General features: G+C 45.6%; 1 protein-coding gene across 3 annotated transcripts; it reads right to left on the reverse strand.

Annotated features, from left to right (window-relative positions):
• Window positions 1-10,482: 10,482 nt before the first annotated feature.
• On the reverse strand, window positions 10,483-40,682 carry Pmp22 (peripheral myelin protein 22). 3 transcript variants are annotated; one of them, XM_021177139.2, is made up of 5 exons: window positions 40,527-40,682; window positions 36,412-36,531; window positions 35,135-35,234; window positions 18,535-18,675; window positions 10,483-11,872 (listed from the first exon to the last, which is right to left on the reverse strand). In XM_021177139.2, the coding sequence occupies exons 2-5, from the start codon at window positions 36,487-36,489 to the stop codon at window positions 11,709-11,711; spliced, it is 483 nt and encodes a 160-aa protein (XP_021032798.1). In that variant the 5' UTR covers window positions 36,490-36,531; window positions 40,527-40,682; the 3' UTR covers window positions 10,483-11,708. The 3 variants fall into 3 exon arrangements, with proteins under 3 accessions (XP_021032798.1, XP_021032799.1, XP_021032797.1); XM_021177140.2 differs by having other exon boundaries at window positions 36,412-36,528; window positions 40,527-40,681; XM_021177138.2 differs by lacking the exon at window positions 40,527-40,682 and adding an exon at window positions 38,007-38,161 and having other exon boundaries at window positions 10,485-11,872.
• Between the last annotated feature and the right edge of the window lie 31,407 nt (window positions 40,683-72,089).

Below are 72,089 nucleotides of genomic sequence, written 5' to 3' on the forward strand. Positions count from 1 at the left end.
AAGGCACAAGTGCACACGATTAGGAAGAAGAAAGAAAATTGAGACAGGAAATTAGGATGACTGTTACTGCTGTCTCCAACACTCCACGAAAACAAACTTGGAGATACAGATGAGAGATGGTACTTCCTCTGAAACACATATGTTTTAAGACACGTCAAGAATTCAGATGCTTAAACAGGACACAGATGAGGAGACAAGGATTTGAGAAAGCGCTGGGGGTACCAGCGTCTGCTTGATAACTACTCAGCGCCAGATCCTATCAAACCTTCAAGCAAACCAGTCGTACTCACCGCCCCAGCTGCCCCTGCGGTTATATCTCTATCTGTCTTCAAGATGGAAAGTCCTGTGCGAAGCCCCATTTACCTAAAAACTATGCTGAAAATATGGATGAGAAACAGAAAACAAAGCAAGAACAAACCAAAGCAAGACCTCGCTTTAAATCATGAGGGCAGAAAGAGGGGAAGATGAAGGCCTCCAGGACATGAGGTCCAGCCAATCAGAAAACAAAGAAACAAAAACACCCCAAACCCCACTAACTCTAGTTAGCCCCAATAGTTTCTTCTGATATCTCCTACAGGAAGTTTTTGGTCTGTGAACAGCAGATAATGCAGTGAATAAGCTATGCTGAAATGCAGAAAAGCTAAGCAAAGAATTAAGACACACACACACACTCACACACTCACACACACACACCCTTGGAAGAAAAGGAGAAAAGAGGTAAACGGATTTCAACGCTTCTAGATAGGAAGTGTTCTCTCAACAGCTGGGTGTGCTTGCCATTCTGTGGACTGTTGCTCCCAGAATTCCCAAGCACAGTGGAATGCAGCCGCTAAAAGGGCAGTTTCTAATCAAAGCTGCCCTGCTGTAAATTCCTAAGGTCAAAGGAATTCTCCGAAATGCTCAGGACGGAAAGAAAATGTCATAAAACAATCCCCTGAGAGGACCCAAGATTCTGTTGCTAAAGAAATGTTAACTGTTCATCTCCATTGTTCTGCTTTTTCAGGAGAAAGAAGAATGTCTTCCCTTGAAAAACAAAATAAACAGAGAGCTGGAGAGACAGCTCAGTGGTCAAGAGTCCTTGATGCACTTGCAGAAGATCCAAGTTTGGTTTCCAGCACCAGAGTCAGGTGGCTCACAACGACGCCTGTCATTCCAGCTCCAAGGGATCCAACACCCTCTCCTGGCCTCTGTGGGCACTGCACAGGTGTGCAGGACTCCACACTCAGACACATACATAATCTTTACAAATAAAGGAAAATCTTTTAAAAACAGCTTTAAAAAAACAATGATCAAACCCACAGAAAAAGCAGACATTCATTTTTTTTAATGAGATGGTGAGGAACAGTTGAACACACAGCTGCATCTCCCTGTGACATTAGTGCGAGCTTACACCCCACAGGTGTCACTGCACACACACAATTCGTTGGTTTTTAGTATGTCTCACAAAGGAAGTGCGGAACCACCACTACCCCCAGGCTTAGAGCATCTTCTGCGTGATAGGAAGCATTTTGCCATTCTCCCTTTATCCTTATTTGCCCCACCCCCAGCCCTACACAACGACTAGCCCACTCTTGTGTATACAGTTCTCCTGTTCTTGACCTCACTATAGACAGATTCTAGCATATGCTAGGCAGGTTTCTGGGGCTAACTCTTTTCATCTAACATCATGTGTTGAAGCTTCACCCACTTGGTAGCATGTACTGATATATTACAGCCTTTTACAGAAAAAATGTGTTCTGTGGCATGAGGAGACCACATTTTACCATCTCTTTCTCAATGGTCATTTGGGTTGTTTCCATTCTGGATCTGTTACAACATCCTTGTGTAAGTTTCCATACAGACTTTGAGTTTGTTTCTCTTGGGATTATAGGAGGACAGGATCTGCTAGGACAAACAGTAACCTTAATCCTTTGAGGAACTGCAAATACATTCTCAGAGTAGACATACTATTTATATACCCAGTCATAGCCTGTGAGGGCTCCAGGTCTCCTGCATCCTCACCCAGGTGTGTGGTTAGAGTTTAGAGTCTAACTAGCCTGGTAAAGGAACATCCTACTATCCCAGCTTTTCCTGGTGACTAAGGCTATTCACGTGCTTCCGGGCCAATTCTGTATCTTCCTTGGACAAATATTTAACCAAGGTTTATTGGTTCTTTTTTTTTTCCTGCTAGAGGGAGGAGAGATTGAGACAGGATCTAGCTATGTAGCCCAGGCTGGCCTCAAACTGGAAGCAGTACTCCTGCCTCAGCCTCCTAAGTCCAGTGATTATAGGTGTGAACACCTTTTAACATTTTTTTAAAATTTAGTTGTATATTTTTAATCGAATTGTAGGAGTTTGTTATATAATCTAGGCACAGGACCCTTGCCTGATTCATGAATTGAAAACATTATTTATTAATCGGTGGAATGCATTATTTTCACTAGGTGTCTTTTGAACCACAGAATGGTTTTTAAAGATTTGATAAAATTCTATTTGTTTTCACCTTTCCCCACTATTTGTGTAAAATAGCTAAGAATCTCTGACAAATTCAAGGTGCCATATTTTCTTCTGAAAGTCTTGCACATTTAGCCCTTATGTTTAGGTTGTTGGCCCACTTCAAATTAACTTTTTGTGTATGATTTTACACAGAGGCCCAGATATCTATTATTATAATGGTTAGTGTTGTGATTTTTGAGATAGGAGTCTCATTATGTAGCTTAGGCTGGCCTCAGACAATGCTTCTGGGCCCCTAGGACTCTGAGTGTGGATCACCAGACCCGAGCCAACATGCAGGCATCTTCTTAAGGTGTTGCTCTATTTCTGGCCTGTCAGCACCTCATTCTCTTGCTTACCACTGTTTTAGAGTAAGTTTTGAGATCAGGACGTTTGAATCTAGTGCTCTGTTTTACACTATCCTGCAGACCTTGTTATTCATTGAGATTTATAATCAACTTGCTGGTGATCCCATTTCCTTTCTATTGCTGTAATAAAACCTTGTGAGCAAAAGCAACTTAGAGGATGAAAGAATTGCTTTCCATTCACAGGATACAGGCTGTGTCACTGAAGGAAGTCAGAACCTGAAGGCTAGCCAGCTTGCTATTCCACAGAGCATCACATCCCTACAAGGCACGGTTGCCAAGGAATTACAGCAGAAACCACGATGGTCCACATCAGTCATGTGGAGCTACATGCATCTCAGAACCACCAACCCAGGGAATGGTATCGCCCATAGTGGGCTAGGCCCATCTATATAAAAAAGCAATCCAAAGCTGGGCGGTGGTGGCACACGCCTTTAATCCCAGCACATGGGAGGCAGAGGCAGGCGAATTTCTGAGTTTGAGGCCAGCCTGTTCTACAGAGTGAGTTCCAGGACAGCCAGGGCTACATAGAGAAACCCTCAAAACGCACCCCCCCACCCCCCCAAAAAGCAATCCAAACAATCCACCTGATCTGGGCAGTTCTCAGTAGAGACACCCTTCTCAGGTTATTCTAGGCTGTGTTAGCAGATAAAACTAAATACCATCTGATAATGGAGGAATTCTTTTTATCTTGCAGAGTCCAGCACTTCCTCCCTATCCTTGTAGCACTGCATTACAGAACACTATGTTTGGGGATCTTTTCTGTTGGACATAGTTTGTTCATCTTCCTGAAGGTTTGGAATTTATTGTTTAAACAGCTAGGAAAATGTTTTATTAGAACTATATTTGCAACAACACAGTGTCTATTTGGTTCTTTTTCATAATTTCAGTCTCTGGATTTATAGTCTTTACTAAATGCAGTATTATCATAATGCCTTCTTTTCTCAATTCTGTTTAACTTTTATTCTGTGACATCTTCATGATAGCCCTCTTAGAAGTCATATGTGTGTATATGCATGTGTATGTGCGCATATGTGTGTGTCTGTGTGTATGCATGTGTGTGTATGCATATGCACATGTGTGTATGTATGCACATGTGTGTGCACCTGTGTGTGTATGCATGAACATGTGTGTGTGTGTGTGTGTGTGTGTGTGTGTGTGTGTGTGTGTGTGTGTGCATGTATTCTCTTAGAATGGACAGCACTTGTCTAAAGTTTCACATAATGTAATTTCAGCTACTTGTTGTCAACAGCAGTCTGGAAATATTAAATGAAAAATTCTGGAGATGAAAACATCATGCATTTTTAATTAGTTCCCACTCTGAGTCATGTAATGAAATCTAACAGTGTATGGCTCTGTCTCTTCTGGGATACAAACTTGTCTTTTGTCCAGCATATCCACTCTGTATATTCTACCCACCTGCAAGTCACTTGGAGTCATCCTCATTGTCACTACATTCATCCCAGGGTCACAGTACTTATTTTCAAATATCCTTACACGGCGGCCTGACTGTACTTCACATCCATTTACTGTGTCCTACCATGTAGGCATCACCATCACACATGGATAAGAAAAGCTGAATATGGTACAAAATGATACAGAGCCTAAAATTCATGCAACTTTTGTTATACTACATTACCATTGTTTAATCACATTATAATTAATGTCGTACTATACATAATTTACAATGTAAACTTTGTCATGGGTATATATTTACAGGAGAGAACAGCACAGGATACAGTAGTATGGTAATGCCTTCGAGTGTCCACTAGGGGTCTCGGGCCACTATTCCCCACGAAAAGACTACTATGCACATATCAGCCTTATTTCCAAAGAGCGTGAGCTGTACTTCTCGTTTTCCTTTTCACATCTCATAGTTTTTGTATGTGAGAAACTAGATCTTTCTTTGTATACTATAGAATCTGTGAGTAGAGAGCCCACTCTTTCACCACTTAGAGCTTCTGGCCATTGTTTCCTTGTTTGTTTGTTTATTTAGTGACTGGCTGAATTGTTTTGATGAGTCTGTATCTTGCCTACTGTACTTTGGATATAAAATGTCATCATTCCCCAGTCCCCAAACCTCATGTGTTGAAGCCTCAGTTCCCAGTTAGTGGCACTACTGGAGGGTGACTGAACAATATGGGCCCTAACTTCGTCAATAGATCAGCCCACAGACGTATCCACAGCTATCTGGACCATGAGAAAGGGAGGCCTGGTTACAACAAAGAGGTCATGAGTACTGTGGCTTTAAAGGATGTATCTTGTCCCCTGTCTCCTATTTCTCCTTCTTTGCTTCCTGTGGCAAGAGGGTGTGGGGAGAAAGTTATTATCAAGATTAACATAAAGAGAAGCCAATTGGTAGAGAAAGGTCAGAAGCCCTTTCTCACCTGTTTCATACAACACATGGAGCATACTCAAGAAAATCTGCAGCATACAGACATGGCTAAAGAGGCAGGTGCTGTGGAGGGATCCTACACAGCATCATGTGGCTTGTAGCCTAGAACTTTCAGGCTTTTCCCTCAGTTCTCTGGGCCAGCCCCCATTCTCAGGCATGTTCTCCCATTCTTGATCCACTACCTCTAGTGCTACTTCTACCATATGTCCCTGGTCCAATTCTTTGCTGCCGGTCACATGAGCCTGGATACTTCAGCAGGTTTCCAAGACTCCAACCCACACCTGAAACCCTCTTGCACAACTCTCCTGCCCTGATAATTCTTCCTCAGCAAAGGCCTGGACTAGTCACAATCGATCCAGCCAGCTATGAACAGAAACCTCAGAAACTGGGCCCAAATAAGCCAGTTTTTCAGTGACAGAAAGTTACCACCACAATGTTCCACCCCCAGTGTTCTTCAGAGAGGCACAGCTTGGGTGTGTCCATAGGCGCCCATGTTGTCAGTGGTTTGAGAGGACTCTCCTCTGTCCCTTACCACACCCACTTGTCAAATTCTACTCATTACCAAATGAACCCGCTACTGTTTCCAACGATGTCCTGGGCTATAAGTTGTTCTACAAAGAGCTCACCCAGATTCTGACTCCTTTGAAAGAACACTCTGCATGGTCAGGGTTTGGCTGGGTTCAGACCCACAGCCCCCTCTCTGTACGTGAGTTTGGTTTTTCCTCACAGGACCAGGGCGCCCGCACTTCCGTTGCGTCTTGGATTATTCCCAGATGTCTTTGCCATAACCTTCCTTTCCCTTCATAGCCCCTTTGGACTTCAATTTCTCCACGATGAGGCAAATAGCCATTTCCTTGGGGACAGTTTAAGAGCTGTTTGCTCCTTGGCCCATTTTCCCGTCGCCGTGGCATTCTGGGAGCCAAGGCTCTGGCGTTTGGAGTAAGAGCAGCAGCAAGCTTCCCTCAAATGTCTCCTCATCAATGCTGAGTCAGGAGCCTTGAAGGGCAAACTCCTATATTAATGCCTTCAATGAGACTTCCTATTTACTTTCGGTTAAATCCCCACGACATGACATGAGGCTATCCAGAGGCATTAGGTCCACCACTGTAGTTTAATCTTAAACAGTGTTCTGTAATCTTGAGCTAATTATGACAAACTGAAACAAAACCACTCTCCATCTTCTTAAATTAACACCTTTAAGCTGAGACGGGTGAGCTAGGATGTAACCAACTTAGCATGCTCAGAAGTGTGCCCACCAATGCTTGGTTTCAATTGTTTAGACTCTCAGCATAAAATCTCAATGCTTCATTTCTTGAGGGAAGGCACTGCTTTGGAAACATCTCCTAAGAGCTCCTTATTTGCTTCAGGGAATCCATCATTCCCTACCTCATGCCTTGGTCATGCTCAGTTCAGCTTTTCTCTCATCAAAGGATCAGCCCACTGCTCTCAGTTAGAGGCTCTGTCTTCCTGGTTGAAACAGGACAAGAATGAGCAGGACCCAGTAATCATAGAGCAGAGTTCCTGTGCCTTTGCCTAAAAGGTGAGCCTGCCTAAGAAAAAGAAGCCCTATCTCACACTGCACTAAGCTGGGGCTGGATCTCACGAGTGGGTAGGAGGGTGGGATGAGAGATGCCAAGGACCAGCTCCCCAGGGAAGAAAGCTCACTGGCTAGATGCTGGGAGGTGGAGCCCTGTGTTTGGCTCTTACAGTTTAGTGTTTTCTTAGTCTCAGTGAACTGGGATAAGGGGGTATGAGAGAGCAATCTTGATTTGAACAGCAGACTCTTCAACTTTCACCAAAATTTCTTGGCTGTTTTATGTAAATTTTCTTGCTATCTGCTTGGTACCATCTGCAGGGTGCTATTTTCTGGTGTGACCGAGGAGTGATCTGGTGGAGATCCTTGCCCTGTGGACTAGAAGCCAATCTCTGCTCCTTCCAAGCTTAGCGCTGAAGGTTAAGGAAGGAAAAATTCTGCGAAATTACAGCCAAGTTGTGCTCAGGGTGATCTCTGAGCAGGTGGTTAAAGATTTCTATGTGTTTAGGTGTGTCTCCCAAAGGGTCAGAGCCCCAGAACAGCAATTTTCAGAGTGTCAGAACCTTAGATGGTAGAGTCTGGGGGAAGGTGATTATGTCTCTGGAGGCATTACCATGTCAACCAACAAAATGCTGGTCATGATCTGTGATCAGCCCTCAAGACAGCTGGTTGCCATAAAGTAAGGCCATGCTACATACTCACCTCCCCCCAGTTTTACAGTTCAAACTAAATAAATCTCTTTTCTTTATGAAGTACCCAGGCTCAAGTATTTGTCACAACGTCAGACTAAGACAAAATTGCGTAATGCAGAATGGCATGTAGTGCTTAGGGTTGGACACCATATCCCCCAGTGCCCAATCTGCTGTGCATAAGATCCTAGATCAGGCTTAACATACCGCAGCAGACAGGTCAGCAATGAGACTATCCCAGGATGGAAGGGCCATCCAAGCCTTCCAAGGTAACTGGTGACAGAGAAGCCATTTCTAGCATCTTTATTGTAGCCTCCCTCTTCTTGTTGAATGAAACCTAAGAGTCAAGAACAGAAAGTAATGCCTGACCCTCAAGCAGTGTTGGTGTAAGTTGTCTGGAGATGAAACTTGTTATGGCAACTAGGTTTTTAAAAAATACAGCTGTACTTTGTCCTGGTACTCTCCTTACCGGGAATTTAATATAAGGGCAAATTCATCAATATCTGTGCATGAGGATGTGGGTAGAAACATTTTGGGTAATAATAAAAAGGAAGGCTCAGTTCCTATCAATTGGGACAGTAAATAAAGGTTGATGCAGCTATGTAGTAAAAGACTAAATCAGAGCTCATTAAAAGAAATGGAGTGTATTCCGACATTAAGTGAACTCCAGTTTTTATCAGAAAATTAAGTACAGAATACTGTGTCTAGTCTGGCCACTTGGTGTCTACTTTATAGATATCAATATCCAACCTATTTTGAACATTTTTTCTTGAATAAATTATAAGCACATATCAGTTTAGAATCCTCATTATTGGTTTCATGGCTACTTATGTCAAGAGAGTATGAGGTGGGAAAGGTTTTAAACTTTTGTTATTCTGTCTAGATGCTCTATACAGATGCTCCAATCCTAGATTTATATGTGCTGTATAACATACATGTATATTATAATATATATTAATCAGTGGAATTACTCACATGGAGAGAGCTGGAGGCCATTGTTAGCTTCCATCTTTGTGCACTTTCTACACCAATTTAAATAAAGCATTTTAATGTTTAAAATTGTTTTTTAAGGCAACTTTTATGGAATGAGAGTGTTTTCAGAGTACAAGCTGCAGAGCCAAAGTCCTGGTTTTCTCAATCACTCTCACATGCATCCCATGGCTAGCTGTGGAAATGTGGCCAAAGTCTGTGTTAGAAGCAATAGGAACAGGTCACTTCATGTTGTGTCCGGCCAGTGGTTCACATGTCTGGGTTCTGTTCTGGGAAGGCATTTTGGAATCTGGAAGAGAAGAGGGAGATAGGCGGTGCGAGAGAAATATGAAACCAAGACAGTCATTCTGATCAAGGTTCAATTTTAATGTCAGCAAACACGCTTTATAAAGAAGAGGGGAGGCCCATCTCTAGGCATGTAAAGTTCTTTTGAAGTAGACAGATCAACCTTTTAGTGGGAACTCTTGAAGATAACAAACAGTTCGGTGCCTCAGGCAGGTAGTGGCACATCAAAGGAGCAGCACAGCAGGTGGCTCCGCTTAAGCGGCCTGGATGGTCACAGCCAGCCTTGCTAGGAGGTAACAACTGCAGAACTTCAGATGGGACTTACAACTCTGCCCTGGCGTTCAGGCAAAGTGTCAGTGTCAGGTGGCTGCAGGTGCCACAGGTGTTCAGGAAAAAGTGTTAGTTGGCTACAGGTGCCACAGGTGTTCAGGAAAAAGTGTTAGGAGGCTACAGGTGCCACAGGTGTTCAGGCAGAGATGTCATATGGCTGCAGGTACCACAGGTGTTCAGGAAAAATCATTAGATGGCTATAGGTGCCACAGGTGTTCAGCAGAGATGTCAGGGGGCAGCAGGTGGCTGCCCTGTAAGCTCCTGCTACTCAAAACCTTCTCTATACACCAGCCTCACCTAGGCACTAGATGGAAATGCAGGATATCAAGCCCCACTCATATGTGGATCTGAGTCTGCAACATCCAAGGCTGCCGAGAGGCTCAGGAGCACACTGAGGTCTGATGAACCTGATGTTACCCTCCTGAGGGATTGATGCTAGTCTTAATCAGTGAATCAGCCCTCAAGACAGCAGGTTGTCATAAAATGGCAGGAGGATACCTCCTATGTTTCGTCCCTTCTATATGTAACCATTCTCTTTTCTGCCTTTTTATTGTGAGGTATGCCACCATCCAAGAAGTCCAGGGGTGTCTGGGTGGGGGAGGGGGTGGGCAGGGTGGGCAACAGGGTCTGATGTCCTGGCAGGGACAAGACCCAGATAAGCAACAGAGATCTCTTCCATGCTCTTCCAAACACTCCTCTAGGGTAATTTGTGGTAACTACTCACGTAGTTAGTAGTTTCCCAAGTCCGGTCACTAATGTTCCCATCACCTCCTTTTGATGCTTACAACCTCAGGCCTTTACTCTAGAATCCATGTCTTACAGATAAGAGATGAGAACTCGCTCCCGTTGGGAAGCAGCCAAGGGCAGGCTCAGGCTTGGGCTGCCTACTTTCCATGCTCTTAACATTACCACTCTGGTTTACCTTGCTCACTAAAATTTAATGACAGGAATTTTCTCATTCTTTCCCGACCTTTGGTGCATCTTAGAATAAGGGACCAATAAATGTGGAAGATTATGTAGCCTGCTGACACTGCACCACTGCAAAAGGCTAGGGAGTGACAGAAGCCTGGAGTTAAGTAAAGAGTATGACCTCTGCCTTCCTGATGAGGTGAGAAGCTCAGCCGTCCCACTTGACCACCATTACCATTCAAAGCACCATTCAGCCAATGATTCAGAGGCCACGCTTCTTTCTCGGGAAGATCTCTGCACGAGAGCACAACTCCTGTCATGCCCCTGTGCTCCCCGTCCATGCCGTCTCAGAGCAGGAGTAAATGAACACTGAGGCTCCTTCCAGGCCACTTACAGCCCGACCTCTGGTTTTATTCCTCAGCTCTGTACAACTGGCAGACATTGTGCAGACACTTAAGGCTTCACCTGTTCCCTCCACCTGTGAGACAGCGATCACGTCATTCCTGAAGCACCAGACGGCAACTGCACAATGATCTCCACTGACAACGTATCATCTTCATTTGTGCCGTACACACATAGCCAGGACTCAGAAAAACCCGGGAGAGACAAGTGAGTTACTCTGATGTTTATTTTAATGCATCTTAGTCCACACAGTTGGTATAAAATCAGAAAAAGCAAGCAAAAACAAGAAAGGTCTGGAGTCTTAGCATCAGAAGGACACCGTATATACATCTACAGTTGGTGGCCAATACAAGTCATCGCCAGACAGTCCTTGGAGGCACAGAACACTCTAGACCCAGAAAGCCAGGGAACTCGCTAGTCCCAAGGGTCTAGATGCTTGTCCTGATGCTCCGACCGTGAGAAAACTGTGGGACTGACGAAGGCTTTGAGATTTATTTATTGTAGTAATAACAACAGCCTAGCTAGGTATGAAAGCAGTTATGAACCGTTTGTATCAGGTCTCCATTCTGCTGTATCTCATAAAACTGTTAATTGAGTTTCCAGTGAGTGGTTTAAACGATTAGTAATAACAAGGAATGGTAAATCTATAGCACCATTTCACAGATTGCTTGTCTCTGACTTCTCATTTCAACGTGTGGCCCCAGTACTCTGTCTACAGGGTCAAGTGTTCCGGAGCCACCAGCTATTACTGTTTTTGCAGAGGGCTCCGGTCAGGGCTTTTCGTCTGTGAGTGCTTAGGGCTTCACACATCGATTCGGGCAGTGGATACTCCTGCTAAATGCACTGGGTCACCCATAGTGTAAAGGTCTTCAACTGTCTGGGGTTTGTCCCCACACTTTGGTTATCCTATGAGGTTGAGTGGGAGGGAGGTATCTGCTTTCAGATGAAAGGGGGCCACGTGGAGTTTTTATGTCTGAGCAAAACAAAGAGATGAAAGGAAAAAAAAAAGAAACAAAACAAAGATACTGAGCTTGGTTATAGTGTTAGGATGTAAAGTTGTTTAAGATTCAACACGAGGCTGACGGTCAACATAAAAAGCAAAACAATCCTATGTACATATATGTAAAAAGTGTTATAAATAGGTTTTATAAACCATAGATATTATATACATCTTCAATCGACAGCAATCCCCACTCAACTGCATTCTGTTTGGTTTGGCTTGCGTTTGGGGCTAGCTCTTTTTTGGTTGGTTGGTTTTGTTCTCTGGTTTCCTTCCTCCCTCCCTGTGGACCCTATGCGCGCTCAGAGCCTAGACGGACGGTGCGTCGTCGGGCGCCTCATTCGCGTTTCCGCAGGATCACATAGATGATACCACTGAGGAGGGCCAGGGGAAAGGCCACCCAGGCCAGGATGTAGGCAAAGCCATAGGAGTAGTCAGTGTTGACATGCCACTCACTGTGCCTCACTGTGTAGATGGCCGCTGCACTCATCACGCACAGACCTGGGAGGAGAAAGACAGCAGGTAACTGCGGGGATCTAGGTGGTGGTGGGCATTTACAACACTAGTCAGGGAAGATGTGTCTGAGCCTCCCAGCTCGGACCTGGAGGGAAGATAGCTGGAAAACACATGAAAGGCAAATGAGGGGCTCCCCACACCCAACAATAGCCGCCCAGGCCAACGCCCCTCTCTGAGGATCCAGCACACTTCCTCATTTCTCATTCTTTCACCATGACACTTCTTCCTAGGTCATTCAAGACAGGCAGTGAGGACCCAGGCTGCAAGATGAGCCTGCCTAGCTCTTCCAAGAAGCAACCTGGTGCAGATATGCTGGTGAAGCCCCAAACCTCTGTACAGACAGGCAGTGTTGTGCATGACCAAAAAAAAAAAAAAAAGTGGAAGTGAAGTGTTTCTGTGCAGGTGGTGGTGTTACTGATCAACAGCAAAGGCTTGACTCTCTGCTGACCACAGGAGACCTGGTTCCCTGAGTCCTGCTGTCCCGTGAATGTAAGAGAGCAGTACCTATTGGTGATGCAGGTCAGACAAAGGTTTGCGGTGGAGGGAGGGGGAGGAAGGCAAGGAGGAAATAAGGAAGACAGCAAAAGTGAGAGTCAAAGCCCCAGTGAGGAGACAGATAAAGAGCAGCTCCATTCCTCTTGGGGACTCCAAGACCAGGCCCGAAGCTCAAAACAGATGAAAGGACTTCAGACACACAGGTGGGTCGGGCCACCCCAACATTTTGGTGCAGCTGCCATGTTCAAGTTTGACCACCTCTGCCCATGTGGCAGCCATGTCCCACCACAGAGAAAGGCCCAATGACATCAGCACCCTAGCCTGGAGCTGGACAAAGCCAGATCTGTTTCCCTAGTGAAAACAGAGCCTTTGAGTGGCTCTGAAGGCCTATTATAAAGGCAGCAGTCTGTGTAGGATTTGTGCGATTCCAGGGCTCCAGTTCCCTGGGCCACCTACGGCTAACCTCACTGCTATTTGGGCTGCTGACATGCTGGACAGTTCAACTTTGTTTGATTAAACAGCAGAAGGGGGATGATGTCACACAATCCACCCTGATCAGATTGTCCTTTGGCAACTCAGAGGAGAATATGCCCACTCAGCTTGCCTCCACTGGAAAAGCCACACCATAGTCTTGGAATTGGTGTGGGACGGGACCTAAGACCTGACATTACCTATAGAAAGTGCAGAGACAGCAAAGCTGGCTGTGTCATGAGAAGGCATCGTCTGACTGAAGGACGATAGTACTTTAGATGTCCTGGGACATGTTTGATCAGCCTTGATCCAGGGTTCTCAGTCATCTTGCCCTATTTCCCCCTGGGCACCTCTTCTTGCTGAGAACTAGCAGGGACATGTGTGAATTGGCATGGCATACTTGTTTAGCATGTGTAAGGCCCATCTCTAACTCCCTAAACACAAACGGAAAGGAAAGCACAAAACTAGGCATTTGTGACACAAGCCACAATGTCTCAGCATCTTGCGAGGCTGAGGCAGGGAGATTTTGAATTCAAAGCCAGCCTGGGCTAGACTGTGAGACTCCATCTTAAGACATAAGAAAACCAAGACAGGAAGCAAACAAGGAAGGAGAGGGGGACACAGGGGAGGTAGAGAAGGAGGGAAGGATAAAAGGGAAATAGGGAAAGAAAGAGGAAGACTGACTTTGTCTTGGGCTGCCTGTGGCCTAGCTAATGGGGACAGGACCATAAAGAAAGAAGCACACCACAAAAAAAGAGCTAGGTGTGACAGAGAGAGAGAAAAAAAAAGCAATTCAAACTCAGAACCTTTGGAAAGAGACACACTACAGGGCCAACTGAGGAATTCTTGGTAATTCCTCATCATCGCCATCTCTTTGGGTTCTTTTGGCAAATAAAGGGTGTTTACTATATGCACACACTGTCCTAGATAGTGAAAGTACCAGGATAGATGAGACAAGATTCCAACTTAAAAGGGATACCTGTCCAAAAGACAGACACCCCTTTCAATACTAAATAGTGTAGTCCTACTTAGTATTAGACATTCTAAGAGGAATGTCCCCAGTACCCTGAAAGATTAGATGGGCTGAGCTCCACACAGCAGAACAGAGGCCTTGAGGGGTGATGGTAATTCAGCTGGGTCTTAGAGATATGGAAGAGGTGACCAGGTGAAGACAGACAGGAAGGAAACTTCCAAAAAGAGGAACCAGGTCAAGGCTAAGACTGGGAGAAAGCATAGAAAAATACCAGCAGGTGGCAACCGGCAGGACATGATGGGAGGCTGAATCTCATCCAGGGCCAGAGAGCATGGCAAGGGGACAGGGAAGGGAAGCTGTGCAGGGTTCTCTAGCAAGGGAGGAATATGAGCAGGCTCTAGTGCTGGGAAGCTATCTCCAAGGCCAGATGAGATGGCACAGGTCTATAATCCCAACATTCAGGAGGCTGACACCAAGCATCTCAGGGGTCAGCCTGAGCTACATCATGATTCAAAAATAAAAACAGAGTCAGGAGAGATGACTCAGCGGATAAGAGTGCTTGCTTTTTTCAGAGGACCTGGGCTCAATTCTCAGCACCCACATGAGGACTGTTCAACTCCAGTTCCTGAAGGGATCTGACATCTTCTTCAGGCCTCTACTATAGTGAGTGGCACACAAGTGAGGCACACACATGCATGCAAGCAAAACAGCCAAACACTTACAATAAAATAATAATATTTAATGAAAAACCCAAAAAGGCAGAAGAGAGATCACTCCAGCAGCTGAGCAGAAATGGGGTTTAGGGGTGGGCATGGGGCAGGAGGGAGGAGGTACAGGGGTAGATGTGTACACAGGTGCAGTGCCTCAGTGAGTACAGAGAAAAGAATTGGCACAGCACCCACAGAGGACACCATACCACAGCAGTGCCAGGTGGTGGACTGGACATTGGGGGGAGGGAGAGGAAGAGGGGAAAGGAGGGTGGAACATGGCCATCTGCTGTACATGCACTTGGGACCTGACAACTGAGCAGTCAAGGAAAGACAGAAGTGGTGACGTTCAGCCAATGAAACCTGGGAGGCCTGTGCAGAGCATCTGCACTGAGGAGGCAGGGGCAGAAGCCACAGAGAAGCCAGCCTGAAAGCAGACCCCAGAAGCCCATCCAGAGACGTTGACGGTAGAAGACACAGCCATAGATCAGCTCACTTGCATCAGCAAGTTAGAGCCACAGAATGCTCGAAGAGCTGCTACTATTCCACAGGCTAGACTCTGGATATTCTGGTCCTCTTTCCAAATGACCACTGCTGCCCAGATAGGTGCCCGTATCATCACTGCGCTGCCATGTGGGCATGGCCGGTGAAAAGTCGGTGATGAATCACGGAGAAGGGTTTCTATATGTGGTGTCTGGCTTACACTACCTTTGAATCACTCAAAACAGATAGGGCCATAGCGAGTACAGTAACCTCCCCATCAATTATTTTGCTCTGTGTTCATCCTTTCTCTCTCCCTCCCTTCTCCCTCTGCACCGTGTGTGTGTGTGTGTGTGTGTGTGTGTGTGTGTGTGTGTGTGTGTGAAGAAATGACACAAATAGGAAAGATGAGACTCCCTCAGGAGTCCCCCTCAACCACAGTAACCGGGACCAGCCTGGCAGAAATGAAGATACTCTAAAGAGAGACATTTGAGTCTTTCAGTCTGACTCTAGGACAGTTGAAACAATGGACCCTAAGGAAATGGGAATTTCTCTAGAAATCTCATGCTGGGAGAAGGAAAAGGCACCAGCAGAGAGAGAACTCACCTCCCTGACAGAGATTTCACAGGGTTCTATGGACTTGTCAGAACATCTTTCAAGATGAGTCTGGAACCCAGATAATGATGGGTCAGTGGTCGGTGAGTCCCCGCCCTGACTGGGGATGCTGAGATGTGCACATTCATGGCCCTCTATTTAAACTTTGATGTTGTTTCAGGAGTAAGTACCCTGAAGGCAGACTAGGGGGAAATGGGCCCTGGATCTTTTTGTCCCTCTCCCCAGCATGGCCACATTGAATAGATCTGCTTTCCACTTTTAATGTGGTCCTTTATAGATTGGCTTATTGAGGAAAGGTGGCTGGACCTGACTTGGGACACAAGCTATAGCTCCCAAGTTTGCTAAGATACCTACATATTTGAGTTGAGCTGGATTCTGCCACGGGGACACAGTGGCGCCACTTGGCACCAGTTGGGGGTTTGAGGGTCTTCCATGTGCCTGCCGGAGCTAGTCAGCTGCTGGGCGTTAAAGCACACAACTCTTTACTTCTAACTCCGTGTTTGTGTGGCTTCCTTAGTGGTTTCTCACCTAGTAAGCCTGTCCCAGCACAGCAAAGGAAAGGATAACAAACGATAGAAACACAAGTGACTCCAAAATCCAGAAGCAGGGGCAGGACACTCTCCCCTAAGAGGTGTAAAAGAACTCACAGCTCATGAGTGGCTTTGCTGCTGATAGAAAGGTCCTAGGAGACCTCACAGCAAGATAAGGGCATTGCTAGCTCCCCATCAAGTCATCAGGGAGAGAGTCCACACATGGGTACTACCCGTGGCGCTGCAGGATAAAGCCATCTCGCCCTGATTCAGAGAAACAAATGAGGAGGGGCTTTTCTGTTACTCCTGCAGGAAAACTGCCAAGCTAAAAAAATGTGAGATCGCCGGGCGTGGTGGTGCATGCCTTTAATCCCAGCACTCGGGAGGCAGAGGCAGGTGGATTTCTGAGTTCAAGGCCAGCCTGGCCTACAAAGTGAGTTCCAGGACAGCCAGGGCTATACAGAGAAACCCTGTCTGGAAAAACCCCCCAAAACAAAACAAAACAAAAAGCGTGTGATTGAGAAATACAGTTCACCCAGAGACTCTGGCAATGATGCAGCCAAGCCGAGAGAGCTGCTGTGACTTTGATGAAGGTCCAGGCAATAGGAGGGCCCCCTCCGTGGTCTCCTGTCCTTCCCCTAAGCTCCAACTCACAAGAAAGATCCATACAGAACACAGCATGCCCTTCCAAAGGAAGCTGTAGGGCCTGGAGAGATGGCTCATCGACTTAGAGCACTGGCTGCTCTTGCAGAGGAGCCAGGTTCAATTCCCAGTACAGACACGGGGGCTCACCACTATCTGTAACTCCCAGTTTAAGAGGATCCAATGCCCTCTTCTGACTGCCTCAGAACTATGCATGGCATGCTTTACATTCATACATACATACATACATATATACATACATATATACATATATACATACATACATATATACATACATACAAACATTCTGAAAAACTTTCATACACATAAAACAAATAAAAAGGGAGAAATATGAGCTTAAAAATTAAAAATTAATTTTCAAAAAGGAAGCAGCGATGATACCTGTAACAGTATCTTCTGAAACTCAATGGATTCCCTATTGATTTCCACTTAATGTGCTTCAGTGCTCTGAAGACCTGCCCTTCATCAAATGTAGCTGTCCACTGTGGCAGCCACACTCAGGTTTCACATGCCACCATGAGACTACCTCTTCCTTCCTCTGCCTCCTTCTCCACCTCCCTTTCTCTTTCCTTCCCCAGATGCTTGAGTTTTTCCCAATTCTTCCTTGATGTTAAACTGTTATTTCCCAAGTATGTACTAATGCTCACCTCCACCCATGCTACCCCCATCTTCCCTCCCTTCTTCATAAACACCATGATCTGGGAGGGAAAGCCCACAGGGTTGACTTAGAATTATCACACTCTGAGAGAATCTGAGGTAATCTGAGAGAATCTGAGGTAATCTGAGAGAATCTGAGGTCTTTAGATAAAGCCCCATTCCTTGGTTTTCAATTTGAGTAGAAAGATCTACCAGCAATTTCAATGAACATTCTGGAAACCCGAGATTCCTAGGAGAGCTCCCTTCAGATCATTTTGACAGGAGTTAACGACTGGGCACAGAGCACTCTTAGGAAATCCCAGCCACTTTCACTTCAACATTTCCAACTCCAGATAGCTTATTTACCGTAAGGGCCACTCAGCTGACGACTCGTGGCTGAAAACAAGTCTCAGGAGAGATGAGCAGCTAGATTCAAAGGGCCTAAGTACAAGCAAATCATGTGCTTTTAAAGCCAGAGGCATCTGAGGCAGTGTTCTAGAATGTTCACATTGAGCTCAGAGTTGAAGCGAAGGTGTAAAAGCAAGTACCACAGTACGCAGACTTCTGAACAGTTAGGGGAACCCGAAGAATGTCCGCCTGAAGGGAAGGCCCTTAACTCACAGACCACTCGGGTCACATGGGTCCTTGACCTCAGAGCTCCTCTCCTAGGCCTTTGGGCTAAGATCAAGTATAGTGTCTGGACTTGGTGAATATTCACTAAAATGATATTGTAGGAAAGAGCCTGCTTTGGCATTTACCTCTAATAATGTGCCCATATTGTAAGCTTTATTCCTGGTGATAGATCTGACATGTTGGAGGTTTTTCTTCTAGAGCACATGACTCTTTTTATATGTGTCTCATTCCGCAGAGCAATGGAACATTTGTAATTTCAAATGTGTGTGTGTGTGTGTGTGTGTGTGTGATGAGATCGTGGGAGAAAGAGACAGAAAGGCACACAGAGAGACACAGAGAGAAAACGTTTTGGGATAAACATCCAATAGTCCAATTCACACACATCCATCCCTTGGGGGAACAAGTCCTTCGAGACCCATATGAACGTCACCATCTACAACTTACCAGCAAGGATTTGGAAGAATCCAGTGATGTAAAACCGGCCGCCTTTGGTGAGAGTGAAGAGCTGGCAGAAGAACAGGAACAGAGCCAGGACGCTGAAGATGACAGACAGGATCATGGTGGCCTGGACAGACTGCAGCCATTCTGGGGGAAGAAACACCTGGTTAGACAAGCCTGGGAATGACCAGGAGGACCTGCCATAGGGCATGTGGGAATAAGGAAGCCGGATTGGCTGGCTGAGCCACCAATCTGGTGGAAACAGTTCATTCCTGCATTTTAAAAAGACAATTGACAAGCCATCTTTTCTTATCGAACCCTGGACATTTCTGGAAAAGGGTATGGGAAAGGTATTTGCTACTAGGAGTTAAGTGCCATTTAAAATATACTGAACTGTCTTCCAAGTTTTTTTTTTCTTTCTCCCAAATGTGCTGCTTAAGCTAGCAGACAATTCAGGACTTGTATAACCTACGTTGTAATTTTCCACTTTACGACAAAAAGGTAATGCAGGGCTGTTCACACTTAGACTTTGGAGCTTTTCCTGGGCTGGCTGTTTGTGTGTAGTATAGTTCTCCATCACAAGGGGGACAGTAGCAGGAAGTGGCGGTGTGAGGCAGCACCCAGCTAGCCACCATCATGAGTGGAAACAGTCCACACTGCAGTGTGAGGGGTGTGGGGTGCAGGATGCAGGGTGCGGGGTCCTCAGTGGTTGCTGCGTTCTGAGTGCGTCTTTGATTTATATTAGTTTCTACTCACTGAGCCAGAACCCCATAGTAACCAAGGCACATCTCTGTGTATATGTGCTTGAGGGTTTGGATAATGTTTGTTGCTTCCCAATATTCAAAGACCGACCCCCCCCCACACACACACACAATATGGGCCTCTGAAGGACTTGTTGGAACCCTTCTATATTCGAAAAATAATAGTTCATAACCAGTATTCACTAAGTTAGCATTCCCCAAAGAGATCCCAGGGATGGCTGTCAGAGCTAGGGGTACTCTTACAGAAAGCAGGTGCTACGCATGAAGGACACGCCATGTTGTCTGTCAATTCTATCTTTTTCTTGGTCAGTCTGGACCAGAGCCTTTGGCCTCAGCCACCTGTATCTTATCAAATCACCAGATAGGATTGAGGCTCCCATGTTCTCACTGTTGTCAACCCTCAAAGATGTCAGCAAATCTCTAAAGTTCCAACTGAAACTAAGGCAAAGGAGGGTATCCCATAGCTCAATGTATGCTGCAAGTTAATCTGACTTTAGATGGAATGAGAGAGGAAGTAAGCTGAGCTGCTTGTGGCAGGGGTCCACCAGATGGGCTGTACCATGTCCACCCTACTCTCACCAAAGAGGAGAACCGAAGGTGAGCGTGATGACTTCTTAAGCAGTAACTAGTTGGTGTGCAAGAGCTTAAAAGTGCACACACCACCTGGTGGTGGCAGACACCCATAATTTCAAGCCTGGAGAAGGATCAAGGTGAGTTTATGACCAGCCTGGGCTACACAGAAGGACCCTGTCATCAAAAGACGCTTGCATCGTGTGTAGCACAACATTCAAAGTTATGGGATCTGGATTATTTAAAGATGTCGAGCGCCCCTTTACCTAAATCTGCCATGTAAAACATTCCAAAATATGTAAACTTTTAAGGCAACTTAAATTTTTGAGTACTCCATTCCAAGTAGAAAATGCCATACCAAGAAATGCTGTGCATAAAAATGCACAAAATTACTAAAGGGCCGATATAAAATTATCCCCAGGCTTCACATGCCCTAGTGTATATGACTATTCAACATTTAGACTTGGGTCTCATGGCCAACACTGTGTATGTGAAAAGCTTAAAGATTTTAAAAGAAGCCTACATTGTAAATCTTTCTGGTCCCAGGTAGTTTGAGTAGGGAGTAGGAAACTTGTGATGACCGGCTGAATGAGTCAGCCCTGTTGTGAGTTCCGAGTAGCTCAAGAGAACTCCTTTAGGTGTAAAATCAGGGAATCCCTTCTGGAGTTTCCCATAAGGCTTTTCCAGAGATGAACTGGCAGCCTTTTCAGATGAAAGAAGGGCAAGTACACCTAACCTAGCTTGATTGCTCAGAAAGAGATTTCCAGAGGTGTTTGATGAGTCTGGGTGTCACATCCCTGGAGCCCTGACTCCTGACTCTGTGCTCTTTCACCACAACAATACATGCCGCTGATTTCTTTCTCAATTGAGGCAATGCAGTGATGTCTGAGGGGCCAACTACCACTAATGTGTGTCTTTCCCTGACACTGTGGCTTTTTTCTGGAGAATCATTCTGCAATAAAGATGAAGTTTCCTGCTACATTAAAACACATCTAGCTCAGTGAGATGAAGTAGAAGACACAAGTTCAAGGCCCCAGAGCTGTGGCCTGCGGGGACTAGGAGGAATCCCCCAGAATACACTGTCGTCCTGGTAGAAGACTAGAGCAGACGCTACACTGGATCTCCCTTCTCTAGTTCTAAGATCTTTCACAAACACCATTGTGAATTACCTCTAGATCTCACAAATCAAGTGAAACTTGAAATCTGGATGTGTTAAATTTATACAATTATGAAAAGCAGGCTGGATTTCAATTATTGACAGTTGAACTTCATGATACCCAAGTGAACCCCAAACTGGTTCTCACATCAGAACAGAATTAGGGAGCAGGGAGATTTATTCTGTGAGCACTTGCTGAGCATCTGCACTGGCTGTGGGGATGAGAAGATGAGTGAGGTTCTCAACCATGACGACAACAGATAAAACGCATTCGCTTCTCATAGTGAGACCAACTCTAGCCTCAACCACAGGATGTGGGATGAGTTCAAATCACTCAGGGAACAGCTCTTGGAGTTAAATCATTCTAGTGAATCGCCTAAGAGACCTACCTAACAAACAGCAATCTGAAACCAAACAGAAACCCTAAATAAAGGATAATCCAAATGAAAGATAAACGGCAGCATCCAAGAAAACAGAATTCAAGCTGGAATGTAAGGGGGTCAAAGAGAAAAGCTTTCTTGTTCCAGGTTTGTAAGTCAGAAAGCCAAAACCAGGGGTCAAATTATTCCACAGCAGGAGCTGAATCAATGCAGCAGATAGGAAATTTACATCCAAATGATAAAAGCTATAAACTGTTTTTAAACCCACATGGTTTAAAAACTGACTGTATATTGGGGAGGGAGCGGGGCAAGGAACATCTCAGGAAAGAAGAGATGACCTAAGCATAAAATATAACTAGGAGTTAGGGGGAAAAACCAGGGCAGGGGCTACAGCCTGGTGTATAAGTACTTGTCTTGCAAACATAATGAGCACCCAGGATAGAAAAAATAAAACAAATACCAAAATAAATGTGTAAACGTAAAAATAAATAAATAAAAGGATTTAAACAATCCTTTAAGGAAATGGGGCTGAAAGGTAAGAATTTCCCCAGCATGGAACAACACTGATGCTAAATCAGCCTTCAGAAAGGATGTCTGCCTCTTATGCCTTTAATGAAAAAAATAGTAAAATAGGGGGGTTGAGCACTCAACTGAAAAGGTCAGAAAGAAACCCAAGAATGTAATATATCCAACATTAATAGAGTTAGTATAGATTAATAAAACCGGAAAAAAATGAGAACATGTATTTTTAATACCCACTATGTGAGGGCAGGGGTCAGGGGAGGCAAACATTGTTGACAGCTTTACTGAAGAACAAAAAAACAACATTAATGATATTGCTGGACAAAAACACTCAAAGCTGTAAGACTCCAATTTTATCAAAAATAATGAGCAATGTGATGTTATTCTTGTAAATATCTCAACCGGGACTTGACAGAGTGATTCAAAACTTCAGCTAAAAGATAACTGGAGCCCAGTTTGCTGAGTGCTTGCATAATCTGCACAAAGTCTTGACTGTGGTTCCCAATACTGCACAAAGTAAGGGTGGTGACTTATTGAAAGTTCAAGGTCATTCTTAGCTACATAGCAAGTTCAAGGCCAGCCTGGGTTACATGATGCCCTGTCTCATTCTTTTTTCTGTAAAAACGAATAAAAGCAAAACATAACATCAAATTTTTTTGAATCAAAAACAGTAACAACAAATAGAAGATCAACAATATAAAATAAATAGAAGAAAAGCAGAAAAATAAACAAAAATTAAAATAGACATTAAAAATAGACCTCCAGTGTGTCTATTACCTTACATGCTATCTATTAGTGATACACTCAATAAAATATATCTCTAATATATAATTAAAGTATTGTACATGCAAAGCTTATAAAATTTTAGCAATGCAAGACATGTGTTCAAGTCAAGACAGTGTGAAGAGTAGGGTAGGGCAGTAGGAAGACTTTGGATATACAGATACAAGCTTAGTACACATTAAATACAGCTCCAAACCCCTCAAGGAGGAAATGGCAAGTGAGGTTTCAGCTAAGTTCGGTCTCTAGCTCACAGATGCACAAGATTAAGCTGCTGAGGGATCAAAGAGCCAAATGTCAAATGAAGCAGCCACACGGATATGTGACTCACAAGCGGATAGCACAAAGCCAGCAAGCACAAGAAGACACTCTGCCCCACTAGATAACCAGGGGGCGGATAGGAAACTCATGGAGAACGTGATACCAATTTTTATCTATCCAAGAGTCAAAAAAAACCAAAACCCAACCTTTTTGAAAGATAGTATTGGGTCTGGTGAGATGTCTCAGTGGGTGAACGCGCTGGAACAATCTACAGTGGAAGGAGAGAAACAGCTCCCAAAAGTTCTCCTCTTACTTCCCACGCACATACTACAGCATGTGAGCCCAGGCACAAATAGAACTTAACGCCAGTTACATCGCCTGGATCAAAATGATACACTCCTCGCACAAACAAAGGCAACACGATAGACTTTTATACCTAGAGAGCCGAAAGAATATATTTAAAATTTTCAATGTGAAGACACAATAACCCAATAATTTGGTATCTGTATCTGGAATAAATACTTGAACATATACCCAAAAACATACGTAGGCAGCAAGGAACGACATTGAAAGCAAACGAGCCACACCCATGAGCTGCAGCCAAAGCAGTCTTCAGAAGACAATGTCTGCCTTTCGTGCCTTTGCTAGAAAAATACTGGCAAGAAGGGGAATTGAACTGTCAACTCAAAGAGTTAGAAAAACAAGAAAGAAAGAAAGAAAGAAAGAAAGAAAGAGAGAGAGAGAGAGAGAGGGAGGGAGGGAGGGAGGGAGGGAGGGAGGGAGGGAGGAAGGAAGGAAGGAAGGAAGGAAGGAAGGAAGGAAGGAAGGAAGGAAGGAAGGAAGGAAGGAAAGAAGGAAGGAAGGAAGGAAAGAAGGAAAGAAGGAAGGAAGGAATTCAAAATGAATTGGGTACAGATTAGTGAAGTTAATCGGGGTGTTCACAGTGGTGTCTCTTGTGTCATTGAGAGTAATGAATTAGTGTATCTCCCTACAGTCTCCCTTACAGTATCCTGCAGTAGTGAACTAGGCTATCTGCCCACAATGAACTTGCAGCACTTGAAAAAATGGCAAATTAGACAGAGGGACCTTTATAAGACCTCAAGACAATCATGAGTAAAATGTGCAAAGAGCATGTGAACATACCCAAAGTGCTCCAGTATATCCTACAGAAAAGTAACAAAGGTTGATCTGTTAACCTGATGCCCAAGGGAACCCCAGGAACTCCGGTCATCACGAGGGGAGTTTGCTCAAAAGCTCTTTCACTGGATCTACATCTTTTGGTTTCATTTTAATAAGAAGAGAGTATGCTCTTCACCTGTCTGAAGCCTTCACATCCAAAGACGCAACCAGACAGGCATTTGTGACATTTGTGAAAGCTGTGCCTGTAATGTATGTGTGTATGTTCCAACAGTATAACAGCAACTATTTGCACAGGCCTGTGCAAAGGTTATACATGCTACTAGCTACCCACTGAATGTGAGGAACTTGAGTTTGTGAGGATTTTGGCATTAGGCCCGGAACAAATCCATGCTCCATGATGACAGGCAACTTCACATGTATTATTTTAGCATTTAAACAGATTTAAAAATTACAAGGCAATGAAGACATGAGAACATCAATGGTAAGGGCTGGGGTCCCAGAACTGCAGGATTCCTGGGCAAAGAGAAGAAAGACCCCCTTTTCATCAAATGCCACCCATCAGGCTTTGGGTGGGGTGGACATCAGAGGACAAGCAGAGTAAAAGCTTGGGGAAAGCAGCCTCCACGACAGTCCCAAGACTGGCTCAGCTAGCTGGCTGCTCAAGGAGAAGCCTGCAGTGCCCTAAAGGGGTCGCTCAGCTCCCTTAACCGTGCTCCGCAGCCAGAATCCTTAACAGATTGGGAAGAGAGGGGTGTCCCCTGGCAGAGGGGCAGGTGTTTCATTCCATCTGAGAACAGGCTCAAGCCTCGATGAGTAAAGCCATGCTCTCCCTAGTGTCACGTGCATGTGTTCCAGCTGGAGCAACTCAGAAGTGACTTGCCACCTGCCTCTGCTGGCCACCTACTTAACTTGCTTCTTGCCTCTTAGAGACCTGAACTTCCATTCTTTAGCTTGACTTCCTAACCCAGATCACAGGGTTGCAATGATCCAAACTCCTGGGAAAGCCCTGTTAAAGGAGGGTGGGGAAGATGATGCCTAGAAACCCCTGGGTTCAATCTCATTGGCAGCAGGGAAGGAGGGAGAGAAGAAGGGAGGAGCGATGGGAAAGAAAACCAAGCCCACTCACACACATGGTGCTGAGTGGCAGAGAAACAACATTTTACAAGGTGCCTGGAGGCTCCATTTTGGGACATCTCCATCCAGGTCACATAAAGCAGTGTTGTACTGGTGACCACACAGTTCCCAGCAGTGAGAGGACCGGTGCACCAACCATAACTCCAGAAAGCATTTGAGACGATCTTGATTTCACTGTGTATCTCTCGCTCAGCACAGCAGCACGATAAAGCACCAGAAGATAAGTATCTGTCTACACAGCAAGCCGACAGCAGTCAGCTGGCCTATCAAACTCTGAAGGTTGTCAGACCTTGGCAGTGACGACTCTGCTGCCTTTGTAGGACAGAATCAGGCACAGCCGCCATGCAAACCAATGGATGTGGCTGAACTACCCAATAAACCCTTATTCAGTAGATGAAGTGGTGTCTTTCCTTTGGCCCTTAAGGCTAGAGTTTGCCCACTTTTGCACTAGCACCATAAGAAGCTAGTGAGCACAATAGAGAGAAACAGAAGCGGGTTGGGGAGAGACTGCTACCAGTTTGGAACTTGTTTATGCAGATTCAGTGAACTACAAAGGTCAGTATTCAATGATGAACAAGCCCTGGTGTGGCCATGTTCGCACCCCCCCCCCCCGCCCCCCGCCCATGACAAGCCTACGATAACTTCTATGACAACAGAAGCCAAGAAAACATCATTTTCCAGATTTCACTCAGTACTGGATGCTCAGTGGATACCTGGAAAACATCACTACAATTCTCAGTGCCAGGTGTAAGCTGATCTGAGACCCTTGGTGCTGAGTTCTAGGATGAAAAAGCCCTCCTGCTCTCAGCAAGCTAGCTGTTCCAACGAGACTGCCAGGTCCCAGGACTACAGACAACTTTCCACTGTAGGCTGTGGCTGTAGACAGGCCCATCCCCCAAAGCACACAGGGGATGGTGGAGCCAGATTGTCCAAGCTTCCCTTCAAGGTCAGATTCCTACCCAGAGCCAGCAGAGCAGAGGAGGAAGTGCATCTGCCCCCTCGGCTGTATTCTTAGCCCGGGGCCTACTGTCTAGTTGGTTAAAGGCCCAGGAAACACAGTTCATCTGCTTCTGTCAGTATCAGCCAGCACCAAACCAGCCTCTACCCCTGTCCTCTGATTCCTCCTGGACAATTCGTGAATGGTTTTGTTTCATGAAAGAGGACTCCTGGATGTTTGGAATGTAGCTAGTAGATTATGTGACTAGTTTAGCATGCTCAATGATACCGGTTAGATCTTCCGGATCACCAAAAATACAATATATAAATACATCGTTATGTTGGAAACATAAGATAGATTAAGATAGAACAGGAACTCAGGAGATGGGAGAAAGCTATTGGAAGGATAAATCACAAAGGCAGGAGTCAGCACCTCCCGTAGGCACAGTACTGCACTATTTTCAATGTCACATGACAGATAACCCTGAGGGCAGGACCCCACCCCCAAATCCAACCCACTACCATCACACAAAAATCACCATTTTTCACCCTCATTTCTCAGAATGAATGTCATTCCAGAAATAGCTAGATTTCCAAGCAGCCTCCACCCTCAACAATGCGGCCTCTGCTCACCCTTCGCCCACCGGCCTGCCTGCCCAGAGTCCAGTGTGGGTCCTGTCCCAGGGCCTTGGGCCCTTCCCCCAGCAGACCAGCAGAAAGTTGGAGATGAGAATCAGGGCTCAGGCGAACTTTGCCCATGACCCCTGCAGCAAGCAAATCAACAGAAAAGCAGGGCATAGCCCTGGGGCTTACAGAAACCATGAAGGTCTGTCTCTCCAGAGGCCTTTTCACTTCAGGGTTAAGGAGGTATTTTAGTGGAGAAAGCTATAGCTGGATAGCGGTAAGCACAAAGTACCCAGGGCTAGAAAGACCCTTCACAATCACGGACTCCAAAGACACCTTAGACAGAAGGCTGAATGTCACTAATTCAAAAATGCCAAAAGCTCAAAAAATCTGAGACTGTCATAGTTGGGTAAAGTTCTTCGCCCAATCCAATGTGATAAATGTACCCGTTCTGACTGTGTGTCCAGCCTTAGCACAGACTACTAGTAAGACATCAGGGCACCTGGCAGTCTGTTCATTTTGCTAGAGTGTGAAAAGAGCATGGATTCCTGCGGCCTCACCGACCTGTTTCTCCACTACAGTGCACTGGAAGTGCCAGAAAAGTCAACCACATACTTGAAATCAGTCCGTGCCTTCCCTGCCAACTTTGGATTTAGAATCCATAAAAGGTAAAGAAGGTGGAGGGGAGATGATGTGGCATGGAGAAAAAGCTGTGATTTTTTTTTTAACCAGTCAGTCAGCTGATCCAAACCCATAGGTTCAACTCAGAGAGGCAAGTGAATGTCACATTTGCCATTCACCCAGACCTTACAGTGGGGTCCCCAGCACAATCTCACTAGCTCCAGAAAAGCCATGGAGAAGAGGAAACTGCAGCCCTCCCCTACTTGAAGATGTCAAAACAGAACAAAGACTGTTGCCACCCTGTGGTGGCCCAAAGGTCACTAGAAAGATTTCCACTTCTTGAGCGTGAGCAACGGGACATAATAAGCCCAAGTCTAGAATAACGGTACAGAGGAAGGCAGTCTTCCTTTGCTGACCCCACGAACCTCTGTCCAAGGCTCGGCTCAGAACCATGCTCCCCTCCTTTGCCCTCCCTTCTCCACCTCAGTGCCAGGACCTTGAACACCTTCCCTCACAGATTCAGGATATCCAGATGTGAGGACCCAGCAAGACCAGTCCCTAGGGACTGCTAAATCCAAGAGAAGCCCTGCTGGTATCTCTGCTTTCCTCGAGTTGCATAAACTCAGTCCAAGACTCCATTTCCTACCTGTCTCTTGCTCCAACAAACCCAGGCATCATTTCCAACCCTGCTTCTCTCAAGCCCTACATGGAATGCAGCAGCAAATGCTAGCACCAGCTCACCTCTTCCTCCACTCCTTGAAACAGCCAAGCCTCTACCAATGCCTTACAGTTCCAATGTTGGCTGAATGCAGGGCTCTGAGAAGGTGGCCTGGCCTGGTGTAGCTGCTTGTATCATCTTTGTCATCAGGACTGTCACTGTCCATCATTCACACCCTGGACCATCAACCGCAACTCCTCACTGGGCCCCCAAATTTGTTTTCAAAATACCCACACTTCACTGTGAACAAAGAGGCCTCCTATGACCTGATCCTCCCTCCTCAAGAACAACTTTCTACCTCATTCTGAACCCCAATTTCCACTCTCAGGATTGTTTCTTGATTATATCCCATGATGCCCTCAAACTGTGATCTCCCCAAGGCAGAGACTTGGCCTTTCTTACACTACTGTGTGACCAACTTCTGTGTGCAGTATAGGACGGCTTCCACATAGATCAAGAACAGATAGCTGCAGCTCACTGGTATCTCCTCAGAAATGAAAAGCTTTCTTGGAAGCTGGGTGTTCCCTCTCACCAGTAGGCCAAACACGCAGTGGGCTTATTGCAAAGGTATCTCCAGACGGATGGGGGAAGCAGTGGATAGTTGGAGGTTCTTAAATGCCAGTGACTGTCTTCTCCAGCTCCTGGGTTGACACATCTTCCTCTCAGGCCACCATTCCCTCAGGTCAAGCCAGGCCCAATCTCTCCTGGCCATAAAATGCAAAGGATGTTTTCTGGCTCTGTGAAATCCTAAGGATGTGGCTGAAGTTTGGTCGTTGTGAAGCAAGGTTCCACTGTGTTAGCTATGCAGTATTATCCTACTGGGCTCAGGCAATCCTCTCACTTCAGCCTCACACCTAAAGTTTTTAAACAGCAAAGACTGTGAGTGCTCCACAGTAATTCCCAGACACTGACATCTGATAAGAAAATCAAGAGTTAAAATATCCCATCCCATCCCATCCCCTAGATTTCACTTATCCTGCCAGAGAACCCATGGGATCCCTGAAGAATCAAGAGCCATTGCTGAAGCAGAGATTACGGGCTGGCCTGCTGAGCCACAGAGATTTTAAATTGTGAAACACGAGCCCATAAATACAGAGGGCCTTTGGGTTTCCTGAAGTCTGACCCAAGGCTGAGCCACAGCAAGGGAATGCTCTGGTGACCTTGCCAAAATGGCAGTGTCACCAAATGCAAGAGTGAGCTAAAAAGTCTAGCATCACTTCAGACATAGAGACAGAAGAGACCACCAAGAGTGTTCAGTGGAACCGAGGCTGGCAAGATGCGTGCTTTCTGGTTTTCAGCCCAAGCAATGCCACCTACAACCTATCGCCTGCTATGCGTTCATCACCATTATTTAGAATGGAAAGAAGGACAAGGAAGTTCTGCTGGCTTCTGGTCTGGCCCCTATCCACCGTCTGAGGCAGAGAGGTCCTCTGCAGCTGAGAGGTCCAATTTCACGAGAGAGCCTGCAGGGCATCTCGTATGTGGTGGTGAGGTAAAGTATATCTATGTACCTGGTTATTTCCCTCATGTACTGGGATGAGAAGACACTTTTTCTCTAAAATCAAAGATGTCTCAAGAATGGACATCTTTATTGTTGTTGTTGTGGGTTGTCCTGGTGCTATTTGTATTCTCATGTTAATTCTGCTTCCTCAAGAGGGGCTGCCCAAGAGGAGGGGTAGATCACATACTCAGGTGATCTCATGTGAACCTTCTCCCCATTCTAACCGGTCAAATAAAGGCTAGAGCCTGTGATTGGGCAGTGGAAGGGAAAGCTGGGATGGGAGGTCTCAGAGGAAGGAGAAAGGAGAGGGGAGGATGGAGGAAGAGGAGGTGGAAGTCAATATGGAGCAGAAGCACATGGCCTGGAGAAGCTGCAAGCAGCAAGGGGTCTCATAGCTGGGGGATAAGTTAGTATAGTGATAGATCTGCCCAATCTAGGCAGATAGCTTATAAATGTAAAAACGGTGTGGTGTGGTTTTTATACGGGCTATGGGGATAAGAAATTACTGCAACACGATGTTGTCATGGCTCTCATCTTCCAACATAACAGAGCAATTTTTTTAAGTAGGAATGGGATCTGAGTCAAGTTTCACCAGAGGCAAGCTCTGCTTTGCCTGACCTCAGCTGGGTTCTCTGAGGTCAATGATGATGAGTCCAAGGTCAGGTTGTGCCCTTGTCACCCTCAGACACCCAAGCAGACTGGGATTTGACCCTTCTGCTCCAGGCCAGGTCCACATAGGTGAAATCAAGAGCTGGAAGTCGCTTCTATGCATTTAAAAAAATGGAAATTCAAAACACAAGGCACCAGCTCACTTTATAGCAAGGCAGATGTGTTGTTGCCCAGACCTCAAACGGTAGCTCCTCAAAATGGGAGCACCCATCGGAACCTGAACTCACAGACTTGAAAAGCCAAGATCTAGTCAAAGCTGTAAGACGCCAACTCATCCCTCTGACATAAAATCCTATATTTCTATAACTAGTTTCTGATTGTGAAAATAAAAGGTCTCCAGGAGGAAAATCTGTAAGGCAGAAAAGTTTGGGGTTTTGTTTTGTTTTAAAGTATTGAGAATCTTATCAGCCAGACGTTTTTGGAACTCCTGGTAGGATTCCCCCAGAGTCTGCCTTAGGAATGCTTCTCTAAGAAAACAGATCCCCGACAGCCTAGAGCAGACCAGGTTTTGACTGAATGGGGAGGTTGGAAGGGCCTCCAGAGGCACCAGCTCCATGCTGGAGTCTGGAAGGATCTGTGGATTCTCCCCACTCTCGTCCTACTCAGCTATTTCACTCTGTTCCTCTTTTCCCTGAGATCTTGTGCTCAGTGGTTCCCCGCCTCGTGCCTTTCCCAGATGTTCACTCAGCACACTGCAGGATCATTCTCCACCTCCAAACAGCTTCCCTCTACCCATCACACACACACACACACACACACACACACACAAGCACACACTGCAAGCTCTCATGATCCCAATCCTGTGTTCTGTTCCCTGCATGGTTACCCGTGATGCCACCACATCTCTTGAGCTCTATGGCTTGCTGCCCAACACACCGAGAGCCTATCCGCTCTCTTCTCTTCACTGTGGCACAGCGTGGGTACAACAAACAGCTCTAGGTGGGATAATGGGAAGGGGAATAGTAAAGGAGAGAGGCAGGAAATGGAGAGAAAAGAGGAGAATCCTGAGGTACAGTGTTTACATAAAGGAGGAAAGGAAATGCTGAAAGTCTAGATAAAAGGAAGAGACCTTTTCAGCCAATCCCCTAGGGCCATGCCAAGGCTGTCACTTGGAAATGGAGGCCAAGAGGGCCTCAGAAAATTTGCAAAACCCAGTAATGGGACCAGGTTTTATTCTTAAAAATATCATCCTGGATTGATCTTGGAAAACCAATCACAGAGGAACAAGAACAGATCAAAGCCATCTAATCAGAGTCTGCCTCTGTGTCTCTGACAATTGAACGGACTGTGACAGCAGACATTAGAGGACAGGATGCCTCATGAGACCCAGGACCCTGAGAAGGGGGACAAGTGCACAAAGGGCAGACTCCAGCTGCTGGGCAGGCTGGGTGGTGAAGCGCTATTCACTAAGATACTAGACGGTAGCAAAGATGGTTAAGGAGCAAGGTGCAGGGTGACTGGGGATAATGGCTTGGGTAGGGTCTCATCAGCTGCCCAGCAGAACTGTCTGGCAGGTGGCTGCAAACAGGATTCTGGAGTCTGGAAGAGAAAACTGGTCTGGAAGAAAACAAATGCCCACACATGGATAAAGGACTCCAAGATTTCACTCCACCTGATCGTAGAAAGCTAGGGAGGGAGGGAGAGAAGGGGAAGGAGAAGGAAGGAGGGGAAGGAGAGAGGAAAGAAAAAAGAGGGAGAGAGAAATACTGACAGAATTCTACTCCATTTTTCTCTCCATTCTACTCCAAGAAATAAGCTAGAAAGTTGCAAGTTATCCAAAAATGTCATGAAACCCATGCATCTCTCAGGCTGCCGGGCTCTTTGTTAAAAGAGGGGGAAATAAACTCTCTTGCCGCACTAAGATTTGAAGATGTTCTGCCCAGTGGAGTCAGGCCTAGTACTAACCAGCCAACTGGTCACCCAGACAGAGCCTGTCTCCCCTCTTGCCTGTATTTACTTAAGTCCTGCCTACCCTTTGGAGGATGGATCATGTTCCACCTCCCACCAGAGACTTTTCTTCCACTCCCCCCTGAGCTCTGGTACTGTCTGCCTGGCCCCCTCTCCACAGGCACCTGGCTTGGTGTGCCTCCATAGTGACTCATGTCCCCACACCCAAATCCCCTGACTCCTCATTGAGGTTCAGCATCAGCAGAGGTAAGGCCTCTGGCTGTGAAGGCCCAGAGCTCCTAAGCCTCTGGGTGGGCCCCATAGGGCTGGTTAACCTCAGCAAGCAGGTGAATCCATTTAGAAAAGGGGGAGAAGGTGATTAGAGGTTAGAGGCAGGGGTAAGACATGTAAAACAGCCCAGCAGGAAGAGATGGCTTTGAGAAAAGACCTGAGACAACTTCAGGCTTGATTGCATAGTAGATATTGGGTTGCCTGAGAGTGCAATCAGGTAGGCCCCACCCACCCAGGTGGCTTCAATGGCAACAAAGCTGACATCTGGAGAGAGGGTAGAGAGTTCCTGTCCCTTCAGAGATACAGTGGGCTGGAGCTAAAATAGTGGCATGTGCCTGTGATGTCCCAGCTACTCAAGGAAGCTGAGTCAGAGGGATTCCCTTGAACCCAGGAACTCCAGACTAACCACAGCTGCAGCAAATTCTGTCGGAGGTAGGGGAGCCCATTATGTAAATGGGAGCACACATTCAATGAATATCCTTTACAAATCACTATTGATAAACTATTACTTCCAAAAGCTTGCTTCCAACATTCTAAGAACAAACACAGCTGGCCTAATTCTAAGAAATAAACACAATTCATTCATGAAGGTGGCCCCATGCTTTAAACAGACCAATGCTTTGAACATTCTGTACCTTGTAACTGTATTGTTGCACAACTCATTGTTGAATACCACAGAACAGGCAAAGCAGACCCAGAGGATTGATGGCTCAGAGCCTAGGCGTGACATGCTGACACCCCAGGAAGACGTCAGCAGAGGTAATGACTACTCGGGAAGTTCAAACGGAAACTCCTCATTTAGAATCTGCCTGAGTGGAAGCAAGCCCAGCTTCTCTGGGGCCTTTCCTGAGTGCCTTGGAAGCCCATTATTGTCAAAGCTGCGACCTGGGGTTCCCAGAAAAGCCACCAAGTCCACGTGGAATCATACTAACAAACTGAGCGAAGTCGGTGGGAGCCAGCTTAGGACGATGGATATGCCAGGCATGGAGAAGTTGAGAGGCAAGTTTCCTTTTTAAAACAACACTGGTGCCTCTTTTATATATGCTTCTGGCACCAAGGGACAGCTATTTACTGAGCAAGAAGAGACAGAGTTTGGGCCAGTTAACAGGCTGTGTATCTTCCATTCTCTCTCTTGCAGACAGTTTGTGCACAGCTTAGTTCCTCGGCCTCCTCCTTTTGGCTTAAACTCGGGCAGCTTTAACACGCCTGCCAAAACTGCTCCCTTCCGGTCCTAAGACTCTTGAATTCTGTGCCAACCCCACGTGGCCAAATGCCACTTGGGGACAGCGCCTGTGGACACCAGGCCCAAAGCCCCAGAGAAAGCAGACTTTTATAGGGTGCCTTGCCACCTTTGACCACTAGATGGCAGCGAGGAGCCAGGAGCAGCATATTGTGACTGTGCAAGGAACTTCTGCCAGACCCTAGAGCTGAAGCGGTTGAAACCTGATGCTGTGGCTTTGGGGGACCAAGAGCAACCTCATCACATTCTCAAGCACTCATGAACAGTGCATTTACTTGGCTGCCAACAAGCCATGCAACCTCTAGGATGGTTTCAATTTAGTGTGCCACACACACTCAGATAAAGACCCATTTCGGAAGGGCTGAGGTCTTTTGCCTTGTCTCCAGGCCAAGAATGGTGAAAATTTAAAAGAGCTTTTTAACCTGTCCTCAGTATAAATATGTTACCAGTTCCCGTTTCTACTGGGACTAAGACTAACGTCTTTCATTTGCAACGCTTCTATGATATTCCTGCAGAGTCTGTATGTAGGAAGAAAAATCCAACCAAGGAAGTGGCTTGCCCAGAGCTGAGTCACTTCACTGCCTGCTCTACGGGTCTGGATATGAACTGGTGGTTCCTCTGATGTAGTGTGGCATCTTCAAGCAAGAGAAAGGAGGGAGGCGGGGGAAGCAGTTTACAGTAAGACTGGAAGCTGTCCTTAACTAGCCTTTCAAAGCCGGAATTCCAGGGCTCCGGGGAACACAAGACCAAGTCTTGGCACCAATCTCACTTCCACACATCCATCTGAACAGCCCAGGCTCCCTGCTGAGCAGTCCTAGTGTTCCTTCAAATATATCCTCAGCTTTGTTTCCAAAGATGCCGAGAGCGAAGCAGAAACACATGCTTTGCAGAAGGGCCCAGGGGCTCAGTTTATGATGCAAAATAGTACCCTCGTGAACCAAGACCCCGGAAGGCAGTCTGGTAACCAGGGGGCCCAAACCTGGCCAGGCCATATGCAGGAAGGCCCAATCGTCTGCAGCTGCAGCAGGGTGATGCAGGACATTTCTGATAGAGACAGCTGCCAAGCCAAAAATGTTCACAATATCACCTGTCGCCGTGGGATCTGCTTTCAGTGTGTCTTGGCATGTCACCTTCTCTGCTTACCTGGGTCCATATCTCTTTGTCTACAAAGAACACTACACAAGGTGACTGGGACAAGCTGATGGCATGGCTTAGGTAGAGTCATGGTGAGACGGAAGACTCCCTCGTGAGACAGCTGTCCCCTCCCTCTCATGTTGGATTCCTGGCTCTGTGACACATTCTACCCCAACCCAGTCGGGACTTTCTAGACCAGAGCCTCAAGAATTGATCATTTCAGGTGCAAATGAAGACCCAGTTAGGACCAATCTGCACAGGGCCCAAAACTAGTCTCTCACCGCTCACTGATGAGGAGTAGCAGTGTTGGACGGCTCCCGAGGCGAATGTGGTACAGTTCTGCCAGAGATCAGTCGTGTGTCCATTGCCCACGAGCCATTGCTGCAAACAGCCAGACACGCCCGGTCAGTAAAGCAGTGAGGAGAGAAGGGAGAAAGGAGCAGGGCAAAGGATGGTATTCCCCAGCCTCATACCCTGGATGCCTGGCCCTCCCCCTCCTGCCTAGTAAGATCAGCAAGCCATTCCCCAGCCTCATCCTCTGGATGCCCAGCCCTCCCCCTTCCTCCCTCACCAGTCCCTGGTAAAGTTGACAGTTGTGATCCGGAAATGAGAGGTGACAGCTTGGTACAGACATCACGTGGAGGTGGGAACACTGTTTTGTGTGTCAAAGACACTTTGGAAACAGAGAGTTTCCAGAGCCCCAGACTCATACAAATGGTACCATGCGCAGAAATGTATGGCATAGTAGCAAACAGGGACTTGCCCAAGGACAACTGCACCCTCACCACACTTATACCCTCTGGGTGTCACTCCTAGCCATCACTTCTCTAAGCCTTCCTTTTATACATATATTTGACGGTGGGGAGAAAGGCCTTATGTAGCCCAGGCTGTCCTCGTGTCTCTATGTAGCCAAGGATGATCTTGAAATTCTGACCCTTCTACCTCAGGAAGTGCTGACATTTCAGGCAAGTACTACCACACTCAAGTTCATGCCATGCTACATTTTTATCATCCCACGGCTCTGTCAGGATTAGCAACAGCCATAGTCATAATTAAGATCTTGTCAATAATAAAGCAATTAACATAAATAACAATAATCCCAAACCACACTTCCAGCCTGCTTCACTTTAAGACGTTAAAGGCAGAAGCATACATCTTCATTTTTCAAGAAAGCCAATTTTAAATGAATTAATCCACTGTGTCTGACAGCTCCACACCAGCTATTTCCTTGCCCAGCTCCTATCAGTGGAGGGCACTCCGGTAAGATAGGTAAAATACCGCAGTCCACTTGCAAGGCTGGCTTAAGACCTGAGCAGCTAAGTTCTTCCAGCCCTTGCTCACTTTCTACCCCTGACGCTGGCCTAACTTTCTCAAAGAACTGAAAAGAAGTGGGTGGCAAAGAAGTGCAACAACAGACGTCCTGGGGCCTCTGGGATGTCCAGCTGTCTGCAAATATCACTCCAGTTTGGCAACCTGGGGAAGCACTGGCTGGGAACCCAGAGCAGAGATAGCTGCCGCCCTGCAGGGAGCCTCCCCTGTCCGCTCGCCCCGCACTCACGCTGACGATGGTGGAGACGAAGAGCAACACTAGCACCGCGATGTGCAGGAACAGGATCCCCAACAAGAGTAGGAGCATGGTGGCTGGGAGTTGGGCTCGGGATCGGTGGAGCGGTGCCTGCTGAGAGAGGAAGGCGGGTGTGAGGCCGCTGGCCCTGGCCCGGGGGCCCAGCTGGCCCGGAGGGGGCGGCCGCCGCCATCCCTATCCCCGCCCAGTGCCCGCCCGCAATCGAACATCTTTTGCCTTTGGAACAAAACAAGCTAGTGGTGCGCACGTCTCGATCACCCCGGTTGGCGCGCGGAGGAGAGGAGTTTCCTGAACGATGAGCCGAGGCCACAGCAAGCTTCCGCCCAGCCTGGGCGCCTTTCAGGGCCCTTGGGACTTGGGAGGCCACGGAGGCCACGTCCCTGCCCCAGTCACAGGGTGGATTCCCCCGGAGACGGGAGGCTCAGCGGGCGGCGCCAGGCCCACAGCCAGAGGCCTGGGGTCGCCCGCCACCCGAGGCTGGTTTCCCAGACCCCAGCGCGCCCCGCGTTCCGTTACTTGCCTCCAAGTTTCCACCCGTTTTTGCCAGCGGAGAGCAGCCGCCCCGCCCCCGGCTCGGTCTAGATGCTGGCGGCTGGGGAGCGGGAGAGCAGGCGGGCTGGAGGATTGCCCGGCTCCGGAGCTTCCCGCGCGCAGGGTTCCGAGCCTTCCCTGCGCCCCGGGGGGTGAAGAGCCTTCAGACCCGCCAGCTCCACGGGCACCCCCTGGACGGCCCCAAGGAGAGCTAGGCTGAGCCCGCCGCACAGGCGGACCCTTGTCCAAAGCCCCATCCCGAATAGATGCGCCAGGGGCCCTATCCCTTGGTTGCTGCTGACTGGAGGGAAGGAGACAGTGCGTAAAGAGGCTGAGTGAGTCTAAGAATTCTCGCAAGTCAGAGCAGGCAAGATGTGTTTCCGAGGTCCGAAGATACTATCTCCTACCCTACCTCCCTCTCCACTTCAGACTTTAGGGAGCTAGAACTTGGGTGACCTGATAGTGAATGTGTACAGCCGTGAAAAATCTGGCTGCAGCTGAGTGAACCAGTTAAGGATAGAACCTTAGACCAAGGATACGTCTAAATTAGTTTTGACAAGTATTCTATCCCAGACACGTCCATTTTCCTCCCAAGGGACACATCAAAGACAAAAAGCCAGGAATGCACTGAAGATATAAGCAAGATTCCCCCCCATGATTTCCAGAAAATTCAAATTACATTGGATGGCTTCAAGTAGCAGAGACCAAGAACACCATAGGGCCTGCGGCTAGAACCTGAAGGACCAGAGGGCCGTGTATTTTAACAGTACATCCTCTGGAAAGAATCACAAGGCCGCCCCAGCAACCCTCTATCCAGACACCGCCACCACCCTGGTTTGGACGATGTAGAGGCAGTCCTAGGTGTGTCCCTCCGGTAGGCTAGGATGTAGGAAGGGGTCTCAACGTTTCTGTCACAAGGCGGCCCTATGGAGGGTCAGAGCCCCGTCCCCGCTTTAGGCACAGCATTTCCAGATGATGCCCAGTTTTATTCTCCCCCCCCCAAGCCCCCACCTTCTTCACTTTCCCTACCAACTTACTTTCAGTTCAAAGAGACAGCTATCTCAGAGCAGATTAGCCTCAGGCACAAACTCCGGGTGCGTCCACTGGGTTGCTGGCGTCCCCAAAGACAGCTGTGCTGCGGGGCAGCGCGCGCGCAAAGCAAGGGGGCAGTGGGAGGCTCCCGGCGTTCCCCTTTAACGGGAACTACGCCCTATTTGCGTCGCTGCAGAAGGGTGTGTCCCGGGGTCAGCGTGTGCGGGAGGGCGGGCCTCCCCGAGGCGGGCCTCCCTGAGGAGAGGGGGCAGGCGGGCGGGCGGGGCGCCTACTGCCAGAGACAGTTACTTGGACTTAAAGACACCCCCCCGGAAAAACCAGATCTCTGCAAAACCTCGACTTTTACTTAAAGCTGGAGGACCCTGGGCTTCTCATCTCTCACCTTCCCTAGATCTGTGGTACTTGGGCCCTGTTGACCAATACATTGCACCTTCGCCCCTGTCCCCTCAGCCCACATGGGTAAATAGATTTCGTACCCACCTCCCTGCCTCACGCCCCAAGTGCGCAGTGCTGGGTTCTCGGGAACACTGAAGTGAACTGTGCCCATTCGGGGACTGTGCGGCTGGATCCCCTCTCCTACTAGCAGCCAGGACCTCAGGTCTTGGCACACCTGACCTGCGCTGGGGTCTTAACTGGGCTAGTCTTTAAAACACCCATCCTAGCTATCCCTGTTAGTACCTAGAAAGTATGCTGGTTTACTGGGATTCCGCGTACATATCTAGAGGGCTAGGCTGGAACCCAAATCCAGGAGAGAGGGGAGGGGAGGAAAATCCAAGTTTGACGGACGGACAGAAGGACAGACAGACAGAGGGGGGTGGGGCTCTAGGATCCGGCTCCTACTAAGCTTGGCAAAACCAGATTTTACAACCGCATATACGCTCCAGGCGAAGTTTGCCTGAGGCAAGCTGGCCTGGCTCCCAGCCTTGGCTGGAGTCCTGGTCATGGGGGTAGGGGTGAGAGAAGTGGCCATCTGAGGTGCAGGAAGAGCAGCCAGAGAAACTAGCTGATTCATAGGCACTTGAGTGTAGCCACCCAGAGTTAAGAAGGGAGAGGCTAGCCAGCTCTTCTTGGAGATGTGCCCAACTAACCATCAGGTCACCTGTATTGGCTGACTGAGCAAGGAGCCAGTGTGTTAAAGTCTCTCCCTGCACATCCACACCCTCCCTACCTGTTAAGAGCAGTGAGTCATAAAGCCCTGGGAGACTCAGATAGTTCCATATTATTTTGTTATTTGACAGTAGCCGCTACTTGAGCTAATTGTATATGTTTGCTCATTACATAAAAAAAAACAAACTTGAAGCATTCTTCAGACAACGATCTTTTAAATTTTCTCATCGGATTAAAAAAAGAGTATGTGTGACATTTTTATTCAGTGCCCTACCTATGCCAGGTGTCGTACCTGTGCTTGGCACACAGGAGGCCAAGAGGGGATGCATGGCAGAGGTTGAAGCCAGAGCTTTGCACTCGGGGCCACATCTAATCAACCAGTGCTCCTGTCGTGAGCATTCATTGAGCATTCAATGTTTTCCTCTGGGAAGAATGGCCACTGCCTACACCGAAGGGCGTGGTGATCCTAATGACAGGCTCAGAGCCATTAGCTATGTGTCTGGAACAAAACACAGGTCCAGTCCCCTAACACGCCCCTATTCTGAGCACACCACACTTAACAATCACAGCCCTTCAAGGGGCTGGCCTGTCCACCTCGGTACTAAAACAGATTAGAGAATGCCCAGAGTTATATGGCTGCACGAGACGGCATGCAGCTGGGGAGTGCCTGAGGCGATGGAAGTAAATCTTCAGTTTCCTGGGTCATTTCTATAGGTTAGATGTGTCCTAGAAGTCATTGCTGGGCTCTTACTTAAAAGCCAAGCATTCTCGCTGGTATCACATTTAATTCTGGATTCTCTTCCTGTTCTGCTTCTAAGTAAACTTCTAAAGGAAGTCTAATATACATCTAGAAAAGGGCACATTGTGGCTGCATCCACAGCCAGCTCCTCCCCTTTTTTTGAAGTCGGTATCTCGGTCAACAGTCCCTTAGGTCATAGCCACACCACAAGCTGCCAGAAAGGTGACCCCTTCTGTCCCTTGCTGCCTCTTGCTTCCTGGCCAGCTCCCAGTGCTTGAGAGGAAATGCTCCTGAGGAAATGCTGAGCAAGCTTGGCCACACCCAGAGCCAGCCCTGCCGCAGGTGGAAGTGGCCATGTAGCAGCTCCACTTGCCAGCTGGGTGAACACTGCAGCCTCGCCCTAGGTAGGACCATCTAGGCGCCCCTCTCCTTTCCAATCGGGATGCATTCAGATTCTAGAAACTCTCGGACCACTTGCTTGCCTCCCCAGCCAAATACACACCCAGGTTTAAAGCAAGAATTTGAGAACCCCAAGGTTCAGTAATCTATGTTCCGACTTCATTGCAGTCACTTCCATTTGCAGGTTGCAATGGACAAAAACTGAGCCACCCTATAAAGCACACCCTACCCAGAGACACCATTTGCCAATCAAACTCACCAGACCAATGGTGTAACCCCTTCCTCCACTTGGATGTCTCTGCAGTCAAGAGCAAAGGCTTGGGAGCCCTCCCCGCAGGACAGTGGATGCCCACAGCAGACCAGACTCTGAGCTCTGCTGCGTCCAGCCAGGCTCCCTGAGAGGTTCTCTGGTGGAGCTCCCTGTAACTGAAGCTGTCCTAGGCGTCTTTCCAGTTTATTCAGGGGCTGGTCCAATGCTGGGATATGTCATGGTGGCCTGAGAGGTTCTCAGCCTCTACTATTTAAAGAGACAGTGTCCAGTTTGTGTATCTTCCAGGATAGAGTGATCCCAAGAGGCCTTGCAGGAAATGAACTTGGAATGAATTTGTGGTGTTCCTGAACCTGAAAGCTCGGGGCTGTCCTCCCTGGAAACGCTAGCCTGTATACAGGCAAAGAGGGCCAGCCCATTCTTAGTTAGCTATCTGCAATTTTGAGTAGATTCTGCAGGACTGAAATCTGTGTAGTGGGTATATACATACAGTGTTACACAGTGAAAGAAATCATTGTTCCGCATTCCAACGTGGTACAACTTACCCCATCAACATCATGCCAGGGAACCAAATATCTCAGTGTTACCAAAGTCAGGTTCCTTTCGCTATGTGCCCAGTTAACAAGAGTCCATGATATCTGCTCTTTCTGCCTTGACTCCCTCAGCCCCAGCATACCATACTGGCTGAGTATTAGAATGGAATGTAGGGAAACATGTCTTTCAGCTTTGTCTTTAATGTATCTTTCCTCAGATCTCTATTAAGTATTGACCTTGGTGAGGTCACTCATTTCAAGCTAACAACCCTCTGCAGAAAAGGGTTCTGAAGCCGGGCAGTGGAGGCAGAGGCAGGCAGATTTCTAAGTTCGAGGCCAGCCTGGTCTACAGAGTGAGTTCCAGGACAGCCAGGGCTACACAGAGAAACCCTGTCTGACAAAAACAAACAAACGAACAAACAAAAAAAGGGTTCTGACCTCTCCGGCAGGATAGACCAGAAGAGCAGTTGGGAAGTCAAGAGCTTGGCAGATGACGCTTGGAGCATTTTCTCAGCTCAGCCCACCCCCTCTATCACATAAGAAGGGTCTTCATCACTAGCAAGTAAGGGAAGAGGTTTAATTGAAGCGATTTCCTGGAATCCTGGCACTTTTCCCAGTCTCTACTTTCCCCAGTCTCTTATGTCAGGAACGTCCACTGTGATCAACCCAAGGCATCGGAGGAAGTCCCCCTCTGCCGTACAGACTTCACATCTTGCTGGGCTTTGTAGTCAGGGACAAGGCTGATGGTCCAATTGCTCTGCTCTCAGCCAGCATCTTCTAGTTCCCCCAGGTCTCTTATTTCTCCCTTGCTATAGCTGTTTCTACTTTCCCAACACTTATTCTTAGCCCTGACTGTCATGCTTAGAAGAAACTGAAAACAGGGCCAAAGATCTCAGTAGGGTCCATGGCAGAGATGCTGGCACTGGTGGCAAGGGATGGGACTCAGAGTCTGGTCGCTTGTCCCACTGCTTCTCCAGCATGTCACACTGTCCAGCATGGTGTTCTGGAGTTATTACACCCTTAGTTTTCCTTCCAGGTTCCCTCTGTGGTTCAATATAAACCAGGTCGAGGCTAGGGAATGGGGATTATGCAAGACATGGATTAGTCTCATTGGGTGAAACGGGGCAGGGTATGGACAAAAAGATGAGAGCCCATCCCAGTCCTCCTCTGACATGGTCTGACAGAGTTCTGGAAAGCAGAGAGCACAGGTCCTTTGATCTTTACAGACATCCCCTCCCATGATTAAATTGAAGACTGAAAGCCAGAGGCTGTTATCTCTCAGTCCAGGACATAACGGTCACATCAGAAAATACTATTTATGACCTCAAAGCCTAGACTTTGAGGAAGAGTGACAGCGAGGGCTGCAGGCATGGATTTTGCATCTGGGCCTATCAGGTTCCTCCGTGAGTCCAGTCTTCCCTAGACCCACCCTCTCAGCCTCTGTCTCTTTGGCCCTCCATCTCAGCTGCTAAGCCCTGGCAGAGCTGTTGACTGTACAGCTCATCCGCACCAGTCTTTACCCATCAGGACCGAGATGTCTGCCTCCTCCCCCTTGGAGTCACCTGAGGGAAATGTCCTTCTGGTTCTCTCACGCTCCTTTAAGGATCCCTCTCCAAATGGGACCTCATTGCAGCCATGAATAATGTCCCATTGAGCTACTTGCCACAATAATCACATAGAACAGTCACCCAATCATATTTATCATCTTGGATGTTTGCCTCCCCTTTACACATAGTTTAGAAAATAAGACTCCTGTAACTTCACTGAGGAAACAGTGAGGTCACCCCAGACTGGCTAATTCTAAAGGCTGAGTGTTTCTGCTGCACTGAGTTTGAGTCTCTCAGGAGTGATCACTCCACTCAGAAATCATGGACTAAATTAATAGCATTAGCCATTTATATTTACCAAGCCATCCTATTAAGACCAAGGATCACCCTGAGCATTTCATATGAATCAAATCACTAATCTTTGCAATGACCGTAAAAAATGGGTACCATGCAAGGCCCTGTTCTGTCTTACTCCTCCTTGTTACATCTATAAAACTCCTAGAGCACTTTCTATAATTCAATTTCCTTTTTCATGAAAGATATACTTTATATGCAGTTAGTCACTCACATTTCTCTTTCTATTAAATGGGGAAAGTTATACCTGCCCCTGGGAACTGATATTCAGCATCCAGCCTCAGGGGGTCCATGTTACACACACACACACACACACACACATCTGCCCAGCACCTGCCCTGGGACAATGCTCAGAAGTAACAGTTGATTCCATGAGATTGTCACTGTTGTCTTTTGGAGTAGAACCCAAGCAGATTCTGCAGGAGGAAGCCCTTTGTGCACTTGGCAGCCGATAACATGCTGTTGTCTAGAGCATCCTGTCCAGAGGGAAGCACTGTAACTATTTCCATGTGAAGGAGCTGGGGTGAGAAAAATACACGTGTTTCTCCCGGCATCAGCCTGCAAAGGCCAGGCTGGGACCCAAGGCCTGCTTCCCTACCCTGTGGCTTTTCATTCTGCACACTCCTCAAGAGCAAAGGAGAGGTGAGCCTTGCACTTGGCCTGTGTCCAGATGGTGAAGTGGCCAGAAGCATCTTTCCTCCATCACTATCTGGACAGTGTTCACACAGCAAAGGGAGCCTGCGCAGCCTCATGGCAGCCTGTGTGGGAGAGTTCTTGGCCCAACCTGGATGCAGCTGGTCTGGAAGGATTTTCAAAAGTCAACTCACTGGCTCTGGAGTTGTGATCAGACCTTAAGAGCAGCTTATTAGAAGAACAAGCGAAGGGGGAGAGAATGAATAGAGAGAAGGAGGGACGAAGGAGGCAGAGAGGAGAGAAGGGAAGGAACGGGACTAAGTTTAACTTCCATTGGCTTCCATTCCCCTCTTACTATACAGAAGTTTGAAACTATGTCATGTTCAAGTCCTGAAGGATGGGAAGATGCTCTGTATAAACAAAGAAGAACAAACCAGCCACACACACACACACACACACACACACACACACACACCACATCAACACACACACACACAGGAGCACACACCCCCACACACACCATACACATCACATTACATGCCACATACATACATGCCATATACTATGCCACACACATGCACACATATATGCTCACACATACATGCACATACACACACATCACATGCATACCTCACACATGTACTCACACACTACACACACACACATATCACACACACACACACCACCACCACCACCACCACCACCATCGCCATAACATGCACACACATACCCCATCACCCAAACACACACTCACACACACATGCAAACATACCACACACATTATCATACTACATGCCACACACTATGCCACACACATATACATGCACACATGTGTCTCACATGCACATGCACACATACACACCACACCATATACATACCACACATATACCTCCCATACTACACACACACATCACACATACACCCATCCACACACACATGTACCACATGCACGCACGACCTAACTTGGAAATTCAGTTTCATCTCAGAATGAAGTGCATCTTTGGCTCCTTCACCTGTGGGAGAGAGAAAGCAGAGAATAATTATGTTGCAGACACAAAGAAAACTACAGAACACAAACCACTCTTTGTCCCTGAATGTGTTGTTGCTTAGGGAAGCCAGATTCCAGAGATGCAAGTGGAGGGGAGAAAGCTGCCTTTCTCTGCCATCCCATAAGCTGACAGAGAGCAATTTGAGTGAGAGAAGGTCAGAAACAGACATGTATTTGCAACCCTGAAGCTGAAACTTATCTAGAGCTCCCAGTCAGTCCTAAGAGGCAGGCTTCTGCTCCAAGAGAGCAGTCTCACTGCAGAACTTATAAAGGAGGAGAGTGGACCGTGACATACTGTCTGGGCTTCTGCAGAGTAGCTGTGGCCCTTCTTACAAAGGCAGCCTCAACTTGATATGACATACAGAGAGAGAGGACAAAAAGACTACTTACTACCCACAAGGGGATGCTTGAGCCCTACATGTGAGAAATGAGCATTCACCTCCAGCAGGAGGAACAATGAGGGCCTGGGGAAACAACCCCAGTGTAGCCCCAAGGTGTCTCATTCCTGTGAGCCTCTGAGCCTGAGGTCTGAGAATGAGCCCCAGGGCAGGTGTTCTCTCCCTCTGAGAGACTCTGGCTGCTTTTCAAGTGTGAAACCTTAGCTACCCCAGGATGGTTACAAGCAGAGGTCAAAGGTCAAACCCTTTTGCGAAGTTCAAAGAGAAAAGTGGGCAAAATTTCAATCGCGTTTCCTCTTCATTGTTATGGTCTAGGAAATACCTAATCCAGGGAACTTCGGTGGCAGGGCCTCCTGTGGAGATCGTTTAAAACTTTGAGCTCAGAAATGAATTTTAGAAATTTATTTGAAAATGGTCCTGGATGTGTGAAAAGCTGCTGCGCAAATGTATTAATCATGACAATTCTTATAATGAAAGAGGTTATGAATAGTCAGTCAGTAAACTTTGGTTCAGCCATAAGCGCAACCATTATAGAAACCTTTACAGTAATATAGAGGTGGTGAATAATGAAATTCAGGGACACGTGTAATACATATGGAATATTATACTCATAATGCATTGAACACTTTCTGTGGGTCAGTGCTAACACCTCATTTAACCCACTTCTCTAAGAACAGAGTGGCTGTGACCCCTAAGGCACCCACACAATTGGCAGAACAGTGGTGCCCAAATATACACTTAGGCCATCAGACCATATTCTTTTTTTTTTGAGAGGTCTCATATAATTTTTATTAATTCTTCTGTAATTGCATGCATACATACAAAACATTTTGAACATATTCACCCCTCACTACTCTAACTCCCCCCAAATCCACTCCCTCAATTCCATATCCCATTCTGATTTCATATCCTTTTGTTTTATAGATCACTATGCACAATTTGTATTCCCCATATATATATGTGTGTGTGTGTGTATATATATATATATATATATATATACATATATATATATATATATGTGTGTGTGTGTGGTGTGTATAGGCATGAATATCGGCCCATCCACTGAATCATGATTAACCTGTAAGTGGGCACACCCCTAAAGAAAACTGCCCTAGAAGCTCTCAATGATCAGTAATTCCACAGGTAAACAGGACTGCCCTTGGTCTTCTCCCCATCCATGATGTAATGTAGACTGGCTTGATTTTGTCCCTGTTTTGGACAGACAATCCCAGTTACTGTGACCATGAGTTCAGTTTCCCTATCATATTCAGAAAACACTGTTGCACTCAAGTCCTCCCTGATCTCTAGCTCTTACATGGTCTTTCTTCCATATTTTTCTGTGATGGATCAGACCATATTCTTAACTACTCAACTCCAGGGGAGAGCAGGCTTGCTTGCTTTTGGTTTTATTTTTTATTTAGGGTATTGGGGATTGAACCCTGGTCCTTTCACTTGCTAAGCAAGCAAGTACTCTACCACTGAGCCTAGCCACCTTCCAAGTCCTCTGCTCCTTTTTAAGGCTTTTGTTCGTTCATTTGTTTGTTTTAATTTTGAGACAGGGACTCACTAAGTTGACCAGGTTGCCCTTGAACTCACTCTGTAATCCTGCAAGACTTAAACTCAGACTCTCAGTCAGAAGTAGCTGGGGATTATAGGCCTGTGTGACCAGGCTCAACATGTATGTGGTCTCAAAGCTCCATGGTAACAGCAATGAGGGTAAACGCCATGATTATGCAGAGCCGAGAGTGCAGGCTACCTCTGTAAGCACTGTGTGTTGTGGTTGAGATAACCATTCCTCCAGCCATGCATGTGCTATGTATGACTTTGTCAGCGGAGGAACATATAGACAGTAGGACCTAACAGAAGGAAGCTAGGTCAGCGGGGTCTCAGAAGCAGTATCATCAGGACCTCTCACCCCATTCTCTCCCTCTCTTTGCTTCCTAACTGCCATGAGGTAGGCATCTTTCCCCATTGTGTACTTCCTGCCGTGGATCTCTGCCTCAAAGTCAGCCCTGCTGCCTAGAGCCAGCCAATCCTGGACTGCAATTCCTGAATCCTCCCTGTAAATTGAATGCATCGATATTTTGATTCAACAGTGGAGGGCAATAAACACACTGTGCCTCCACGCTCTGACTTAAAATGAGTAAACAAGCTGTGGGGAGCTAAGCACACCTCAGAGCTAATTGTAGTGACTAGTCAGACATTCCAGCTCCAGGTCCCCAGCACACAGAATCTGTGGTTTTCTGGCACAAGTGGAAAGAATACAAACAGTCCACTCCAGGGAAGGAGCAAGAGGGCCAGGAGTCAGGGCTTGCTGGTCACAGCTGGACAGAAAGGTGGGCAATTAGTGTTGGCTAATTGATGGGTTTCACAATGTTGATGGCAAGATGCTAAGATGTATGTGCATTAGGAGTTTGATAATCCTGTGTTTTACTTTTAACATTGTATCAGATGATGCACAAGAAAGAAAGTAGGCCTAGATCTGTTTTTATCTTGAGGGATCCTTACAGAGTCTCCAGAATTCATTGGTTTAGGTACATGGCTTTGAATGTGGGAAAAAAAGAACGTGAAGAAATAAAGGAGGGAAAGAAGGAAGGAAGGAAGGAAGGAAGGAAGGAAGGAAGGAAGGAAGAAGGAAAGAAAGAGAAAGAAAGAAAGAAAGAAAGAAAGAAAGAAAGAAAGAAAGAAAGAAAGAAAGAAAGAAAGGAAGAAAGAAAGAAGAAAGAAAGAAAGAAAGAAAGAAAGAAAGAAGGAAGGAGGAAGGAAGGAAAGAAAGAAAGAAAGAAAGAGAAAGAAGAAAGGAAGAAAGAAAGAAAGAAAGAAAGAAAGGAAGGAAGAAAGAAAGAAAAAAGAAGAAAGAAAGAAAGAAAGAAAGAAAGAAAGAAAGAAAGAAGGAAGGAAGGAAGGAAGGAAGGAAGAAAAGAAAAGAAAAGAAAAGAAAAGAAAAGAAAAGAAAAGAAAAGAAAAGAAAAGAAAAGAAAAGAAAAGAAAAGAAAAGAAAAGAAAAGAAAAGAAAAGAAAAGAAAAGAAAAGAAGTGCCGGCCACAGCATGTGGTAAAACGGTGGTTCAGATGACTAAAACAATGCTGGAAATGGTGGTTAGCTTGCCTCAGGGGAAAGCCCTGTGTGGTTGTTATGATTTACCACCTACTACCATATTGTCTTTTCCCTCAGTTTCTTTCTCTTTCTTGCCTAATGCCCAGCCTCAGAGTATGTGTCCATACTTAACATATGAATGCTATTAACATCTGAATTCCTCTACCACAAGAGCTGTTCAATTATTAGGATTCCTGGGACATTTGTGAGTTTTGTGTCTCAGCAGAGTGAATTCATGAGCCTTCCCTGGGGGATGGGCAATGTGATATTTTCCCCCACCTTAGTCCTACTTAGTCTTAGACTACTTAATATGCAACTGTGTCACACAGTTCCTAAGAGAAGACTGAATTCCAAAGCGTTTCCTAAACGTATCCAGCTACGGAACAGATCCCAGGTTATCTCCAAGATTCAGGATCACTGAATGTCACTGTTGAAAACATTGGCCTACATGACTTTCTCTGGCACTAATACTATGAGCTTCATCCACGGAGGAAATGGGCTATAGCCATCTCAGAAAATCAAAAGGTCGATTTCAAGGCAGGAAGCCTCGGCTAAGAAGTCTCAACCAGATAACTTTCCAAAGATAGAAAACAGGAAGCATCAATAGTACCCAACACTGAGAAGTCCCAATCAGTTTTGTCACTGTGAACCCAGGTGAGAAAAGGGAAAGATGTGCCTGGGATCATATGATGATTGAGTGTTGGATACACATCCGTATACCCACAGATATCCAGGGAAACCAAGAGCATCAATCACGCAGGAGGTCTCCTCAAAGAAGGGAAGACCTGTTCTTCCATCCAGAATGCTGAGAATTAGGGGTGACTGATAGCCTGGAGATCTGCATTATTTGTTAGACCAGTTCACATCAAGCTCGTATAACCAAGACTGGAGGTGGCTGGCAATCTCAATGGCCCTTACAGCCATGCTTCCAATACTAGGGCCAGAGAGATTAATAGTCTAAATGACCCCTACATTATCTGCATAGCCAGAGGTTCCCCAAGCTTCCACAACAAGAACCAGAGATGGCTAACAGCCCAAAGGACCCAGGCCCTTCCCTAGGCCCTTATGCTAACACAGGTAGCCTATCTCTAGGACCCATCTTCTTGGGAGAAATGACATGCATCCTAGATTGAGTTTTGATGTAATTATACTTTCTTGTGAACTGGAGAGTGTATTACGTCAGGAAACTTTTTTCTAAATGGTTCTGTGTTTTAAACATGCTGGCAATGAACCACCTGGCATCAGACTCCCCAAGTCAGCTCCAGGTTGATGAAGTCTTTCTGAGTTTTCATTCTCACTTCGTCTCCTGGATGCCTGCAGGGTTCCCCCTCAGTCAAGACAGACAGAATCACATTGTTCCCAGGTCTTCAGGATCTGCCCTCATGCATTTCCTCCCCATTTTACAGTGTTTCACCTCAGTGAGTGGCTTGCTGTGGTCTTTCACAGCTAAGATGGTGCACAAATGAGCCAAGGATAGCTTTGGGTATTGGGTTATTTAGCTCACTGTAAGCTTAGATTCATCAGCTCAAAAGCCTAGTGGTTTCAAACTCAATGTTTTATACATTGCACTAATTCAAAAGCAATTCTGACAATCATAGTTTTGACCGTATAGTTTCTATCTTCTTTGCATACATACATCAGACCTTCATCTACCTACGGACAAGATGGAACCTTATGCTTATAAGGTCCCCTCTCTGATGTCCCCTTTCACAAGAGCTCCCTATCCTCATCTCTATGTGCTATATCCCACCCCCCACCCCCCGTAAACCTCAGGCTATGAAGCCTCTTCTATGTAGTTCCGTCTATACACTGCCAACAAAGTTTTTCATGTTCTATAGTCTCTTATTGTCATGGAGTTTTCAAATGCCCATCCCCAAAGTCCTCTGAGTGAAGCCTCAAACATGGATGGGTGGTGGAACCCAGTGGATCCCAAGATCACAGAGCTCAGCAATGTCTCTAGGAAATTGAGGAAATGTCCAGAGGAAGTGAGTGTCAGGTGCTATCACACCACACCTTCTAATAATCCAGCAGATTGAATTTTGAATTCAGTGACACATTAGAAAAATGAATGAATACCCTCTTAGTTTGTTTTCTATTGCTGTGATAAAACACGGAGCAAAAACAGATGTGGGATGGAGGGGTTTAGTTCATCTTACAACTCTCAGGTCACACATCACTGAGGGAAGCCAAGACAGGAGCCTGGAGGCAGGACCTGAAGCAGAGACCATAGACGGGTGCTGCTTAATGACTTGCTCCAGAAAGAGCCTTCACTACAGCAAGCTGAGGGTGAGGAGGAACTCATGGGCTCCTCCGTTTGAGGCCAGGCAAAGAGCAACCAGGAGCACACACTTGTATGTCAGCTGGTGGAAGTCTATGACATCTGTATGTACAGACGACACTGCAGGCATGTGTCTAGCCCAGGAACTGAAGAGCCATTTTTACTCTGCAGCTCTGGCATATGGTCCTCAACCCTTCTCCCATAGCACACAGTGTGTGAATTCCTGGGTGGAACTGAAACAGGCTGGCCATCCACTAGAAGCTTGCCACTTGTAGTATCAGTTTCCTGCCCACACCAGCGCTGTCTTCCATCAAGGAAACAGAAGCCTTGCTGAGGTCACTGGACTCTGCTGATTTCTTCCATAATGAGAGAGATCTGACTTTTTCCAGGTGGTGAAAGGACTTTGGGACAAGTGTGCTTTGAACATCTTCAATTCAACTATGTGATGAGCAGCAAGACTGAAGTCCTCTTAAAACAATATTCGTTCAATAGATATTTATTGAGCAGCAACTGTAGCCAGGAACAAACACCGTTGTTCAGCCCGCAGACACTTCTCAGCCCCAATGCTCACCTCCTTCAAGAGATGGATTCTATTTTTCCATTCTTTAATTTGGCATCTGTCCATGCTAGTGTGATATTAACGGTGCAACATGGGAAAGGCTGTAGGAGGAAGCCCAGACATGCTTCTGGGTTGAGAGCTTTTGGTGCCACTTCTAGGAGTTTGGCATCTGTCACTGGGCTCCGACAAGGAAGTAGGTTCAGATAAGAATATTAGAAACAGTGACTGTGGGGCTTTGGTTACCATTTTACTTAATTATTATCTTGTGTGATCATTTGGCTTGGCTTCCTCCTTTGCTTAATTACTATCTTATGTGATCATTTTGTTTACTACTTCACTTGATTACTTTGTCTTTGATCTTAGAACTGGCCGTGGTTTTTTGGATGTACCTAGAATGATATAAAAGCAGACTGGGAAAGACTAGAGCTGCTTCTGCCTCTGTACAGGCTGGAGCCATGTTATAATTTTGTCTAATTGCTTTTCTTCTTTTTCAATCCTCACTTCCTCCCTTGAGGCCCTGTTGACTGACTGAGCTTGTTTGGTCACTTCTGGAGACTAAGAGGAAACTCGATAAGAGATTCTCAACCACCATCCCAGCTACCTCTACTAAGGTCCCCCAAGTACACCAGAGTCTGGCCTGGAGCAGAGGGATGACAATGAAAGTCACGTGAGAATTGTGAGAGCCAATCACACGCTATTTTAGGCCAATAAATTTGGAGGTGGTTTTGTTACATAGAACAAAGTAACCGATACACTAATAACCCTTGATCTGGGAGATGGGTGCCAACCATGTTACCCAGGAGTTTATGACAATGGGGAGAGAGGCAATATCCCCTGTGGTAGCAAACTAATTTCTTCTTGCTCCAAAGCCTCTGAGGCTTAGAAATTTACTTTAAGAGTTGATTCAGCTGCATCTCCAAAAAATTGAGAGTGGCAGAAAGCTCTAGAAGCTACCTAGAGGCCTGTGGTACTTGGTGGTCTTATGGAGACTCTCAGAGCTTTCTGAGAGGCTGCTTATTCTGAGGAGTCACTTGTCAATCTGGAGAGTCCTGTGTGTGTAGTATGCTCTGAGGCTCAGTGGAGAGCAAGACTTTCCTGTGAACTATTGTTGTTACTGGGGACTTGCTCGTTATTTCTAGTTCATCTTAATTAGTTACATGAGCCTGAAAGACGTGGGAGACAGACATGTCCACTGAATGTCATGGGACATCAGAGTGCTAAAGAGCTGGAGAGGATAGGGAGAGGAGATAGAGGAAGGGGAGAAAGTAAAAGTAGGAGGAGTAGCAGTAGGAAGAGGAGAAGGAGGAGGAGGAGGAGGAGGAGGAGGAGGAGGAGGATGAGGAGGAGGAGGAGGAGGAGGAGGAGGAGGAGGAGGAGAAAGAGGAGGTCTCTGCTTACCTCTGGCGGACCTTAAACAGTCTGTGAACTTGCACAGGTCTGTGCAGCCTCTTGAGTAGTTTTGCTGGAAAATGAGCTAAAGCTGGCTCTACACATGTATAATCTCAGGCCCAGAGTCACAACACTACACATATCTCATACACTAGGCTGTTAACACTATTCTTTGGACACAGAAACAAATGACATTGTTTTTTGGTCAATCTTCATAAAAAGGCTGATGAAAACCAAACAGAAACCTGAACAAGTAGTCTTAACACTTAGCTCACCACAGGCTAGAAGTTGGAGCAGGAGACATAACTCTACAATTATCCATAGACCTTAATTCTTGCCTGAAAGCTGCATTAAGGATGATGCTAGGTGAGGTCCGGCAAGGAAATGCAGAACATCCATGTACTGAGCTTGAAGACGTATGCCCCTCAGATGCTTCAAAACAACAGAGATCTAGTATGAAGGAGATGGAGGCTCCACATGACACAGTGATGCTAGGCTCTTGACTCTTCTCAGCTCCAGGAATTGACTCATGGGTTTCTTCTTGCAGTACTGGAAACCCAGAGGTATGGACTTGTAATAAACTCATCTGCCTCATCTGGATTTGATCTCTCAGGGGTAAGTAACCATTCTTTGTTGACAAATTTCCAGTGTTCTAGTTGTTCTATGTCTTTTGTCTGCTGTGTTTGTGTGTTGTGTCTAGTAAGAGAATAAATACTATCTCTCTTACTAACTTGGCCAGAGTTCCTTTGGCTTTTGGGGTTGCAGGTCAGCACTTGGCTCCCCTCCAGTCATCTACTCTGAGACACCTCTTCTGTGAGTCTCCTCCTGACATCTTCCACCTGGTATGGCATGTGATACATAGAGATATTGTCTGAGCATGACATGACTTTCCTCCTTGGTACTCATAAATTCTATCTGTTCTTTCTCTCAAATTCTTCTCCTGTCTGGGTAGGAACAATTTCTGCCTCAGAGATCTTCATTTTGTTTCATGTCTATTAATATAAATTCCTGCTAGCTCTGCGATCCAGTCGTTCTTTGCAATAGCTCTGAGCTGCTGTAACATTTAAGGCAACTGCACTAGTGACTGCCACCGAAAACCAAGCATCTCTATTGTGTAGCAGTTTCCTCACAGGTTAAAACTTTTCAGCTCCAGGGAGACTCCTTAAGACACAAACTAAATAACTCAAAATAATTTAAGGAAGTCCCTGAAACTGACCAGATTCATTAGGCCCCTCCCTCCCAAGAGTAAAGACTAAATGCTGGGAAGAGCCACTCTCAAAAGAGCAAAGCAGTCTGGAACAAGCAGAAATCAGCCAAGCTGCCTGGAAGAGGCTCAGAACAACTGGACAGGACCACCTGAAAAGAATGTTCTTCAGCCTGTTGAACTGCCTGCAGGCTGTGCAGTGTGCCCCAGGTTCCCTGCTTTGTGAGCCGTCACCACGCTGAGCTGTCTTTGAGTCATTTCTGTGCTTGTAAATAACCCCTCACCCACATTCCTATAAGTAACCCCAATAAAAAGTCATTTGATCATTAAATAGGACTTTAGTGGTATCCACACTTTGGTCTTTTGTGGGTTCCTTTCTTGGGGTGAGTGTGACTCTCCAGGAAAAGTCAGTCACATCTCTCTCTGAGGCATTAATGAGGGGAAGGCAGTAGAACTCATCTTTCTCTTGCCTTATTCTGCTTCCTACTCAGAAGTCCACACTTTACACTGTGCCCAGTCAAGCCGTTTATATCATATTTCAGCAAAATCAACATCTCTGCATGTCACAGGCCTATGAGCTTCTCACAGATTGATGAGGCCATGAATAACAAATGAGAGGCCTAGTTTTTCCATTATGATCATCCTTCTATGTTATAAGCTTATGAATGACTGAGGCCTCTCTTATTGCTTTGGGGGTATGCTAAGTTATGGTGTGTGAAATAAAATAGGTGTTTGTTGAGTGAATGAATGAATGCACAGTTAGAAAAGTGACCCTCCAAGCCGCCATGTAGCCTGCAGTGTGCCTGTGTGGAGAAAGGCCGTACGGCAGCAGTCCAGCATCATTTCCAATAATGATAGGTAGCTAGTGTCCATTCTTGCACTTAGATTCCTAGACCATGGTATAAGAAAGGAAAGAAGATTGGAGGAAGGAAAGGAAAAGAAAGAAAAAAAGAAAAGAATGCAGCCAGTACTGTGGGGTATTTCAACTATGTTTCTTTGGTAGGTCAAGAGGTCACTGGGGTATTTCAACTATGTCTCATTGATAGGTCAAGAGTTCATTAGCTTCATCACTGTCATCCCCAGCGTCACCTCCAGTGTTTCCTGGATGTGTCTGCTATGAGTAGGCTTGGAGAACTTTCCAATAATACCCAAGCAAAGGTCCTCCTTTGTCTCTCTATTTAAAAACTTAGGGTTCTGCCACTGAAGACTTATCTTCATTATATTATCACCAGTTCGGACACCAAGAAAATGAAGTTTGGGGTGTAGAGAACTCCCCTCCCCAAGCCCAGCAACAATGCCACAGGGCCTTAGCTTTCATCCCATAAGGCTAAAACACCATGGTGTTTGGTTTCTAGAACAGTAGATTTAGCATTTGACCAGCAACTGCCTGGATCACAGCCAGGACTTCAGATGAACTATTTGAAGGGCTCTGATGAAGCGCCGTGTGGCTGGCTATTTAGTCATGTTCAAAATATCTGAGGGCCTGAACTATGTTTATCCAGACCTGGCCATTCCTGCTCCCAAAGCGACTTTCCTGAAGCACCCTGCAGGCTTAGTCTCTGCCAGAGAATGTTCCTCTCAAGTCAGAAAAAGAGCCTGGTTGGACTCTGTATGTGCAGCTGATGGGAAGGAGGCCCTGCAGCTCACAGCTTGCAGTCAGGGCCATGGGAATGTGGGAATACACAGCTTTCTCTCCAATGCTTATAAACACTCCATTCATCATCACACAGCTCTCCCCAAACATGCATGGGATACTGTGACCACATGAATTCCATGGATGTCCAGCCTGCCTTTTGGACAAGCCTGGGTTGCGACATCTGGCTTCTACTGCTGCTTTCTTAGCCACAAATTCTAGCCACAGGCTGCTTGTGGTTCTGTGTCCCAGCCCTGGTCTCAGCACACACAGGAGCACAAGGATCGATGACAAATGGCAGTGGTTGCAGTACAGGTTTCCCCCTCTGGAGGCAAGGGATGGCAGGGGAATTCAAAGCCATGTGACTCCTCGGGCAGACCGTTTCATGTCTAGTTATTGTCTTAAGAAGTCTCACTTACAAGCTTGGTGCTACACCTTTCGGCTTATAGTCTTCTTAGAAGCTCAATGTTACATCTTTTGGCTTGTGTTCCTCTTTGCTTCCTCACAGCTTTCACAAAAGCCTGCTCTAAGCATCTCACAGCCCTGTTGTAAGATATCAAAGTAATGATCATTTTCCATAGACCTGTGTCAGTCTTCTGGGGCCAACAGACTGGGTGAGGTGGCTCAAATAACAGGAATTTACTTTCTTATAATCTATATTGTAAGAGTATAATCTATATTCCAGACCCAAGGTGTCACTGGGTTGCTTTCTTCTGGGACAACTTCTCAGGACTTTTCTCTGTGTTTAAGACATTCATTTCAGTTGGCCAAAAGCCCTTCACGGCCTCCTTTCAGATTTGTCATCTTTACTTTAAATACCCTATCTCCAAACTCAGTCACATTCGGTGGGACTGGCAGCCAGACCTTCATCATATGAAATCTGAGGTGATGCACCTCAGCCTCTACCCCCTTCACAGGAGAAGGCAGTACAGCCTTGGCAATTAAAGTGCAACCAAATTCCCGCTCCCCTAATACTCATGTCCAGAACACACAAACCACCTCTCATTTAAATACAGAGATATTTAAATCAGAGATATTTAAATCAGAGATATTCTAAATTTAAATGCCTGGTAAATTACCTTTTGAAGTAATACAGTCATTAGTTTTGAGTCACTGTGATCAAAATACCTGAGAGAATAGCTCCAGGCAGGGAGGTTGGGTCCACAGTTGGTTGGCTTCATTGACTGGGACAGAGCATCATGGCAACTGGGGTGTGGCATGGAGGAGATTCTTGGCCTTATTGTGCTTGGGAGAAGCAGATGAAAGATCTGTTCCCATGGAAACCCCCAGTGTGCACTTCTTTAACTAGATGTCACCTCCTGCTTTTTATCACTTCCTGTGGACAGCCCTGTATTATGAATGCAGTATGGGTCAGAGTGGTCAAGATCCAATCATGTCTCAAAACCCTCATCAGCTACAATAAAGCCCCCAGCACACGCAGCTATGGGGGATATTTCATATTCAAATCACAGCACTCACCTTCCCAGTAGGAATAACTTTTCATGGAAGGCTAAAAAAGATGGTCCAGCCCACATCCATCTGCCCAGTGACATCTAACTTAGTTCACTGAGCACACCATTCTATTGTTAAATTCTCAGTTCATGAAAAAGATTCAATGGCTGGAAATAGGTTTTCAAAGAATGAACATGAGTAATGAGTAATGAAAATAGTAACATAAACATTGCAGCTGGGAAAACATCATAAGCAGTGGTAGAACAGATCCCAGTCTGTTCTAATACAACCTGGGAAATTCAATGTGTGAGAGCAAGAGCCAAATGTGTTTCCTATAGACAATGCTCCCTGGGCAACGTATTGTGATACAGCAAGGAGCTTTGTAAAGTGGATTTCCAGGCCATGGCATTTGCTCCATCTCTGCTGGGATAAGTCTATAAACTTATTAAATAAGCATGTGAAGACTTTGCATTACTTCTCAACAGTGGCCTTTCAAAAAAATCCACCAAGGTCTTTTTTCTAAATTGAAGATATATATTTTTCATACAACATATTCTGATTATGGTTTCCCCTCCTCCCATCCCTGCAAGTTCACTCCTACCTTCCCTCCCATCTGGATCCACACCCTTTGTGTCTCTCATTAGAAAACAGTTATCTAAGGAATAATATTGAAATAAAATAAAACTAAAACAAACAAATCAGAATAGGACAAAACAACCCAACAAGAAAAAGAATCAAAGAAAAAGCATGGGAAATGCAGAGACATAGAGACACCAGAGACACACATGTTCACATACCCCGGAATCCTGTAACCATGGAGGTCTTTTAATCCTAGCAAGAGCACTATTACTTGCCTAGTTGTGCTTATTAAATGAATCCAGTAAAATACATACTCAATACCCAAAGCTTCCTCAAAAATATGAACATGTTTGGGTCAATTCTATTTCCTAAAGTACATAGGTTTCCATCCTCATGCTTCTCGTGTGAGATTTCCTAGAGAGACACGACAAACACACACCTATTCACCCCAGAAAGGTCATCAATGACAGAAAAAGCAATGCCTACACCCAAGTTCAACTTGGCAAACCAATGAATTTATTGGGGTGACTTACATTGGGGTGGATGAGGGGTTAACTTACAGGAGCAGAGATGACTCAAAGGTTGCAATGCCATCAAATGCATCCCTGTCACGAGTGATGACTTTAGAGTTCTCTGTAAGAATGTGCTGAAAGCCTAACAGGTCTCTTCTAGGCAGGTCCTAAAAGTCTTCCTCCACACAGTTCTGTCTTCTTCAGACAGCTCTGCCTCCTCTCTCTCTCTCTTCCAAGATAATTGTTTGCTACTTCTTGGAGAGAGCCCCTGTATATCTGTATGTTTTGGGGACTCTTGAGACTTGGGAGTTGTTTACTTCCTGGCTCTCATGAGACTTCCCCTTAACTTAGAACTTTAGAAGCCACCATTCTTTCAGAAGGGAGTTTTCCAACTCTAGGAAATTGCTGTACATCGATGTGTTCAAAAGAGAAGTAGAACAAGCCTGTGCATGTCAATTTTACTGTTCACTGATTTGGCCTTCCACATGTGTTGTAGGCTTGGATTGGTTTGATGTCTATGGTGTTACATTTGACCATATGATTCAAGAATTAAGAGTGGAAGTACCACATGTGATTATTGTGTTCTCTTACTCTCCTTCTCGGACAATGTGGCACTTTCTAGGGAGGGATGTACCATCACCCTTGGTCACAAGGTGAAAAGATATATAGATGGTCTGATTTGTACGTGAAATTTGCTGAATAAGGTGCAGAGAGACAATTGTGGTGGCATACATTCATGGTCCAAGCAGATGGGAGGGAGGAGGATTGTGAGTTCAAGGCTAGCCTTAGATATAAAGATTTGGGGATTGCTATTACAGTATAACTTAGCATATGATGAGTGATATTAATCGAATTCTTTAGCCATTTGGCACAAGTTGGAAACTAAAGAGTATTAATAGAATATGATGTGCATGCCTATGACTATGTATAACAAGCACTGTCACATGAGGTAGAGCTGTTTTGTTTTGGTTCATGGTTGGCTAAATTATTTTCTCACTCCATTTGTATTGATAAAACAAAATATCATAGACCTGGCAATTTATAATGAACAAAAAATGTTGTGGCTTATGATTCTTCAGGCTAGAAAGTCCAAAAGTGTGGTGCCTCACATCAGGTAAAGGTCGAGTCCAAGAGAGAAGGTGGATCTTACCTTTATAACAAACCCACTCCTACAGTGATGGCATCAATCCATCCATGACTAATGATCTAATCTTACCTCTTGAAGCTGCCAGCTCTCAACACTGATATACTGGGGACTTGGCTTTCAAACATGAACCCCAAGGGAAACATAAATTGCCTATCCGTGAAGAAACCTTTAAAAGAACTCTTGAGATAAGAGTGATACGTATTCAAGGCAGATGATGACATTTTTTTTTTCTGCTGAAACTACGCTGTCGGAAACGATGTGTTCATTCGTTGTGTGAGTCACGGCCATAATTGGATAATGTGTCTTGCATTAGGAAGATGGATGCTCACTAAGTGAGCACTGATGAAGAATAGTGCCACCACCTTGCTCCCCCACACCTCTTCTCAGCACTTGGTGTTCAATATTATGCATACTAATTATGATGCAGTGTCGAAGGATGCACACTCCAACTGAAGACTACAATCAAGTGATACCCAGCATTGCCTATTCACTTGTTTTGCTGTTTGCTTGTTTTGTTTTTAAGCATTACTGTATATCATTAATAAGGTCAATTATGTAAATAATGTTGAATGGTTTGTCCATTTGGCTGAATACTTAGCAGTTTTAGATAAAATTTTTAGATACAATGTCTGTCTTCTCCCTTTTACTCCCCCCTTTCTCTTTCCCTCCATCTTTCTGTCTCTGCCTCTCTCTGTCTCTGTCTCCCTTTCTGTGTGTGTGTCTGTTTGTGTGTGTGTGTGTGTGTGTGTGTGTGTGCACGCGCGCACGTGTGCATATGTGTTTAGACCAGAGGTATAGTTCCTCCTGCGCTACACATGTTGGTTTTTGAGATAGGGCGCTTAGTTGTCTTCAGGCTCATCATGTACTTATCTGGACAGAGAACCCAGAGATTTGCGTGCATCCTCCTGTCTCCACTGAAATTATAAACATCCACCAAGCCCAGCTTCCTTGTGTCAGTTTTGGGGATCACACTCAGGTCTTTATTTTTAAGGAGTGAGAACTCCATGGACTAAGCGATCTCCCCATCCCATATAGCACTTTTTCAAAACTTAAAGAGATGGATACTGAAGACAAATGCTGAGAATTTTTACTTCCTCTCAATAGCTGGCTATTTTCTATAATTAGTAGAGAAGGAGGTAGCTGTTTGGGGCGGGGAGTGGGTAAGCAGCACTTTATAACAGCACCTGAATTATGTCACAGAACTTGAGAAGATCCTGACGTGGGTATCAGGGACTTCACTGCCTCTGAACTCAACATGCTCTTACTCTCCTCTTAGTGTTTAAACGGACACAGGACATGCAGTAGGTTCCTTTGCAGGTGCTAGCTTATATTCTGTGTCCCAAGCCCACAGACTCTGGTGTGAAGTTTCTTATATGCTCAGACTATCATCAAGAAAAATTTACATTTTCTTTAGGTGTTTTCATTTTTTTAATTCTGTAATTCTTACATTCAAATACAACACTGAATGCAATCAGGATTTTGTTTTCCTATATCCAATTCTGGACTAACCCATTTTTCCCTTGCTGTTAGGAAATCATTAATTGTCTCTGCACACATATGTGAGACTGTTTGGGGGGGGCAGTTCCCGCTTCACAGATTTACCCACCAATACCATTTTTAATTTCCATAGTTAAAACACATTGCCTCTGGAATAACCAAATAAGCATGGCCAGAAGTTCTCTTGGAAAGAGTGGAAGATTTCTTATCTTAACTACTTTAACGTAATCACCAAGTGTTTCCTCTGTAAGCAGCACAGTGACTCCTGGGGTATCTGTAACTTCTAAGTCTGTGTTTATAAAGACAGCTCTTCTCCTTGTTGAAGAAACATATAGGCCTCTTGTGCTTTTCTGGCTGTTTCTTTTCTTTCACAGCCCATCAGTTCATAACCCATGTGTGTCTCCTCCATCCCTGAAGTTCTGTTATCTGGCTGCTCTGTGCTGCCAAAGGAAACTGTAAGGAGTTGATAGCAACCCTCTTCATGTTTTTCTTGTCTCTTTCTGACCTTCAGCTACTCTTGACCATTATAGAGTGTGATACCTGATCCAGAACTGCCTGGGCCCACCAGTGTCCTCCCTTCTAGTCTTACCTTGGACCTCCTGTGGTGTACCCAGTGTCAGGTCTGTCTTTTGCTCTTTGTTCTTTATGAGCACTGACACTATTCTTCGATATGTGACCGGGGGACCTCGCACATGGGACTTAGCCTTTCTCTCTCCAGATCTTCATGGCATGAGGAAGAGACTACTGACGTCACAGCCCATATCATCAAGAATCTTTAAAACAGTTTCACAGCTGTGCCTGCTGTAAGTCCAACATCCCCCTACCCAACTCCTCGCCTGAGCCTGAAACCAATCACCTGCCTTTCTGGGCACTTGCAGAACAGTTCTTCTCTTCTATATCTTGAAACCACCATTGTCCCAGAACCCTTGACTCACCACCTGGCGTGACCCTTCCTTCTTTCCACTGTAATCCCACCAGAGGATTCTTCCTGCCTATTTACTGTTTATTAAAAGTGTCTCCAGCTTTCTGATACCCACTAGATGGGTCCAAACATCTTACCCAATACCCACAGTACCCACTGAGAGCCTAACTAATGCCCGGGTTAAAAGGGACTGGATTTTAATCAGGGAGCTCGTGACTTCTCAGTGCCTGGGTATACTCAGACTTGTTATTTACAGTCACTCCCACTAAACCCAAAGACCTAGAGGTGGCATGAGTGGGATTCCCCGTGTGTATCAAGTAGTAATGACAGTGCAATGATCAAAGGCTGGTCAAGCACAGAGGCAGAGCAGGACCCACATTGCACAGTATCAGCAGTGGCACTTGTGTGGTGGATAGCATTCTGTCAACTTGACACAAGTCAGAGTGACTTGGGAAGAGAGGACCTCAACTGAGAAAATACATGGCATCAGATTAGAATGTACGAAAGCCAGTGGGACATTTTCTTGGTTGATGATTGATATGGGAGGGACCAGATCATTGTGGGTGGTGTGAACCTTGGCCAGGTGGTCTTGGGGTGTAGAAAAAAGCAAACTGAGCAAAGCAGGAGGACCAAGTCAGTAAGCTGTGTTCTGCTTTAGTTTCTAACTCTGGGTTCCTGACCTGAGTTCTGCCCTGACTTCCCTCAGTGATAGACCGTAAGCTTTAAGAGCATCAGAAAGCAGAGGAGACCACCTAGAATGTGAAAAGAAGGACTCTTCCTATGTATGGCAGCTCTCTTGAAGGTCAACACAAGGGCTCTCTTGTCTTCTTGGCTTTTGGATATCATCAAAGTATTCCTCTTTTCTTTTCTTTTTTTTTTTTGATTTTTAATATTTTTATTACATATTTTCCTCAATTACATTTCCAATGCTATCCCAAAAGTCCCCCATAGCGCCCCCCACTTCCCTACCCACCCATTCCCATTCTTTTGGCCCTGGCATTCCCCTATATTGGGGCATATAAAGTTTGCAAGTCCAATGGGCCTCTCTTTCCATTGATGGCCGACTAGGCCATCTTTCGATACATATGCAGCTAGAGACAAGAGCTCCGGGGTTCTGGTTAGTACATCATGTTGTTCCAACAATAGGGTTGCAGATCCCTTTAGCTCCTTGGGTACTTTCTCTAGCTTCTCCATTGGGAGCCCTGTGATACATCCAATAGCTGACTGTGAACATCCACTCCTGTGTTTGCTAGGCCCCGGCATCGTCTCACAAGAGACAGCTATATTTGGGTCCTTTCAGCAAAATCTTGCTAGTGTATGCAATGGTGTCAGCGTTTAGAAGCTGATTATGGGATGGATCCCTGGATACGGCAGTCTCTAAATGGTCCATCCTTTCATCACAGCTACGAACTTTGTCTCTGTAACTCCTTCCCTGGGTGTTTTGTTCCCAATTCTAAGAAGGTGCACAGTGTCCACACTTTGGTCTTCATTCTTCTTGAGTTTCATGCGTTTAGCAAATTGTATCTTATATCTTGGGTATCCTAAGTTTTGGGCTAATATCCACTTATCAGTGAATACATATTGTGTGAGTTCTTTTGTGATTGTGTTACTTCACTCAAGATGATGCCCTCCAGGTCCATCCATTTGGCTAGGAATTTCATAAATTCATTCTTTTTAATAGCTGAGTAGTACTCCATTGTGTAAATGTACCATAATTTCTGTATCCATTCCTCTGTTGAGGGAGTATTCCTCTTTTCCTTAATGGCCATCTACTTGTGACCCAATTGAGTAATTTGATCTCTTTGGGTCATCCAAATATTTACTATAATTACTTGATAGTCTATAAAACATCCACAAATAAAGCATTGTATGAATCCTATTCATTGTACAGAGGGAAAAAAATGTACCAGGAAGCAGTCAGTTTGGGGTCATGTAGGAACTGCCCTATTTGGGCGCCAGGACCTTCAACAAGTGTTCTGATCGTCTGGGCTTTGGTACCTTAAACTTCCACATGGAACCCTGGTTTGTCAATAGCTACTCGAAGCTGGTGGCTACCATTCTTGGCAGAAAAGATACAGAGCATTACTCCCACTGCAGAAAACTGATGGAGAGCGCCAGCAGACAGGAACACCACCAGAAGGGCGATGCAGCTGCCAATGACATCATTGGATGCTTATGGGAAATGCACAGAACAGAAGTCGTATCTCGCAGACAATAGAGATATGACTAAAGTAAGTGGAGGAGACAGCCGAGGCCCTCTGGGATGTGCTCCAGTGTGCCTGTAAAATTAGATTACTGAGATACAGACAGATAACTGAAGCTGAGCATCTCCCTGCAGTCAGCCGGGCCCGTGGATGATAGAAAAGAAGAGGGGAAATTTGCCATGAAAAGGTAGCCACTTTGACACAGGAACCTCTAATGTTAAAGATAGGAAGCCATCCCCAAAAGCTATCTTGAGGTTTAAGATTGAAGGGGTGGCTTTCAAATCTCTGAGTTGAAAAGGAAAAAAAATGGAGTGGTATTGAGCTCAAAAAAACAGTACAGTTTGTTCCAATCAAGTTACTTTATTACAGTGGTTCTCAGCCTTCCTAATGCTGCAGCCCTTAAGTACAGTTCATGTTGTGGTGAACCCCAACCATAAAACGATTTTCATTACTACTACATAATTTTGCTACGGTTACGAATCATATTATCTGTGTTTTCAGGTGGTTTTATGCAACCACTGTGAAAGGAAGGGTCATTTAGCCCCCAGGGTCACAACCCACAGGTTGAGAACGGCTGCTTTATTAGTTGAATATCGACCCCTTCCCTAATTTTCCAGTGTCATCTTCTAAATAGGACCATCATGTTATTCATTATAAGCCTTTTGGCTGGATTGGACCTTGGTAGACACACTCCATGTTCCTTGAGAGGAACAGAAACATCTTCTGTGGGTAAGGCTGGAGAGATGGCTCAGCAGTTAAGGGCACTGGTTGCTTTACAAGAGGAGCCAAGTTTGGTTCCCAGCACACACATCAGGCAGCTGAGAACAGTCTGTGAGTCTAACTTCAGAAGACGTGATGCCTCTGGCCTCCAGCCTTGTTGGGCACCTGTGCTCACAAGCACATATCCACATGTAGACACACACCTACACACAACTAAAAATATCAACTCTTAAAAAACAAACAAACAAACAACAAATCATACCAGTGGTCTTTAAGGAGTTTAGATTTATGCCAAGATCAAGCTCCTATGTTCAGGACCAGCTATAATTGAGAGGAGTATACAAAAAAAATTGGGTTTCTTTGCTCAAAACCCACTAGACATGTGACAAGAGAGAATTTAAACCAGGCATGCTCTTTGTGAGTACAGGGTCCTGCTCACCTGTACAGGAATCATGCTTATCTGACTCCTGAGCCCAGCTGTATAAATGACACATCCTTTAAGACTGTGTTTACCTAAAACACCCTCAGGTGTAAGGAGGCCACGTACTGCCACGTTTCATATTGACTTTCTGCCTTTCAGATAATCTTTTAAATGACAACTTCAAGAGCTTATTCCAAGACTCACTGTCTCTTACACATTCTCATAGTTAACCTAGCTCTTCCCAAGTCTGTCTGACTGATGCCAGTCAACTCTACTGACTGCAAGCTCTGGGAGAGCAGGGTTCATTCTACTGTGCTATCTTCTTCCGGGTCTAATGCTGCACTAGTATTTAGAGCATAGCCAATCAAAATGCATTGATTAAAAGAAAGTGAATGGCTGAAACACAGTTTTCCATACAATGCATCCTCAGAGAATTACACAGTGAGAGCAAGTTGACCTTGGAGAGCAGCACACCCCAGCTCCCTGTGCAGGTCCCTTCCACCCATGACCTCAGCCACTCAGGGAGATGAGACCTGTGGGTTTCAGCATGATGCTCTCCTCTGTTCACTGGATGTAACAAGCGTGTGCACTTTAAGGGATCTTTATTAATGATTAGCATCTTTCTCTAAGTCCTACTTGTTTTTAATCTCTGCTTTGGAGACATAAGGTGGACAAAAATAAGTCATAAATTGGGCTTTAAAATTCTCTCTGTCTTTGTCTATCTGTGCCTCTGTCTCTTTGTGTCTCTGTCCCTTCATTCCTTCTCTTTTCTTTTCCTCTTGTGTGTGTGTGTGTGTGTGTGTGTGTGATTTAGGAGAGGTTGGATGTATAGATACAGGTATATACATGCTGCAAGTAATTGTGGAGGTCAAAGGACAGAAAATGGTTTCTGTGGTTTCTCTCTTTCCTCCAATGCAGGCCTTGGGATTGAACTCAGGTCATCGGGCTTGACAGCAAGCACCTTTACTCTCAGAGCCATCTCATTGGTGCTAAAATAGTTTTCACAGTAAGAATGTCTCGCCATTAGTAACAGTAATTAACTCTGAGGAAAGATATCCTGTGATGGGGTGAGAGTGGAGAGAGAACTGAGGCTCTACTACAACATTGCTTGTGTGTTTGTAACTTAGCTTTATCTTTAATTGGCCTAAACTTTTTGTAAATTTAATTTTCATCATTATTATCTGGATACTCTAGAAAGTTAAAAGCACACAAGACTGAAGTAAAAATCCCAGCACACTATCTCCTAAGCTTTGAAGCCTTTGAACTTCTTGTGACATTGTCTTCCAGCCTATTTTCCTTAACTTTGTAGTCCTGTATCCACTAAATATAAATTTCATCTAAGACCATTGCAGAAGTCATTTATTTTATTAAAAATTGTTCTTCAAGGTAATTTTGAACATTCACATTTATTCTGTTGTATAATTTGATTGGTTTATTTTTAAAGGAAAGCATGGTTTTATGCTATCTTGTATCTTTAAATAACACTACAATACAGAATGTAAGTTCCCTAATTCATTAGCTTGACCATAAAATTTAAAACTCAATTAATATCTTGGGTTTATAAAAACCAAATGTACTTATATTATATATTTAACATTGAAGATGTACCAAAACGTTTTAGCACTGTGGTGGTTAGAATAGGTTTGGCCCCCATATATTCACATGTTTGAATGCTTGGACATAGGAAGTGGCACTATTAGGAGGTGTGGCCTTGCTGCAGGAAGTACATCACTATGTAGGTTGGCTTTGAGGCCTCCTGTGCTCAGGCTCAGCTCGGGGTAGAATCAGAGTCTCCTCCAGGCTGCCTGTGGAAAACAACCCCCTTCTGCTGCCTGTGGAACAAGGTGTAGAACTCTTGGCTCCTCCAGCACCATGTCTGCCTGCATGCTGCCATGCTTCCTGCCATGATGATAATGGACTGAACCTCTGAAACTGTAAGCCTGACCTCAATTAAATGATTTCCTTTATCAGAGTTGTCTTGGTCATGGTATCCCCTCACAGCAATGAAACCCTAAGGTAAGCATATTTAAAAGTTAAAACTGAGCAGCTGACTGATAAACACCCATCATGAACTGGCTCTCCTGAGCTTGTTGCTACTGGCCTTTGAGGACTGGTGTAGTTAACAACCAGTGGGCTGCTGTGATGACTAAGTATATTTTCCATTTTCATTGTCAGTGTGTCAGGAGCATCAGTCTACTGTTCAAATCTTTGTCGGGTAGTTATTTATCCCCAACTATCCTCTCACCATGGATATGTCTGTACAATCATAGAAAGATCATTTTGCCCACCCCCATACCACCCCCCGGGATCACTGTGTGATGGTTTGTATATGTTTGGCCTAGGGTGTGGCACTATTAGGAGGTGTGGCCTTGTTGAAGTAGGTGTGTCATTGTGAGTGTGGGCTATAAGACCCTCAATCTAGCTGCCTAGAAGTCAGTATTCTGCTAGCTGCCTTCAGATGAAGATGTAGAACTCTCAGCTCCTCCTGCACCATGCTTGCCTGGATGCTGCCATGTTCCTGCCTTGATGATAATGGACTGAACCTCTGAACATGTAAGCCAGCATCAATTAAATGCTGTCCTTTATATGACTTGCCTTGGTCATGGTGTCTGCTCACAGTAGTAAAACCCTAACTAAGACAATCACTTCAACATCATTGCCTTGTGACTTACCCAGAGCCCTTCAAGCACCATGGATAGCCCAGGACTACAGCCCATTGGTCCCTGCATTCTATTGCCACCTCAAAATTTGTATTATAGAGTGTCAAGCCTCTTTTGTCTTTATATGTAGAGTCAACAACACTATGAAGCTGTACCTGCTGATGTGATGGATATGCATGGTGCTACGGGTTAGGTCATATTTCTTGACTTCTAAGAATCAAATACTTTAAAGGTTATTTTTATAAGTTTAGTTCACCTACTGTTAACTACTGCACCATTTCGCTGGTTTCATGAATTAAGACTACATCTTATTACCTTTGTCAATGGGTACATTACTTCTCAGGCCCAATTTGGCCATAAGTGGTACAATTTGAAGTATGGATGTAAGAAACTGAAGCAGCAAGTCTAAACTGGATCCCTCCACCCCACTGTTCTGCTCTCATTGCTTTGTACAAATAAGCACTTGAAATGTTCACAGCAGCAGTCCAGTCTTGCCCTCCCATCTCCCCTCAAGCCTCCTGACTCTCTCTAGAGCTTAAATAACCTCGAGAGCAGGGTACAGCTGTCCCAGCTGCACAGTGACACATCTCCACCCGGCAATAACTGTGACCTCTCTCAGTATAGGTAAACACTTCCATTATTCCTAGCCTGCTCACTGCTCCCCAGTACTCTACATTTCCCCAGCTCAAACGCTGGTCTTCATCCACTGTTATTTCTTCCTGACTGTTTTCAGTACAGTAGGGAAGTTAAATAGTTCTACTTATGTCTCCTGGGTCTGCTGGTAGGCATTCTAAGTTTGGAGTCCCAGATCTCTAGTGGGCACAGGCTCAATCGTTTAGTCACCACTACAGCCTAAATCTGGGGAAGCAGAGTTCAAAAGTCACAGTGTAAAAATATAATTCACCATTCAGTACCTACACTCAGCTCTTGTGTGTGTGTGTGTGTGTGTGTGTGTGTGTGTGTGAGAGAGAGAGAGAGAGAGAGAGAGAGAGAGAGAGAGAGAGAGAGAGACTGCTGTGTTAGTCAGTTCAGATGCAATAACAAACAGCCCAAAAGAGTCAGGTGCTTAAAAATGCACAAATTTATTTTCTACTTGTGTTACACAGACACAGGTCTGGTAAAGTAAGCTTTCTGTGGTTACCTCTTTCCTGCACTGTAAAAAAGTAGGTCTTCTTACCTAAAAAATTATATTTTACAGATACTGCCTGCATCCTGTGTTTGTACGTCCTTCATCTGTGAGATCAACAAACCATGGACTGAAAATATTTACAAATTGCCGTGCACTAAACATGCAGATTCTCTTGTCTTCAGTCCCCAAACAAAACAGTATAGCGCTGTTTACATAGTCTTTCCATTGTGCTAGGCATCGTACCTAAAAAAAGATGATAGTATATGGAAGGAGACACATGGGTTATTGTGAGTGCCTGACTCACCAGCAAGAAAGACACCACAACAGGATTCTTCTGCACATGTTTATTGGGAGAGCTTGATTGCAGAGGTGAAAAGACCCCAAGCCCCAGAACTGGCGCTGCTTATATAGGCCTAGGAGAGGTGTGTCTACACCCGATTGGTTATGCTTTCAGTACCTCATTTGCATGCCTCGGGCCAGGCAGTGACTCGGCAAAAAACTCTACTGCACATAATGGCATATGTGGCTTCCCACAGGTTATGTGCAAATGTGATGTCATTTCAGAAAAGGGCCTTGAGCTTCCATGAACTGGTGTCTGCAGAAAGCCCTGGGACTAATCTCTATAAATACTGGGATATCTACCTAGTCTGACTCATGCTCCAATTCGTCCCTATGAACAAAACCAGTCATTTGTCTTTTGTTAAAACACCTCACTTAAGTTGGCCAGAAATCTATCAAACTGCCATCTTCAGTGTAGCTCCATGGCACACGCCCAGTGGGTAACTTTCTCTGTTTCTTCTTCCGAGGACCAGGAACAGCATCGCTTCTACCAGACGTTCCTTTATAGAGTGGCAACACCCTTGGGTGGGGCGTGTGAGTCATAGCGAGACAGAAAGCAGTGTGCTGTCTCCTGCTTTACTAGCCTGTCTCCATCCATGGCTCCCTTTCTGAACAATAAGGCCAGGAACATCCTATATAACCACTGCTTTCACTCCTTAGAAGTTTCTCTGTTCTCTCTTCTAAAAGCAAGTCTGAAACCCTTGGTCGGCCGGATAAATCCAGTCTACTGGTAGGTGTCACCTTTCATGATTCCAGAAACATGATGCAGTTTGATCACCTTTAGTTGCTTCTTCAACTTCATGAAAAGTTGTTGTATTGTATTATAAAGTCTCAGAGGCTTATAGTATTTCCTATGATGTGTCGGGTTTCACTCATTAGGATGCTCTTGGGAGAGGCTTGAATGTGGGGCTGAGTTAATTAGAAACAGGGTAATAGTGTGAGGTCTAGCATTACTTCTGGGTATAACAAACTCACAGCTGAATCTTTAGCATTACATGGCCTCAGGTGTGGTACTGAAAGATGACAAAGATCTCTGATGATTCTACTTGAGCTGAGAACTCACCTGGGGGGTGCTGGCCGTGGATGGAAGTGTCCTTCATGTGAGCTTTTCTATGTGACTGCTTGGGTTTCCAAGCACATCACAGTGGCCCCAGAGCTCTCAAGTGTTACTAAGTCACCAAAACCACAAGTTCCCAGGCTTTCTCAAGGGTCCGGTCCAGACCCAGAACTGTCTTACTTCTGTTGCATGGTGAATCAAGTGACCAAAGTCAGCTCATCGTCGAGGTGGGAGACTCTGCAAGGACAACTGTTTTCCCTCAAGAACTTGACTAACATCTTCAACCTTCACCTTAGGGAACAAGAAAGCTTTCCTACCCCACTGAGGAGTTACATAACATTGATGCTCTTGGGTCTTGAAAGCTAAACCTTGCTCCTCTTCTTTAAGTTTTGAGACTCTGTCTTTGCATAGCCCATGGAATGTGTTGGGGTCAGGAAATGAGGACATCTGGCTGGTAATGAGTAAATAGATATTTCTCAGAAACAGATTTTTCATATTAGAAAGTACTTAGGTTTCTCAACTCACAACAGGACTAAGAGCATCCTCTCCTACTGAGGCCAGACAAGGCAGGCCAGCTATGGGAAAGGGATACAAAAGTTTACAACCCAGTCAGAGACAGCGCCAGTCCCACATTGGGTGGCAAATGTTGATGTTATTTTATGGGGAGTTCCTGCCCTATTCTTTGCCCCTTAGCTCCTGAATAAAAGACAGCGACACCTGGTATTTTATTTACAAGCTGCTGGCACTGGGCTGAGCAGGTTCTGAGCTATTCTAACCCAGCTAGGAAGTTAATAACCAAATAACTGCCCCATAGCTTGCCAACTGAGCCTTACTTGGCTCCATTTGCACCCTCAGGACGAGCTTCTCTTGGCCATGTATCCTTCTCATAGTCCATCCTGCCTCATGGTGAGCTTCCTCTTCTGGCTCCTCTGTCCCTCTCCTTATCTAAGCCTGTTTTGTTATATACGTCTCTTTAAAAGGATAGATAAAACTGGGAGTTGTTATTGAAAACTAGCTAGGATTCTGATGCATTGTGCCATTGCTTCCCCCCCCCCCCATTTTTAACATAGAAAATATGTTCCTTTTAAACTATATTTTCTTACTCCCTCCTTTCTTCAGAGACTTTACCATTTTATTTTTAAAGTAAATATTTCTTCCTACGATCTTTTAAATAATCAGTTTATTTTTTTTTCTTTTATTGTTTTCAAACTCAATACCTTACCAGTTCAGAAGTTTGGGGCTTTTCAGTCTTACCAGAGCTCCAGGAAAATATTCCTTTTGAACTTCTGTTTGTTTGCAGGCTCCTGAAGTCGACATATGTCTATGGCAACTTACTCTGCCCCATCAGTTCTGCTGGGAGGGCCTGCAAGGGTGGGACTGGGAGGAGAGGAAGGGGGCTGTGATCAGGCTGTAAGGTAAATAAATTAATTAATTGATGGAGGTTTTAAAAAAGAAAGTATTAGGTTTATTTAGAAAGCAGGTTCTCTGACAAGGAGGGCCTCATTTTGCAGAAGTCAAAAAGATATCCTATGTCTGAATGACCAGAAGTGACCAGAACCTTTACAAAGATATATCACTGTAAAATTGGCCTTTGCATTACAGAAATGGGAAATGTTTGAAAAAAAAAAGTTTTCTTACAGATCTGAGTCTATTCACATAGGGCAGGGATGTCTTGAGATGAGTGAAGAGTTGTTGGTCCCCACTAGGCTCCTCCCTGCTAAACCACTATGCCATCTGAATGGATTTGGGGGCAGGGTTATCATGATGATGTAGTTAAAGGACTTTTTTCCTTTAAAAAAAATTGGGCAGGGGCTGGATAGATGGCTCAGCAGTTAAGAGGCTCTTACAGAGGTCCTGAGTTCAATTTCCAGCAACCACATGGTGGCTCACAACCATCTATAATGGGATCTGATGCCCTCTTCTGGTGTGTCTGAAAAACAGCTACAGTGTACTCATATAAGTGTAATGAATACATCTTTTTAAAAACATGGGCAGAAGGAAGAGTTTCCTAGCAAAATTATCAAATAGCAAGGTCCCAGGGGGACAAGCCACCCACCCATCATATATCAGAACCCGAGCTAAGGAAGAATTCTAAGCCATTTGGAGAAGTGGGGTGACTGTGGACATTCCACTGTCTGGGACCCCATGCAGATGGCACTCTCATCTGGACCTCTAGATTCGTAAGGGTCTGAGTTCTTACATGACCTCCAGAGCTTTCTCAATTCAACACCGTGCATAATTAC

The sequence above is a fragment of the Mus caroli genome, unplaced genomic scaffold (genome assembly GCF_978045245.1).
Source record: "Mus caroli unplaced genomic scaffold, Mus_caroli_1 scaffold_13, whole genome shotgun sequence".
NCBI classification, from domain to species: Eukaryota; Metazoa; Chordata; class Mammalia; order Rodentia; family Muridae; genus Mus; species Mus caroli.

What these genes read in the sequence shown, in the direction of transcription:
- Pmp22 (XM_021177139.2), bottom strand. Translation starts at nt 36,489, where the DNA reads ATGCTCCTACTCTTGTTGGGGATCCTGTTCCTGCACATCGCGGTGCTA. An exon ending in TCGTCTCCACCATCGTCAGC is followed by an intron (nt 35,235 to 36,411) that starts GTGAGTGCGGGG and finishes GGCTGTTTGCAG; the next exon opens with CAATGGCTCGTGGGCAATGG. An exon ending in ATTCTTCCAAATCCTTGCTG is followed by an intron (nt 11,873 to 18,534) that starts GTAAGTTGTAGA and finishes TTCTCCTCCCAG; the next exon opens with GTCTGTGCGTGATGAGTGCA.